Consider the following 54,282-nt stretch of genomic DNA (forward strand, 5'->3'; position numbering starts at 1 on the left):
ACTAAAGCACATCAAATGTGCTTTAGCTCAAGCTCACTGCTGCTATTTTCTTAGTGCTGACATAGCGATAGTGTGCTTTAGTTCAAAGTGCACCGCTGCTACCTCAGTGCTGACGTGTGCTGTGCCATCGATACACCTGCCTCCAATACAGCACCAGGTGCTTTTAATTAGCACAGCTTGCTAATTAAAAGTGCCTGGTGCTGTATCGGGAGCACACATAAAAATGCCCTGAGAGTCAGAATCTGGGAACAGAACTGGGAGCAGGAGTCATGCTAGGGAGTAGGGAGCTAGATCAGGAGTGAAAAACCTGGGACTAGGCAGAGAGATCTGTGTTGCAGAGTTCAGTTGGCTACTCAGCAACAGCAGCTGCACTCATGCACTTAACTGGGGCCAGTTGGGAGTACTTGGGCAGCCAATCTCACCCAGACAATCTGAGGCTGATCAGTCAACCCACTACCCTGACTCCCAACACACCTGTGCCTCTGTCTGCACCCTTTTGTCTATCTTTCCTATTTAGAGTATATAGCAGACTGTATCTTACCAAGTATGTCTACCCTGATTGTTGGGATTAATCTTAAGGATGGGCTTAAACCCATGAATGCTGAGCAGCTATGCTGAAAACCCCTAAACCTGAGTCCTGCTAGTGGTTCAGTTTGACCCCTGGAAGCTTTGCTGAACTGCTCTCCTCTTCCTGCAGGCTGCAAGCAAAGGAAGTTCATCAGCAATGATTCCTGTTCCTGACTCCAACCTTTTGGCACCCCCCCCCTTGCTGTTTCTCCTGTATACAGTTAGAGCTATGCACAGAGGGATAATTGGTAGTTGGCCCTGTACAAAATCCCCTATATTCTTGTACAGTGGCTAGCATAATAATGTTTTGCATGGAGAATTTGGATGCTATACAGCGCAAGCAATAATTATTTTTCAGTAGCACGCAAACTGCCCTGATAGTATGTCCTTTGATCATGTCTACTTGTTCTTTCAGTTGGGCATTCAGCACTCTCACTTGCTATACACTTTGAGTACATTTTCCTAGTATGTGGCTTTCCTGATTTGCATTCCATTTTTTCTCTGTAATTATTTATTTGTATGTATGTACAGTAATTAAGATAACAGAACTCCGTATGGGGGTAAGAGCTGTAGATCTGACCCCTGACTTTATGCTAACAATGAAGAATCTAAGGGCTAGAACTGTTTATTTCAAAAAACCCTCCTATTTGCAACTGGGCACATCAATTACATGTTCACTACTAAGTAGTAGTACTTGTATGTAGGGCTTGTGACAAGTTATTGTAGAAGGACAATATGTGTATCATTAATTCAAAAAGGGCTGTTTTGTTATCTTTCAGTATCTATCTCCCTCAGGTATAATATTCAATTCAATATTAAATATTTGTTTCCATAATTACTCAGCAGTGTTCTTGGGGCATTTTCTGTTTTTGGTTTTGGGGGTTTTTTTCTGTTTCCCTGCATATTTTTCTGTTTCACCTACCTCTTCTCACTCTGACCCTTTTGGGGCCTCCATTAGGTAAGAGCAGCGACAGGACCCTTTTAGCAATTTTCTTCCTGCTGCCATGTTCTCAGTCTGTTCAGATCCCACCATAATCACATAGACTCCTTGTTGTCTAATTTCAGCAGCCTGCAGCTAGTGAAGTTTATTGTGTTTCAAGTGAGCAAGTGACCTCATTCGGAAGCCCACCTGTCTTTAGAAATGGCATTCTTTGTCACTCGTGTCATGACTCGGCCCAAATGAGAGCACTGCAGTTCTGAGATGAAAGGCTGCCGCTTTTGATGAACATTGAATTGGGTTTGAAAAAATGTGTCTTTTGAGAGAGAGTCTACAAATAAAATCATAGGGAGAAAGGGGGGAGCAATCTAAACAGGCCAAGAGATTGAGGCTGGTGGCATGAATCCAGGCAAAAATCACCAGAAACACCTAAAGTGTCCGGTTGGCAATAGACAATTAAAGTAAAGACACTTTGGCATCTTGATTAAGAATCACTGGATTAGACAGATTTATCTAATTCACAGCTGCCTTCAGTGTGCAGAGAACCCAGCCAGGTAAGACTTTCCTTCCCTTCACCCCCACCCCGGTTGACAGTACCTGCTCAAAATATACATTGTTGTATATACCAAAGACATGAATAATATGCCATTTTTCAGGTTATAATTTTTTTTCTGATTCCTCCCCCTTCCCCTCCTCCCCACCAAATCAACACTGGATTCACAAGTGCAAGATTATTAAGATAGTATAAGATTATCATAGCATGGTTTATTCTTGTTTTGTTTTATTTGTTTTATGTGTATACTGAAGAAATGAGAGACATAGAAGATGTGTTAGTCTATTGAAATATTCTGTAAGTTATCATTAAAATGTCATTATACACTGAGCAGAAATTCAGTAATAAAACAACCTTTCATATTTAATTAAAAAGATCAATTAGGCTTAGACCAAAGGAGAATCAAGAACCATGGGCTTCCATGGAGCTTTTTCATGATCTTTCCCAGTTTTATTGCATGTTTTAAAGATGGTTGTTTTATCCATGGATGGCAGCTTTTATGTTTTGTCAGAGATTTTTGGACTCTGTTCTTACCATTCTTAGCATTCAAATAGATTGTATTGGGTAGATTAGATTGTACGGTAGTTTATACTTCACGTTTCTGACTCATACTTTGTTCTAACCTCATACTGTTATGACAGATGTCCTTTGTATTAAATCCCATTTTTTGCATTAGTTTCACCTCTGTCTAAGCTTCTCTTGCCAACATGCCCATTACGTGACAGAATTTAAACCTTGCTCATCAGAGTTATTATTTTTACACACCCAGGGACTAAATTCCACTATTCATCCACTGGCAGCGAGAGCACAAGCTACTTATTAACACGCCTCAAATCCAGTAGCATAACAAGGACGTCTATGGGACACCTACTCCAGGTACCAACTATGAGGAGAGTAACAAGGTGCTTGTTTCAGGGCAGTGGTTCCCAACCTTTTTTATACTGTGGACTGGCATGGGAGCGGCAGAGCCGGCTGCCTCCCTCCTGGGGCTGCCCTGCCACCCAACTTTAACCCCACATGTGACTGGCAGCTGCAGAAGCTGCTTGGCTGAGCAACAGGGGTCCAAGCTGGGGGCTCATGCTACAGCCTGGCAGCCAACCCTTTGCAACCTGGTACTGGGCCGTGGCTCATTGGTTGGCAACCTCTGTCCCAGGGGGTGGCCACGACACTCCCTGGTAGTTGCTCAGCCCTTAACTGAACATCCCCACTTGGTCACACTCTCTTTTGCTCACCCACCATGCCTTGATGTTATAGTCCTTTAAAGAAAGGGAGGCTGCCTCAAGGGCTTCCCAAGCCTGGTCTCACTCTCTGGGTCCTAGGGATAATTGTATTCTGGGACACTTGGTCCTAAGCCGACACCAGGCTGCAACAGGTCTTTATGTCCTATTCTTCCTTTATCACACAAGTATTGTACAGGTGTTGTGCCTGACTCCCCTACTTGGCAGTACTGCACACCTCGTGTCATTCTGTTGTCTTGGGCCAGCCTCACATACGTCTATTCCAGCTTAGCAGCATAACTGCAGGGGGTGAGTAGGGCACAAGCCTCAGGTATCAACTATGGCAGGGGCAGCTTTGTGCTGTCTAGCTATAGGAGCCAGGGGGGGTGCAGCCCCACACCTACCAGTGTATTGCGAGGGGGGAGGGGATGATGGGAGTTTCTCACAGCAAGCCACAGCCCTATTCCCAATAGTATATCTGGGGGGGGGGGGCAAACAAAAGATAAGGTGTAGTTCCCAAGGAGCCCATACCACAGGGCTACTGTTGATGATGCTACAGCAGTCAGCAACTGCTTTCAGTGTGTAGAGAACCCAGGCAGGTACAACTTTCTTTCCCTTCACCCCCACCCCAGTCGACAGTGATTGGCATAGTCCTATCCCCTCCACTCCTGCTGCCCCAGGCACCGACTGAGCTCACTACGCCTCTGCAGCTCACACTTGTGTAAACAGTTCATGTATTGATCACTGCTCTAGAGAGGCCTACATTAGTCAATGCCTTAGCAAGCCATTGTGCAAGTAGCATATGTTCTAATCAACGCTTGTACTAACCCATGTTCCAGCATAGACTACAAGTAACTTGACCTGTCCATACAGCCTTGGGGTGATGCACTGATTTCCCTGCAGCCAATAAGAGCTTGGCCATTGATTGTGGTAGGGTCAGGATTTTACCAATAGCCATTCTTTTAAAATGGGTTACAAGAAAACAAATGAGATGCAATTTACTTATAGTTTGTGCAAGCAGCTTGTGTGCTGGACAGCTTCTCCGAGTAGCTGAACCGTAATAACTATAACTTGGTTTTGCTTTTCCCTGGGTACTTTGTTCTGGGTTATGGTTTTAGGCCCCTTGGTGTAAATGAGCAACATCAGGAAGCTTGTTTCTGGCCACTGGCCCTGTATAGTTAGTCTGGAGAAGATTGTTGGACAGTACTAATAACCCACTTGCCGGTCCTGGAATCTTAATGCATATCCACCAGGCAGTTCCCATTAGGACTGCCGCTTTTACAACTTAATCTTAGGCAATTCTTTAAGTGCTACTAGTGCTATTGAGCAATATAGTTTTGCATCGTATCTAATTCCTATCAGATAGCAAGTCAGCCATTCACCTGAACCCTGGAGATAGCTATGACATATTTAATTCATAACTAATTCATATCATAGTTGATTTCATGGCTCATTGACAATTTGAGAGTGCAAACAATGACCTTTTTTTAAAAAGAAATGTCTAATTCTGAAAGGAGGAAATCATTGATCTGAACAGATTCAGTCTCTGTAAGACTTTATTTCAGCACTGTGACATTTCTGGGCTTTCGTGGATGGTGCAGTAGCTTAAACAATGAGCAATCAAAAATATCAAATGTTATTGTTCATCCAGCAGTTTCAACTGCAAATCAATGCTTTTTATAGGGCTGAAAGATGCAAGCTCCGAGTGTCTGTGTCCTGAACTGAGGATCCAAAACTGAAAAGTGCTGAGCACTATTTGTAAGGTGTAGACCACCCTCAATTTTTATGATACAGTGGAAACCAATGGCATTCAAGACCTGGGAGAGTATTCCGTTCCAAAAATCGTAAGGTAGAATAATGTAATGGCAGCCTCCAAATTCAAAAACTGCTCAAGTCACTGCTGCTGTGACAGACTAAATACTACTCACTTGTGCATGCACATCGCTTTAGTCATTACATGATGCCACAGTGTATTTTCTGTAGGTCCACTAACCCCAACTGTGTAAATTGGATCAAACCTGTTGGATGAGGAAGTGATTCAATGTTTATTTTGTGTCATCAGAGTCCCATGTGTAGCCCATTCCTCATTTAGTAATAATCACTATCTAAATGCTATACTGGTTCATATCAGATTGGGGAAAAATATTCTGTGATTATGTAACGTGAAGACTGTGTTGGAACTCACAGGCACAAGGACACAGAGTTAATCTTGCATGGGCAGCTTTAACCTTGGCATGTCCAGTCCTCTGAGAACATCTATGTGTAACATTAACATTCGTTTGAAGCAGTATTCTCTGTGAAATTTCTTAGGTTTTTTAAGAAAAGAACATCATAGTAAGTTAAATGGATTCAACCTTGTGGAAAAGTGCCAGGGGTGCTCATTAATTGGGCTGATTTCAGCACTGAAAGTGCCTTTCCCGGTTTCAAATGCAACTTTTGTACTACTTATCCCATAGGTGTTTAGGAGCTAGATTCCTTTTACTGATCCACTATCTTACAAATGCTGAAAAAAAGTTGGAATAAGACTGTATGGAGAGAAGCTTTCTATTATCAGTTCCTACACCCATTGCTCTTCTCTCTGTAACATCACTCTGCTAATGCTCTTACATCAATCCAGGTAAACTGACCATAGAATAAGGTAACTAAACTGCTTACTCCAAAAAAGAATCCAGTCTCACTTGGTCTAAATTAGGTTGGTTTAGAGACTAATGAAACTGCAATATAAATTTAAGAAAAAGTTGTGCTTCCCACTATGCAGAAGTCATAGTGTCATGTAGCTGGTGGTTACAGGTATCTGCTTTCATGCCTGGTATCCCAGTATTACAGTTCAGTGTTACACCCCAAAATGCATCTGGTTTGCCCCATTCCTTCTCCTGGATCAAGATTTTAAAATCTGACCTGATGCATCGTCTGATTTATTTCCTCGTGGTTTCTGAGGCAGGATTCACTACAAAGTAGAAGCATTATTGTATCAATTTCTTACAGTAAGAACACAGAATTTCTTTTACAGTCATTGACCCCACCTTTCCCCACCACGTATTTTGTCCCTTCAGGATCCTTTTGATTCCAAACACAAAACATACTTTTTAATAAAAACATCATATCTGAGGGGATCTGGGAGCCATGATAGTGGAATCAGAATCTTTCATGGAAAATCTCAAGGGGAAGTAGAAAGAATTTAGGAATATGGGGAAAGATGACTATATATTACATACCAGACTGATAAGTCAATTTTTTTTTAAATTATTCAATATATTTAAGTGCGAGACTGCTCTTAATAAAAAAGTCCCACTAACTTTTAAAACATTTCAATAAAATTCATGAAGATTATGAATGTAACACAGTGTTCCAGACATGCAATGCCTAGTAACTCTTTTGTCCCAAGTCAAATTAAAATTCATTTGGAAAGGGCCCATGTGGTCCCCATTTACAAGAAGGGGAGAAAGGAGGACCCAGGTAACTGTAGGCCAGTTAGTCTCAACTCGGTCCTTGGGAAGACCTTTGAGGAAAATTATCAAGAAACACATCTGTGGGGGCCCAGCATGGGAGGTAACGCTCAGGGGCAACCAATGCAGGTTCATTGCAGGCAGATTCTGCCTGACTAATCTGGTTTCCTTTTACAACCAGGTCACAAAGTCCTTAGATGCAGGTGCTGAGGTGGATGTCATCTACCTGGACTTCAAGAAGGCCTTTGACACTGTTTCTCACCACGTTCTCATAAAAAAAAACTAGGCGACTGTGGCATTGATGCCTACACAGTCAGATGGGTGGCAAGTTGGCTCGATGGTCGCACCCAGAGAGTGGTGGTGAATGGGTTGTTTTTGACCTGGAGGGATGTGGGCAGTGGAGTCCCCTAGGGCTCGGTCTTTGGGCCTGTGCTATTCAACATCTTTATCAGTGACTTGGGGGTGGGCATGGAAAATTCACACTGTCCAAATTTGCTGATGACACAAAGATGTGGGGTGAGGTGGGCACACTGGAGGGGAGGGACAGCATCCAGCTAGATCTAGACAGGTTACAGGAGTGGGCGGATGAGAATAGGATGGAATTCAATGCAGACAAGTGCAAGGTGCTGCATCTAGGGAGAAGGTACCAGCAATATACCTATAGGCTGGGGAACACCCTTCTCAACAACACAGTGGCTGAAAGGGATCTTGGAGCCATTGTTGACTCCAAGACGGACGTGAGCTGCCAATGCGAGGAAGCGGTCAGTAAGGCTAACCGCACCTTGTCGTGCATCTACAAGTGCAGCACAAGTGGGCCCAGGGAGGTGATCCTTCCCTCTATGCGGCGCTGGTCAGGCTGCAGTTGGAGTACTGCATCCAGTTCTGGGCGCCGCACTTCAAGAGGGATGTGGGTAGCATTGAGAGGGTCCAGAGGAGGACCACTCACATGGTCGGGGCAGTGAGCCAGGCCCTACGAAGAGAGGCTAAAGAGCTGAACCTATTCAGCCTCCCCAAGAGAAGACAGAGGGGATCTGGTGGCCATCTATAAACTCACCAGGGGGGACCAGCAGAAAATAGGTGACGCTCTGTTCCCCCGGGCACCACCTGGGATAACAAGGAATAACGGCCACAAATTGATTGAGAGTAGGTTCAGGCTTGATATCAGGAGACATTACTTTACAGTTAGGGCTGCCAGGCTCTGGAATGGGTTCCCAAGGGAGGTGGTGCTCTCCCCTACCTTGGGGATCTTCAAGAGGAGGTTGGATAGATATCTGGCTGGGGTATTATGATCCCAGCACTCGTTCTTGCCCAGGGCAGGGGGTCAGCCTTGATGATCTGTTCAAGTCCCTTCCGACCCTAGAAACTATTAAACTATTTTTAAAAGACACAGTAGATAATTTCATATGGTGTCACTATGGAGGCAGAATTCAGATTGGTTGGATAACTTAACTGTGCATTTGTATCCCTTATTGTGTTTGTAAATTCTCAGAAAATGTATTCAACAGTCAGGGACTCCATGATATTACTTTGGGAAAGATAAAAATTAGGATTTTTCATATAATACAGAGATTAAATTTTGCTTTAGTGCAAAACCCAAATTAGCATTAACCATGAAATTGTGACTGACATCTCCAAAACAGAGTTTGTTAAAAATTTTGGAGTCCTGCTTCTCAATTGCCTTATACCTCATTTCAGTCATATATATCAGGGAAAACTGAGTAGAGAGTTGGTTTAAAATTACACCATATCAGAATCACAGAACTTGTTTTTCATTTATACTACTGACACTAGCAATGCTCTAGCAAGCATTATAGATAACAAGCAGTCTTAAAATAGACTTAAATTGCCCTCGCCTCATTTCAAGGTATCTTTATGCTGTCCATGCAATGTAAAATGGCCTTAATGTAAATGAGAATCAGACCCATCTTTTTTTAACCTACTTTGCATTCACGTTGCACAGGTGTAGATATTACACAGTATACAAGGCAATGGAGAACATTATCACTCAACGTACTAGCAAAATAGATGCTTAGGAAAAATATGCTGAGAATAGATTTTGATAGTCTCCAGAAGACTACTGTACCCGGTCCCATTTTCCTAACTTTGTCAGTATAGGTATAAATAACCCATAAGAACTTTATAACTATTCATGTTTATTAGGTAACTACATGTTTTACAAAGTACACAAACATTCCTAACAAAGCAAGAAATAGTATTTTCAACAAACATTTAGCTTATCATGGAAGTTAATGCACAATGCCATGTGTCACATGCACTAGGTGGACTCATTTCAAAACAGCAACACCAGTGGGATTTCCTAATGTGATTTCTTTTCTAATTTTCATAGTTTAATAGTTAGTAGGGTTGGAAGGGACCTGAGCAGATCATCAAGTCCGAACCCCTGCCATGGCAGGAAAGAGTACTGGGGTCAAACGACCCCAGCAAGGTGATTGTCTAGCCTTGTCTTAAAGACCCCCAGGGTAGGAGCCAGCACCACTTCTCTTCGAAGTTGGTTCCAGACCCTAGCCGCCCTGACCATGAAGTAGCGCCTCCTGGTGTCTAGCCTGAATCTACCCTCTGCCAGCTTGTGACAGAGCAATTTTAAGGCATCCCAAATTGTTGCTAAAATGCTTAAGAAAATAACAAGGTCTTAGGTTATGAAATTTTTTGGTACAACACTATATAAATAAAACCTAACGTTATTAAATGACAATTAATTAACATCCATATTTATCAGTGGTTGAAGTAAAAACTAAAAAGCATAGCAATCTTATTGGTCAAGTATTAACACATTTTTCCCTAAAAAAAAAGATTAACACAGACTAGGAATGAATAAAAGGACACACACATTCAAAAGTTAGACTCTAAAATCATTAGTGAGTGATACTGTCAATGGTAATCACTATCCTGCATAAAAAAAACATAAGATAAAATTTACACAGGGAAAGCTTTGTATGGGGAAGGCTGTAATATGCAGAAAGGCCCTTGTGTTAAAGACTGTTAAGAGTCCTTTAGCCTGTTTGGAACCTGTAAATTAATTTTTAAAACACCAGAACATAGACAAGATAGGACTTAAGGTAACAAAGTTAAAAATGGAGGACAGGCGCTACTGCTTATGAAGACAGCTGAATAACAAAAATACAATGGCCAAAACCAGGTTTGTAGATACAGATCACCTGAACCAGTAACATTTTGGTTTATCAGCTATATATTGTATATTTTGTATGCATTGTAGTTGCTGGCATACCATATTGTAAAGCCATTTCTGAAATACTGGGCGTATCTACATGAGATGCTAAAAGCACAGTAGACTAATTCTACTGCACATTAGCGCATCATGGCAAAAGCTGTGCTAATGGGTTAATGCGCAGTAGAATTAGTCTACTGTGCATTAGCATCGTGTAAAAGACGTGCGCCAGCGCTACTGAGCAGTAGTGCCAATTACAGCGTGTTAAGTTAGTATGGTGCATTAATGCACATGTAGATGTGCTAACCGTCTCCTAGAAACAACACTTCCAGGAGAGACTGTGCAAAAAATATTGTAAGGTCATTCTTTTAAAAAAGAGCTCCAAGCTCCACAGAGTACCTGTCCTCTAGCTTGTTGTGCTGTTTGAACATTTCAGATATCTCCGGTAATACTGGGTAGGTCTCTGTCCTGATATGTAGCATTGTCAGGACAGTTTTCACAATTTGTAGACCAGAAAGAACCATATGACCTGCATAACTCAGGCAAAAGAAACTCATCTTTGGATTTCTCAAACTGAGAAAACCTAACACTTTTTTTTTTGAAGGGGTGAATATGTACATGAAAACTGTATTAAAGTCACCAAACTCATCTTCAAAATGTAAAAGAGGATGGTGCAAGACACCTGAATCCCTGCCACCTTTACTTTTCACATTTTTTTTTGTTTCTGCAAAGCTTTTTCTAGTCCAGTATAAACTGATTCCTTTAAATCCACTCTCTTCTGAAGCTGAGTCTCCTTGTAGTTTAGCCAGAGCCAGCTCCTATGGTGCAAGCCTAAATGAAAGCATAAAACAAACTAGATGAATAAGGGGCCATTAATCAATTGTAAAGTTCCTAACAGATTTGACAAAAATCTATCTAGACAAAACTCTGGGTCAAGTTTCCCAAATCTGTCTCTAAATAATATCTTTAAAAACTTTTTTCAATTGCTTTGGAATAAGCGGGGAGTAGTAGCAAGGCATACTCATTAATTAGGTGCAACCAAGGTGGCAATGTACGTCATGAGAATCTGTATCTGTGTCACCTGCCCGATCTGTTCAATGCATCCCCAATACACAAATACCAATGTACTGCATCCAAACAAGCCTTCCTTGCTCTTAATATGTAACGTCATTCCATAGACCAGAAAGAATACCACATGAATAAAGGAGCTGCATCAAAATGGACTTCTGTTTTTACTTTGTTTCAAAAAGAAGAAACCCAGCAAAAGTGGAGAAGCGCTGATGATCTCCATGTAGCGCTCCGTTCCCCATACGCAGCCACACTTCATCTCCCTTGGCAAGTTTTAGCACCGCGCTGTTCCCCGATGTGTCAGATTTTCCTTTTGATTCGTAGCTGAGGAGGAACATTTCACAACCAGGTCAGTTTTGCCTTTATCAACAATGATCAAGCAAGAATCAGAACAAAAAGAATATCACTCCAAGAATGCATGTTGCATGAACAGAGCATCCCCCAACAAGCTGCTGACTCATTTGCCTTGCTTGAACATCATAGCAGTAAATTACAATCTTACATGGCTTACTAGTCCCATTTTGCCCAAATTTAACTGCTTTATTTCATGGTCTTTTGAAGTTCTGGATGGTTATGTATGATTTTTTTCCTTTGGCACCACGACTTGCTAATTCATTCCCAGCTCTGGATTTCTCATTATATTCTGTATTTTTGTGTGCCTGCAAATCTTTGGGGAGAGGAGCTTTACTTTGTGTACAGCATGGCTCCAAGTCCATCATCAGCATTACACAAATAATAGAAGAGGATAATTTCTGCAGGTACCCAGCTACCTACAGATTTTTAACCATGTGACTTGGTTCAATATCTTTCTTTAAATATGGTCAAATATTTCCTATTCCAGTTTATGTTCACTATGCTACTCATGATACAAACTCTCTTTAGTTAAGATGTATTCTTTTGGTGACATTAAATAAAGCACTTAGGCTTCTTACTTACCTATAGTAATGTAGTTTAAAAAAGAACAGCTTCCTTTAACATAACCAGCTGTCTTGTAGCATGCAATAGGACTGTCAGTTAGTTGATATGGATGTTTTTGTAAATCACTCATTTTAAAATATACTGGAAATTAATATTGCTTTTTCAAAAATATATCAGTTAGTTACCATTAGATCCCAACCCCAAATTAAAACACATACCCCTTTTGACAATTTTGAGGAAATTATGACCAAGATTGAATACAAGGATCTAGTAATGATACAGATCTGTCAATATAGGGTGGTAAATATTTCTACTTGTTTTAAAGGAACCTTGGAAGGATGAAATCCATGAGGAAGTAAGACTGGCTATGTATGTAGATTTCTGCATTGTGATGAAGATCACATGAATTTCAGCTCACCTATATAAGCTGAAAACTGTGTTACCATTGTGCATTAGGTACACATACACTTCCTCCACATCTTCATGTTTCATCATAGTGAAGGTGAAGAAATATACTCCTGAAAAAAAGTTAACAAACATAACATGTTTCTGAGTTTGACGCTGGCATGTAGTAGACTATTTGCCACAAATTTGCATTTGTTGATTAGAAAATTAATTAAATTAGGCCCAAAGCTGGTCTCAGTGAAGTCAGTGGTTAGTTCTTATTCAGTCCTAGGGAGGCCAGGATTTGACTGGGTCTTATTCTACAGACAGCCCAGGAAATTAGTGATATGAAACTCTGAATAAATAAGTATTTGAAAATGACTGGGTCTTCCGTCCCTCTCCAGCCAACCCCTAAAGGAAAGGTGGAGGATGATCTTGACAATGTCATGGGCAAGTCCACAAAGGCTGCCTGAAGGTGAGGATGCTTTGCTGAGAAAAAGGAGCTGTAAGTAGGATGAGGTGAGGGGGAATTAAACCTGGTCTCCCACTCTCTGAGAAACAGCCCTAGCCACCAAGCTACTGAACTAAATGGTGCAGGAGCTGGTTGCCACCACCTCCATTTGTTCATGACTGATATGTACACTCAGGGGAACAGAGTCTAGAATCTGGGTAAGCGTCCAAAACTGCCGCTGACACTGCTAAAGTTAGCTGAGCAAGTGCTATTCACCCACCTAAATCTGAAGTTGAATCTGGACCTTGACCTTGTGCTAATATATCTTGCAGTTAGGGTGTGTAGATTTTTACAGAACAACCAGTAGTTCTGCTTCTCCTACTGAGGATGCAATTACACAGATGAGAAAGTGCCTTATAGCAATATAGCTTATTCTTTCTTCTGTACAGAAACAAGTGACAGCAGTACCAGTACTTTTTCCACCATTATAATTGCTTCCACACTACAGGGCTCATACTATTTTGACTATATCTGTACAGCTAAGGCAGTGTAACTTGGGTATGTAGCAAGGCCTTGGTGGGTGCATCTACGCAAGACGCTACATCACCATAGCAATGAGGTATGGCAACGTAGCTTATCTCTATGGTGATGTAGTGTCAATAGGCACAAACCGTGATGCCAACACTACATTACCATAGCTTGTCACTACAGCAACATAGCATCTAAAAATAACAGTGCGCCTCTGGGACTGCACAGTACCAAATGCACAGTCCCGGGCATGTGTAGACGCACCCAATATAAATAACATGAAAAGTCAAATGACCTATTTCTCCTTACAAGTTGTCCTTCTAGCTCAGGACTGAGCTACCCTGACAAAACTTTGTACTGAATTGCATACTGTCACCATCTAGGCTGCAGGTGTTCTGTAGATAAGTTGAAGACCTGGGTCTGTAAAGAGACCATGCTTTCATCTTTTATGAACTCAAAAATCCTATTTTAAAAACTCATCTCTAATTTAAATTAACACTGACTAATAATAGTCAGTCTTACTGTACTGAACAATGACTGTGTATCATTTCCTCAACTCTAACACAGAATTTTTCCAACCTGGGGTAAGTCAAGAATTTAATCAAATTTAGAGCTAAATCTTACCTCTGTTGAAGTCAATAGCAAAACCCCCTTTCACTTACGACAGAATATTTAAATTTGTTCCTTCAACATCTACTTCCTATCTGACTAATAAAACACTCCAGAGTCGATCTACACTACTTTGCCTTGTAAATACTCACCATTGACTGGAGCACCAAATCTACCAGTCATAACATCAAAGAAATTTCCAACATTGGTTTCAACACTACTGAAGATTATCCCACTGTTCTGATTACTGAAGTGAGTTGCCATGGAAGCCATGAATGCAACCTATAAAATATAGTTCATATTTAACCAGTGGTTAATGAGAATGAAAAGGACAAATATGAAGCCATAATGTAAAAGCTTTTCCATACATTTCCAGTATATTTATTTTTCTTATGGGGATGTTCTTTTAGGGCTTGATCCAAGGGCAATTAAACTCCCATAACAAAAATCCCATTGAATTAAGCTGGAACAGGCCTTTGCCCCTTAGTTTTATGAAACTGAATAGTCCAATTGAAGTTAAACGCTTAGGCAATGTGTGCAGGTCAGCATTTATTTTCAATTTTGTTGACATTGAAGTGGATGAGAGCAATGTGATAGAAAAGAAATGTGTGGTCTTTTAGTATAAAACTGATTAAATTAGTTTATTTTTTAACTGATACAGCTTTTACTTGAGCATAAGAAATAAGTAAGGCTCATTAAGCCGTATACACATCATTGTTTCTTGCCAGCAACCAGCAGGTATCAGTTTAGCAATTTTAAGGTTACTTGACTACAGTCTCTTAAATGAGATGCCCAAGATTCATCAAGCAACGTTCCTGTCCCCCATCATCTCCTCCAAATTCCTCTGTCATGACAATGTAGGTTGGAAGTAAAGGGGTGAAATTAAGAAAGGAGAAATTTAGCTTGATAGATTGTTATATAAAACTTCTTGCCTGAGAAATGCATTAAACTCTAGAAGAATAACCAAAGTGAAGTGGTGCAAACCCCCTCACATGGGATACTTCAAACTACACTAGACAAGGTAATAGAAAATGACCCATTAAAAACCAGTTCTGGGTCTGAGATCTCAAAACACATTACTACAGTGGACAGACACAGGTTCTAGAAAGCCACAGACTTGCTGTGTGATTGGACAAAACAGGCAGGATTGCTTCTGACTAAATGATCCCACCCAAGTATCTGTCTAATATGCTCTTGAAAACTTCCAAGGATGGAGATTCCAAAGTTTCTCCAGGTAACCTGTCCCAATGCTTGACCACCCTCGTGGGCAGAAAGTTCTTCCTAATCTCCAGCCTAAAGTTCCCCTTCTGAATTTTGAATCCACAGCTTCTAGTCCTGTCCCCTTTGGCCACAGAGAATTGCCTTTCAGGTATTTGAAGATGATTATCAAATCCCCCCCTCAAGCTTCTTTTCTCCAGGCTAAATAGCCCTGTTTCTTTCAGTCTTTCCTCATAAATCTTGCTTCCCAGGCCCCTAATCATTTTCGTTATTCTGCACTCTCAACAAAATGCTGAACTTGAGCAGGAAAAATGGCTTCTTTCAGGTTGAACTAAAACCATAGATCTACATTCAGACCCAGCAGCTGAAATATTAAACCACCTGCCTAGAAGTATGAACTTGGGTAGCAGTCTGGACTAGCTACCTCTTTCCATTCATGCATTTTTTAGAACAGAAAAGTGATTATCTTGAACTACAATTCCCTCAAGCAGCACTGCATTCAAATTAGTTAAGTTTATATGCTGATATTAGGTAATTACAGTTATGTTGATGCATTAGATTTTTTTTTCCAAATAATATCTGAAATGTTATTCAACTCCAGCCTATTCTTCAGAGATTCATTAGAATACAAAAGAAGGATGGATGTACATATACAGGCATGTGCATTTGCAGCCACTCAGATAGCAGTGGCACAAATTTGTGCTGGAGATTTGTGCCTCAGCACATGTGCCTGAACATGCACTTCGGTGTGGAGCGAGTTGTGCCACTTGGGGCAAAGTGACCCTGCCCAACTCCTCCCGGATCTGTAGCCAGGGTGAGCGAAAGGCTAAGGCCAGCACTGTGCTGGCTCTGGCAGTATAAAAAGCTACCCTGGCAAGCAGCTCAGGGATACTCACTCTCAGGAGCTTCGAGGCCCAGCCAATTGGCATATGGGGACACTAGCTCTTTGTGACAGCTGGACTGCTGCAGCAGCCCTGACTTAGAGTGACCCCTTTACACTCCACCCACTGCAGCAGTCTGGCAATGGGGGCTGATGCCTGGCTGTGACCTGCTGCCACCTGTGACAGCATCCTCCCCCTTGGACCTGCAGCCCCATGTCTGCAAACCTGCCAGACCTGGATGGGGACCACGCAGCTACCTGGGATCCGTCTGCACCTCTGGGCCAGCTGCCAGTGGGCCATGGCTGCATAATCAGCCTTCATGAGGCACTGCTGCCATATGTGCCCCCACCCTGCTATCTGGGCAGCTATCGCCTGGAAGATGTTCCCAGTATGGTGGCCTACTTTGAACTGGCAGAGCATAGCCCCACATGGCCAGGTGGTCAGCCACCTTATTCACCCTCCAGCTGACTCCCCAGTGCCAGCCCTGGGCAGGCTCCTCTGTCTGGGTAATGCCACTTGCCTCACTAGCAGGAATCCTGGTGTTCCCTGTTTAAAAATTGCAAGTTCTCTGATAAAAAACCCAACTTCATTCTTTAAAATACCCCAAAATCTGTGTTCTTCCACAATTAAAATGAAACACCACTGTACTGATATCTATCTATATACAGAGAGATCAGTTGGGCAATGTTTTATTGATATATTTACCATTTTAAAGCATTTTGAAAGCCTACCAGTGCCTCTATCATCATAATAAAATAAATTCTAAATATCTATATGCTTTGGTGTTTGCTTTTGGGTTTTTTTATCATAGAAAAATCAAAGTTCCCCTTGACCCCTTCGCTAACCAGGATGTGGGGATAGCTGCCCCTGCAGCCACAGCTCCTGCCAGCAGGTCTCATCCTATCTGGCACCTGGGTGCATAGGGTGTGAGATATGGGGGGGATGTGGGGTGTGGAGGGGGTTTGTGGGTGGGATTTGTGGAGGAGCTTGAGTGCCACACCCATCCTGCCTCCCGTGTCACGCAGCCCCCGGAACTGGCAGCTGGACCATGCCCGCTGCAGAAAAGCCCTGCAGGGCACAGCACCACCTGACCTGTGGTCTGTACATAGTGAACGGGCCCAGCCTGACCTGGCCTGCTAGTGTGTGTTTGGACAGGACCACGATGGCTCCTTCCACCACTTGCACTAGTGGGGCAGGCTGAGCTGGGTCAGGTCAGGCTAGGCCCGTTCACTATGTACACACTGTGGGTCAGACTGCATTGTGCCATTGTGGGGCTGTGCTGCAGTGAGCATAGCCTGGTTGGCTGCTGCTGCCAGTGCCAGGGGTGGTGTGCCACATGGGGTGGAGGGGACAGGTGTATGACAGACCCTTCTCAAAATGCTGCCAGAAGCCCCACACCCACTGACAACCACCCCCCCCCACACACACACCTCACATCTCCCCCACACACCCACAATCCCCCCAGAAACCACACAGTCCCCTCCACCCCCACACTTACCAGGGACGGTGCCCTGGTCTGGGTCACACTGCAGCCTTACCCCTCTCCTGTTTGCCCCAACACAGAGACAGCATGCTGCGGCTGCAGGAGCACCACAGAGACACTCTAGCCAGATGCCAAAGCATCTCTCTGGAGGATTCAACCACCAGTTGCCCCAGGGCATGCTGCACGACTGTGCCCTGTGCCCTTTTTCCCCATGGGTTTTTTTTTTTTTTAAATACCTGGATTTCCAGGTATAAAATGTAGAGTCTGCGCTGCAAATGTGCAGTGTGGGGAACATTTTTTTTGATTCCTAGCATGCCTCTTGTGGCATCTCAAACTGGTTGACTCCAGGGTGAATATGAGTTGCCAATGCAACGAAGCAATAGGCAGAGCCAACCGCACCCTGTCCTGCATCAACAGGGGCATCACTAACAGGTCCAGAGAGGTCTTGCTCCCCCTCTATGCGGCTCTGGTCATGCCACAGCTGGAGTACTGTGTCCAGTTCTGGGCGCCGCACTTCAAGAGGGACGTGGAGGACCTGGAGAGGGTCCAGAGGAGGCCACTTGTATGGTTGGGGGCCTCTGTGGCCAGCCCTATGGGGAGAGGCTGAGGGACCTGAATCTCTTCAGTCTCCGCAAGAGGAGACTGAGGGGGGATCTTGTGGCTGCCTACAACCTTGTCAGGGGCCACCAGCAGGGACTCAGGGAAAATCTGTTCACCAGGGCCCCCCTTGGAGTCACCAGGAACAATGGCCACAAGCTGAAGGAGGAGAGGTTTCAGTTAGATATTAGGAAGAACTACTTCACTGTAAGGGTGGCCAGGGCCTGGAACAGGCTTCCCAGAGAGGTGGTGCTCTCACCTTCCCTGGAAATCTTCAAGAGGAGATTGGATAGGCACCTGGCTGGGGTCTTATGACCCCTGCAACCCCCAGTGCTCCTTCCTGCCCATGGCAGGGTGTCAGACTCGATGATCTGTCTAGGTCCCTCCCGACTCATTGATTCTATGTACATGCTTGTTTGGATGCAGCTGAAGAGTCTTCCCCCACCTTCTGTTTTGTTACAACACATCTGATCAAAGGGGATGGAGTTCTCCTTTAAATTAATCCCGTTCTTAAGAGATGTTTTCATGCAAAAACATGTCCTCTTCTCTACCTTCACCTTTCTGAGGATAACTGTAGCTTAAAAACACGAGGTTATACTGCTTTAACAATTTTAAACGTAACCAAAAACAACATGGAATCCTTTTTGTGCAGCAGTTAAATTTCCACAAGAATATCTACATTAGGAAAGGTTCTGTCAGCTAAATTTAAAATCACAGAAATGCTTAGAAGGTACATAATTGCAACAAGTATGGTTTTCAAGCCATTCTTCCAGAAAATTCCTCCCAATTAATAATCTTCTGAAGACTCTTTCAACTACTTTGTCTTGTTACAAAAGTCAATTAAGTAGGAAAACATTTTCAAGCTGTATTTCATCCACTGCAAAAGCTCTCCCTTAATGCACACCATGTTTGACAATGTAAATATGTATGGCACCACAGAATTCAAAGTCATTGCCTCCAGACTGCACAGATGCCACAGTTTGTATTGGTGTATTTACCGTTAATTTTCATGTCCTTTATGTGTATGTAAAAGGTCAATGAAATATGACTTTATGAAACCATACTTTGAAAAAGTTATTATCCCAAATTACAGAGTTTGGACCTGTAAATGGAACATCTATTTTCCCTAATGTTAACAAGTGTGTGGACAGGGATTCTTTTTGTATACTTAATTCCTGTCTAATACCTAAGGCTATGGCTGGCCAATCTACAATACTATTTTACACAAGTTTAATAATCAGTGGAGACCAAATCATAAGAACACTTAACATCTTATGATATATTAGCCAATTGCCATCAAGAATGACTGGGGGATGGAGTGCCGGGTGGGCAAGGCCAGCGGCGCAGAGCCAGCACTGCTGCTGCTCTACCTCTGTCCCTGTGGACCTACCCCCACATCTGGCTCTGTGCTGCTGGCCTTGCCCACCAGATCTGGCCCCTCAGATGCAGAGCAGTATAGTGTGGAGATACCCAAGTGAGTTCTAGTGCTACCATAGCTGGACTGCTGTTAGTATTTCGACTACCTCATTCCGCTCATACACCTGCTAGCTCAGGTGTCTCTACACTATCCTGCAGTGTTCAGTGTAGACCCTCTGAGATGCCTATAGTGATAGAAGTCATAATTTTAAAAGGCTTCATAACAGAAGGCTGGGAGTTGGGAACTGGGAGATGGTCCCTTAGGCAGCAACTAGATTGTTGCATAGTAGCTCTTAGTCAGACAAACATGGAGGCTGCAAGGGTTACTTACAGCTCCAGAATAAAGCCTATTGGGATGTCTCCTGCGCAGTAGTGTAGTTAACTACACGGTAAGCATGTGCGTCTACATGTGCACATGCTTACTGCATAGTAAACCTCGTTAATTACGAGTAAATTTGCTACCTGCAAATGCAAGTAGTAAATTTACTTGCAATTACTTACTACACAGTAGTGCTCATGTAGATGCCCGACTGGGAGCAAATCTGCTCCTGATCACCTGGCTACCAGGGGGCGGGAGATTGTACCCTGCCCCAAAGAGCTGCCTGCTGATTATGTCCCCTTGCCTCAGCAGCAGAGAGCTCCAAGTCTGCCCCCTCCAAGATTGTAATCAGGGAGCGGGGGCTGGGAAATCCTTCTCTCCCAGCCCCCGCTTTGCCATTGCAATCAGGGAGCAGGGGGATGAGACATCCTTATTTAAGCATCTGGGATCTCAGGCTGAGAGATAAGGATCCCCCACTGCTGGCATTGCAGCTGCAGAGCTGGCACTGGGAGCTTCTTTCTGGCAGGGGCTGGAGAGCCTGTTCCTTGCCCAGGTCTGTGATTGCAGAGCTGGATGGGGAAGAGGCTGGGGATCCTGTTCCCTGCTCAGCTCCATCATCCATCCAGTCCAGACAGCTGTTTCCTGGCCTGATGCTCCCTGCCAGCCCCTGGGTTAGCACCCAAAGGGGGTCTAGAGCGCCCCATAGTAGTAGCAGTGTCCCATTATAGGCCCCAAGAAGCAGGAGCAATTTGCTACCATAAGCAGCAAATCTGCTCCAGCATTTACTCATGAGTAGTTTACTCATAAGCAAACTGCTCCCACATTAAATCTGTGTATAGATGCACCCATTGTGTAGTTTCATAGTTTCATAGTAGCTAGAGTCGGAAGGGACCTAGGTAGATCATCTAGTCCGACCCCCTGCCTTGGCAGGAAAGAGCACCAGGGTCAGATGACCCCGGCAAGGTCATCTAACTTCCTTTTAAAAATCCCCAGGCTAGGAGCCTGCACCACTTCCCCTGGAAGCCGGTTCCAGGCCCTAGCCATCCTGACTGTGAAGTAGCGCCTCCTAATAGCTAATCTAAACCTACCCTCCGCCAGCTTGTGACCGTTATTCCTGGTCACTCCTGGCAGCACACGGGGGAACAGGGACTCCCCCAATACCTGCTGATCCCCCCTGACCAGTTTGTAGCAGGCCACAAGGTCCCCCCTTAACCTTCTCTTGTGGAGGCTAAACAGGTTCAGGTCCCGTAGCCTCTCCTCATAAGGCCTGCCCTGCTGACCCCGATCATACGAGTGGCCCTCCTCTGAACTCTTTCCATATCGTCCACGTCCCTCTTGAAGTGTGGCGCCCAGAACTGGACGCAGTACTCCAGCTGCGGCCTGACCAGTGCCGCATAGAGGGGGAGGATCACCTCCCTGGACCTGCTCGAGATGCATCTGTGGATGCATGACAGGGTACGGGTGGCCTTCTTGACTGCATCCCCACACTGCTGGCCCATGTTCATCGTGGAGTCAATGACGACTCCAAGATCCTTTTCCGTCTCCGTGCTGGCAAGAGGGGAGTTCCCCAACCTGTAAGTGTGGTGCCGGTTCTTCCTCCCCATGTGCAACACCTTGCACTTATCAGTGTTAAACCCCATCCTATTCTCATCTGCCCACCATTGCAACCTGTCAAGGTCAGCTTGTAGCCTATTGCACCCTTCTAGTGCACCCACATCCCCCCACATCTTAGTGTCATCAGCAAACTTGAACAGGGTGCTTTCTACCCCCTCATCCAAGTCACTGATGAAGATGTTGAACAGTGCGGGCCCGAGGACCAAGCCCTGCGGAACCCCACTGCCCACGTCCTTCCAGGTCGAGAAGAACCCATCCACTACCACCCTCTGGGTGCGGCCCTCCAACCAGTTAGCGACCCATTTGACTGTGTGGGCATCGACACCACAGTCTCCCAGCTTTTTGATGAGGACAGGGTGAGAGACAGTGTCGAAAGCCTTCCGGAAGTCCAGGAAGACTACATCCACAGCAACCCCTGCGTCTAATGATTTGGTGACCTGATCGTAAAAGGCCACCAGGTTGGTCTGACAAGACCTGCCACTGATGAACCCATGTTGGTTGCCCCTGAGCATGCATTCCCCCGCAAGGCCCTCCTGGATGTGTGCCAGGATAATTTTTTCAAAGAGCTTACCCGGGATTGAGGTAAGACTAACTGGCCTGTAATTTCCCGGGTCCTCTTTTTTTCCCTTTTTGAAGATAGGGACCACATTGGCCCTCTTCCAGTCCTCCAGCACCTCGCCAGAGCACCACGAGTGCTCATAGAGCCGCGCCAGGGGTCCCGCAATGACCTCGGCCAGTTCCTGTAGAACCCTAGGGTGAAGATCGTCCGGACCAGCAGACTTGAACACGTCCAGCCTCTCCAGAAGTACCCTAACTAACTCCTCGCTAACCCCTGGCCCAGGCGTGTCTCTCCCGGGGCCCGAGGGGGGCCCAGCAGGGAGGTGGCTGAACTGGTCCCTACTTAGGAAGACAGAGGCAAAGAAATCGTTAAATATGTTAGCTTTGTCATCTGGCATGACGACTAAGTTGCCCATCGTGTCCTGCAGGGGCCCCACATTACCAGGGACCCTCTTTTTACCCACTATGTATTTGAAGAAGGACTTCTTATTGTCCTTAATCCGGGAAGCTAGTCCTATCTCCATCTCTGCCTTGGCCTTCCTGACTGCCCCCCTACATCCTCGGGCGACTGTAACATAGTCCTTCTTGGTGATGACCCCATCCCTCCATTGGGTGTATGCCTCCCTTTTAGCAAGGAGACATTCCCGGATGCTCCTAGTGAGCCATGGGGGTTTATGTGCCCTCCTGCTCCCTTTGACCCTTGTTGGGATTACTTCCCTTTGGGCATGGAGGATCATCTCCTTAAGGAGCAACCACTCACCTTGGACATCTGGCTCCCTTCCCCTCTGGGTCCTCAGCGCTTCCCCAACAATCTTTTTATTCATATATGCCTATGTTTATTGAACCTGGTGATTACTGCATGGTATCAGACATGGTGAATGAAAAAGAACTTGAAGGAATTTGACTTCCAAACTGAAAAACTTTACACTATTCTTTTTACTGTTAACTTATATGTGGGTTTGATCTACTGTATTATTTCAAACAGAAGATGCCCTTGAATTTAAGATGCATAAATTTTCTGATCTCACTTTAAGAAAAAAAATCAAATAAAAAGACACAAGGATACAATCTCTGTGAAGCCTGTGAGAGCTTTCTGCTTATTTTTTTCCCCTCTAGTTTAAGATGCAGGCCATTTTAAAAGGAGTCTTTCACTTTAAAAGCTAGATCTTATATTCAAAGGACCAGCATATATCTGTATTCTAGTAACTGTGGGCTGATTTTGAGAAATGAAACCCCAAGATTAAAGACTACTGGTTTGAGATCCATAGTGAAGATATTGTACCTGGAGTTCTGGTGGAATCCCTGGATAACCTTTTTCTCCTTTTGGTCCATGATGGCCACGATCTCCCCTTGGTCCCAGGTCCCCTTTGTCTCCTTTCTCCCCTTTGGCTCCATCATGGCCAGTTGCTCCATTATTTCCATTGTTTCCATGATTTCCTTAAAATAATCAATGTTTTCTGATTAGTCCCAATACAATTATGTAATACATAATCAGTTTTGATTTATGCAATACATAATCATAATACTTAAACAATTTTTGACAGGATACTGCCCTTTCCCACCCCCAAGCCAAACAAATCCTATTCTCAGTATAAAGGTGACTTGTTCCTTGAGCAACCAAGGAAGTTGATCTGTGTCAAGCATCCTCAGAAGGGTGATCCAAAAACCTTGCACGGTGTCTGTGCAGCATCTCAGAGCTAACCACTAGGGAACGCTGAGGATAGATGTGTACCTGAATAAACCCAATACATTTCTGAGGTAGGTAACTTAGAGGAGCAAGCAGTGCACTCCATATTAGGGGTGCAGTATACACTCCTGAGAAGATGTGCCTAGATCCATTCTTTGAAAGAAAAGGACAGGATAAATTGCTTCATTTAGAGCTTGGCCAGAAGAGGCAGTAGGACTGACTTCTTTTTTTTTAAATACCCAGGGTCCAGACCATTCATTCAGACCTGAGTTCAATTTCTGCCTTATCCTGACTGGGGCTCAAACCTACATATTTCTTACCTCCCAGGAGAGCACATAACAACCCAGCTACACACTGCTCTAGGTGCAGGCTCTCTTCACTCCTCCTGCTGAAGCTGATTCACTGTGTAGTAATACAACATTCATGGGACCAGAAAAAAAGAGAGTTAGTGGAAGCATGAAGCCTAATGATCAGTATACTGAGCTGGGAGAGGAATCCCAGGTAGCAGTCCCTTCTCCAACCACTGGCTATGCACTATGTATTGTGTAGTCATTGGCATCCCAGATGTGTGCTTCTGACACTGGACTATTGAGTCAGTCTTTTGCTTGCCCTTTCTCCAACTCAGTCCAGCCCACTGTACCTTGTCTCCCATCCTGCACAGTGAAACAGCTTAAGCAAGAAGGATGGAAGTTGCCCAGTCTTTTGATTAAGGAGGTGGGAGATATAGGTCTCTAGGTGAAGGTGGAAATAGAAACCAGATTTCCCACTTCCTGAGCAAGCACTGTAACCACTACACGGTGCTTTTAAAATTGGGCATGTCCTCCTTCTCCTCTAGGTATGTGTTAAGAAGAGAATTGCCAAAACTACACTTTGCAGGTATTCTTATGTTGCTAATATGTATTGGGCATGCTCTGAGCATGCCTGCTTTATCAGCCTCCTTAAGGAACTTAGATCCCAGTCAGAGTTAGACAGGAGCTAGGCATGTAGTTGCCCAGTATGGGGCAGTTCAGCACACATGCAGAAGCAGGCCACTTTTCTCAAATTAATCCAAAAAAGCAGCTTGCCACCTGTCTGCACAAATAGAAATGACTTGGGCAGAAAGTACTGTAACCTGTGAGGAGTCTCTCACAGGTCAGCCAACTCAGCCAGCTCTGCCTAACATTTCAGAATATAGTTTCTCAGGCTGACTAGGTACTTGTGAAGGAACTGGCACATTCTTTGAGACTCCTGGCACACATTTATTTAAAGGCACCGTGGGATTTGAGCCCCACACATTTCAGATCAGGCACAATTTTCAGATCAGGGATAAGACCCCAATTGTTCCCGTTATGCTTGCCCATGAAGGGGGAGCCCTGGATCATCATCCCAAGTTTTCCCAGCACTGGCAAGTCAAATGCCAGGGACTCAGAGTCCAGTGTGACCTGGGGTTGTGCCAGAACCAGGGTCAACAACATGCTGACTGTTGGGCCCCGACACTGAGAGATCAAGTCATGAATCGATTAGATGTGGGAGACATGGTTGATGTCATATACTTGGGTCTTAAAAAGGCCTTCAGTAAGTTCTTCCATGATGCTTTTATAAAAAAACTGGGGGATTCTGGGCTGGCAGAGTCCATGGTCAGATGGGTTGGGAACTGGCTAGGCAGGGGAAGGAAAAATACAGCCTGTGGCCAGCCAGGCCATTCTTTCTGGCCCATGGGACCCCTAAAAAATTTAGACAATTAAGATTTATTGTCATGGCTGCCTGTCAAAGATGACAGGAGCCAGTGGTAGTAGGACCCAGGGAGAGCCAACAGCAGGATTAAGCAGCTGAAGCAGTAAGGCCAGCCCAGCCCCACCCCACCCAACCCCAACCACAACCCCAGGTACACCAACTCAGGCCCCGCACTCCTGCCCAGCTGTTGCTGTGCTCTGCAGGCCCACTCACTGCCCCTTCCCCTCACCTTCCACAGACATTTTCCCACTCCCCCCTTTCTTGCCCATCTGCTGGCCAGCCGCTCCAGCCCCACATGGTTCCTGGCTGCAGCGCCAGGACCACAGAAGCAGCTGGGATGTGGTGCTAGAGCAATGGGGGGGAGGGGCAGGAGCAGCAGGGGGAGAGTGACAGGAGAAGGGCAGCAGTGACAAATGGGGGGAAGTGATTGTGAGTGGCAGCATGGGGCCCCCTGGGGCCAGGAGCAGGAGTAGCAGAGCCTGGACTTGGAGCAGTAATGGCAGGGGCTCTGCCTGCCATAGGGGGAGTGGGAGAGGGCAGGCTGTGAGGAAACCCTCCCCCTCCACACATGCCACAATCTTCCCCAACCACCCACACATCCACATGCTCCCCCACCCCATGTACACACTCCCAAGCCCCCTTGCCTATCCAAGCCCCCTTGCCTATCCATCTCCCCACAAACCCCACACGTGCACCCACACCCTTCCACAACATACAAGAGTAAGACTTAATTTTAAACTATTATACCACTGTACAGTATACAAACACATGTAAATCAAGACAAAAATAGTTTTTGAAATGAAATTAATGTATGTTGTAGTACGTGTTTGATTTTTAGAATATAATTTAGTATTTTTCTGGTTCCAAGGTGATAAAACCCCCTGCTGAAGGGGTATTTCCAGGGGACCAGGGGAAGGACTTCTGGTGGCAAAGGTCAAGGATTAGGGGGTGGTATCTGCCAACTGGAGTGGTGAGGCAGGGGGACCTGAGAAGTACCTGGGTGATTCACTCACTGGGAGCAGTCCTGCTGGGAAACTGTATGCACTGGCCAGGGCCAGGCCACATTGAGGGACAGAGCACAACATGGGCTGCCCTGGGTGGGAGCGGGTGGCAGTCAGCCCCATACAGAGTGCCACAAGGGCAGCTGTGGACCATATGGGGCAGGCAGTGGTGGGGGGGAGCAGACTGCACCTGCACTGCCCTGCCTGGGCTAAACACTGCTGCATGCACCCCCTGCTCCCTCTTCTTCCCTCCCTTCCCCTACACCTAGCCAGCTTCTTGGCCCTAGCATACAAGCAGCCCCCCACACATGCATATACCACCCCTCGCATACACATACCCCCACAAATTCCCCACACATCCAGCTCCCTACTCACACACCACACCCACCACACACAATATACAAAAGTAGGACTTTATTTTGAGCTACTAGCAAAGTACCCATCAAGAATGACAAGCAGGTGGCAAGGACAGAGTTCCACCACCCACTGCCCAGTGCTGCCACTGTTCCACATCCCGCCACACACAACCCCCCAACCCACCTCTGTGTCCAGCCCTAGGCACCCCCATCACACCTCAGACATACACTCATGTGCCACATACCCACCCAACCACACACCATGCATACCCACCCACCCACCCAGCCGCACACCACACACACACACACCCAGCCACCTGGGTGCCCTGCCCCCCAACATGTCTCGCCACCCACAGCCATCTTCCAGTGCAGGGAAGGGTGTGGGGGAGTGCTTGGCTGCTGTGCAGTGAGCGTGCATGGGGGATGCTCCCCACTCTGCAGTTGTGTGCTGCATTCAGTGGGCACTGCCCACACCCCACTGCCCACTGCCCTTGTGGCCATGCCTCACATCCCCTCCCCCCCATGCAGGGCGTGGTCCCCGCACCGGCTTCCCTCATGGCACCCTACGGCCATGCGCCTGGGCTGACGCTCCACATGTGGGGGCGGGGAGGGGGGTGTGACTGCAGGGTGCCGCACAGGGAGCAGGCAGGGCAGCGCACTCCACCCCATGGCCACAGACTGCAGCTGGCGGGTGCTGTCCACGCCCCCCGCCAACTCCCCTCACTGCACCCTGTGGTCCCGCACTCCATGCCCCCCCCATGCACCATGCCACCCTCCACATGGAGAGCGCCCGCTAGCTGTGGGCCACAGGGGGGTCATAGGGCAGGTGCATGGCCACAGGCAGCCCCAAGGGGAGAAGGCAGGGGGATGCCGGCAGCACCTGCCAGCTGCAGCATGTGGCCACAGGGCAGGGCATGCCCCTCACACCCGCTCTCTGCGGTCACATGCCATGTCCCTCCCATGTTTTGGTGCTCCTGGTGCAGAGAGGGCATGGCCCTCCAACTGAAATAATTGCCCACCCCTATGTTAGATCAAGAACACACAAACACTCTTTGAAGAAATTGGGTTAAATGTAAATGTAGTTTTTCTTAGACTGCCAATGTCATTTAGTATATCAGATGGAGAAAGGAAACAGAAATATCAATGAAAGAAAAGATGCCATGGGGTAATTATTCAAGTACATACACATAACTCATACATACTAAAATCAGAAATTTACAAACACCATCTGGTTGGGGAAAAATGTAATTGCAATGTGCAGCTTTTGCATATATACATGAGAAGAGGCCATTTAAGAAGTGTCCCATAATGCAGAAAGAAAAAAATGATTGGAACCAAAATTACAAAAAAGCATACATAAAAACAAAAGAAACAGCAGGACAGGATTATTCTACATAAACTAAAATGACAGAGTCCTTCTTATAATCCAATTTTTAAAAAGTTTGGGGAGGGAATCACATTAGGACAGTATTCCCATTAGTAGATGCAAAAAAAAAAAGTGTGGATAAACAGTTGTAGTAACAAACAGAAGCCTTCCCAGCTGTAGATAAATTCAGCCTTTTCCTCCCACAATGACTGTATCATGCCAAGTATAGAAGCCATCCTGGAAACAAGAACCAGAACTTTGAGGCACCTATACACAAACAGCCAGGCTGCTTCAACACGCTGTAATTACGGTGCATCAGAGAAGACTTGATTGATCAAGTCTGCTGGAGCATGGTAATTACTGCGCTCCAGCAGCCTCCAGCGCCTCATGCATCAGCATCCCCACATTGAAAAATGGTGCATGGTGCTCATTTGATGAGCTTTAGATAAAATGCCCCACCACCATTTTTAAGCACAGGGAGGTGATAAACAAGACACTCCGGGCACTTTAATTAGAGAGGCTCTGAGAGCCACTCTACTTAAAGCCACACCACCCCACTCCCAGAGCATGTGTATAAATGCCCTAGAGCTCCCTGCCTCTGCTGAGTATTCTGACCACTAGGCTATAAAATAAGACTTCCTTTTGCATTCATTCACTCTCTCTGTCCCCACAAATTTTGCACTCGATTCTGCCCAGTGGCCCAGCTTCAACAGAAGGGGTGCTGGCAGGGCACCTCCTAACAGATATAGCTCTGTGGTTAGGGGCCATCAGTTGATATAAGAATTAAACCTGTGTGTCTCACATCCTAGGCAACTCCTCTAACCAGGAGGTATCCACCATAGAAAAGAACAAGCCCAAAGAGAGGTGGCACATGCCTACCCTCAGGAGAGGATTCCAAGCTGTGGTTCTCAAATGCACTGAAGGTTCCTCCCTGCAGCACCCAAAGGCATCTAAGTCTCAGAAGGAGGTGGGGTTTCAGGTACACTCCTGTCCTCAGTACTTTCTCTTTGCAGCTCCAATTTGAGCATGGTGGCTGCTCTGGATCCCATTTTGCAGTATCTAAGTTTCTCAGTACACTTAACCTGGAGCCAAGGTACCTCACTTCTGGATTCACTGTAGATGGCAAATGTCTCTAGGCTAGAGACACACCGTTACACATAAACCGGTTTAAGTGATCAGAAACTGGTTTAAACCTGTAAACAGAACAGAAGATCAGTGCACATACACCAGTTTCAAAATGGCTGAAACTGGTTTAAGATAAACCCAGTTGAATGTTTCAGACTTAACTTATTTTGGTCAAACTGGTTTATGACACTTCTGACCCAGACCCCTCCTTGGTTCAAGTTAAATCACAGTCCCCCAGCATGTTTTCCTGCCCTGGGCTGAGCTCTGCTGTCTGCTCCAGAGAACAGGGCTGGCCCCACCCCCCTGGTCACTAGCTGGAGCAGTGAGGGCTGGTTGACAAGAGAGCAGGGGAGGGAGGGGGCAAGGTCGGCTGGGGATGCAGCAGAGTCTAGGCGGGGGGCTGCTCCCCCCAGCAAACCCCAATTGAGGTCTGGGGCCAGGGAGGTGGGTTAAACACCCCTTTTCCTGCTCAAATTTACTGCTGGCTCTAACTGTGGACTACAAATCCCAGAGACACCTGGAGCAGGGAGAGGAAGTGATGAGCAACCCTGCAGAATCCTGCTGCTGTAATTCTGGACTGCAAGTTTCAGAGACCTTGGGGGCTGGAGGAAGAGGAAGTGAACACACAGCCAGAGAGCCATGCTCTAGCACCCCCCAACTTCTGGCCTGAGCCACTGCAGGTGTGTGGCTACATTTCCTGAATCAAAGGTAAATGTCTGTTCACTTCTGTTTCAATTGAATCTGTGCATCTTAGACTAACCTGCAAAGACTAAACCGATACATCCTCAGGCTTTTTGACGGTCTTTACCTAGTCCTAAAGTTAGGTAGTGCAGCACCTACATTCTAGGCACCTAAATCCTTTATTAAATCTGACCCTCAGTGAGTTTGAGGTCATGGAAGAAGTCTGTTAAATCAGGAAAATGAACTGAGGTCTCCCAACACCTGACCTAGCACCTTAACTCCTAGACCATATTTTCCTTCCTTCCTATGGTTGAGGCTCTGTAATAATACTGGATAAGACTAAATAAACAGTCAGTACAGCTCTACATGCTCCTGCTGGGATTGCATAGGATGGTGGGAGCCAACTTTTTTGGCATGTGTGACACAAATTAAGCTCTGTACCCTCCCAGGGTGCCACTCCAATCCCTTCCCAGACAATCTGCTGCCCTGCTTTCTGCTTCCTGCCCTGTCCTCCTGGAGCTATTTGCCCTGTGCTGAGATCTCCCGCCCCAATCTGCCATGTGCTGCATGCGAAGGTTGTCTGTGCCACTACTGGCATGTGCACCACAAGTTAACCACCCTGGCATACTATGTAAGCCAGCTCTGAATCTGACCCCCCTGGGTCTTCCCTAAGTTATACATCTGTAACCCCTACTGGCGTCAGTGGTTCAAATTTCATGGAGTCATTACCAAGTCCATGAAACCACATTGCCTTAGCTGGTGTGGCACAGTCCACAAGTCTGCCCTGGATTTGGCTGAGTTGTAGTTTCTCATTAGATGAGAGCAATAACAGGTCTATCCTGCAAAATACAGGTCTGAAAAACTAAACCACCCTGAGTAGCAGCAGTGGAAAGAAGGGATAATGCGAATATTATATGCCTTTTTCTAGTACAGCAAATATTCATGGTTACTTTCCATAACTAAAAAAATTATGTTTTTGTAGTAAAATTCTCTCCCATATATTCCCCCTAAGTACAGTATTTACACAGAGTAGAGGGTTGGTGATGGCTGATTCACTTAATAAATCTTATTCCTTAAAACACACTAATGCCAAAAATGTCTAAGTAACATGTTATTTCTACATTTTTTTGCCATCCAAAGCTGCTTATTTAAACAACTGTATACAGCACAGTGTGTCACAGATCTAACAGTTACTGGAAACTGTTAACACTGGAATATCAACAGCCAACTGCAAGAAAGATTTTCGGGTTTGCTGTGAAGAATACCCATTACCGTCAGCAACTTGCAGGGAGAGAATGAAAGCAAACGGTCAAGAGGATGAGGCAAGCTAACCGAACCATAACTCACTTATATTACACAGCTGTTTTATGACTCGACTCAATTTCAAATTCTTGAAGGCAACTGCCATATCAGTTCCACTGCCTAATTATCTTTACCCCTTTAAGAGCTGCCTCTCTTTCCACAGCAAGCACCAGACCAAATTCTAACCTCAATTATTATGTCACGTTTTCCATACACTAGAGACTTTTTTTTCCAATCTTAAAGGGTTATTTTATTTTATTTGAAGGGAAGCAACAAAAATGAACAAAAAAAATGAATTTCCATAACTGAGCCCAGAGAAAAAATGGCTGCTACACTTTACACACAAGCAGAGGAACCTAAAACCTGAATCCAAATCTCAACCCCAATTGCTAAAAAGTTTGGACACAGATCCCCATTCTGATGCTAGGATTGGTCTCTGATCTTCATTGAACCCAGTCTGCAGTTAGACTGAACACCGAGGCATCTGGAATTTCATTTTTACCTGGCATCCCAGCAGGTCCAGGAGGTCCTGGTGGCCCTTGATAGAGTTTCATTCCAAAATCTCCACGACAGCAGGCACTGCAGTCTGTATTCTGGGGTCCGCTCGGAGGGGGCTGAGTGCACAAAAATACACAGTATTTAAATACAGCATTCTGGGATTTCACTGGCTAAACATACACACATGCATCCTGGTAGCAAGGGCTGCATTACAGCCCTAAGTTGGTATATTCTGATAAACTCTCGGGACACTTCTCTTTTTTTACATATCCCAAGCTCAGTGTCCATTTAAAACTAAGGTCCTTCAATTGTTTCTGAGTTACAATATCAAAGAAAAATCTTCCTTTTGAAAAAAAAAATTAAAATAAAAAAACTGAGTGGCTAAAAATCATAGATCACTGAGCACAGTATCCTGCAAGTCACTGCATACGGGGACAGGGGCTCGCCTGCACATACTCTCAGCAGGATTCTGGTCAGGCAAGCCAGTCTGGATGCAAAAAAGCAGTGGGATCAGAGCTGTGGCTTGGAGCATCTTCAAGAAAAAGAACTCAGTCTGCTAGATCTGAATGAGCATGGACCTGGATTTTCAAAAGGGTAAGTGTAAAAAAAAAAATCACTAAATTCTAATAATGCCAAAAACTGACCTGGACATAGATAAGGTGTTGTGAACATGTGACTTAGACCTGTGCAAGACTTTTCAGGCACATCTGAAATGTAAGCACTTATGGAAATATAACATTGCAGGCATTTGGTTATATTGTGTGCATGTGTGGGCACAAGAGGGATTACAGAGCTCTCCCAACAAGGCACTGTTCCTATTATTAAAATAATGTATCAAGGATAAAGTAATAACTAGCCACATTTATTACAGTAACAAAGTCTGATAACAGTTAATGTTCATCCCAGAGTATTATGTATACACAAGTGGCTTTACATTCAAGTGGACTTCACAATCAAGGACTGATATATTTCAAACTACAAGTGATTTTCAGAATTATTCACAAGGAAATAGTGAAGCTACAAGGCCTGTGAAAGGCTAGTTGGAGTGAACCACCCCTTCTTCTCTCTGTCTTTTTAACACCCAGCTAGACAAAGCTTTGGCTGGGATGATCTAATTGGGATTGGTCCTGCTTTGAGCAGGGGGTTGGACTAGGTGACCTCCTGAGATCCCTTCCAGTCCTAATTTTCTGTGATTCTATGATAACTCCAATTTCATATCTTCACTCCCACTTAGGGTGGCCACCTTTTCCTGATGCAACAGCAGGATACATGCCCCCCGACATCTCCCAGACAAGCTACCCATGGCTCTGTCCTTCTCTCCAGCCTGGCCCTACGGCTGTGCATTTCTGCCCCGGCCCTGGGACCCAGGCCCTATGCACCACCCCAGCTGAGCAGCACCCCAGCCCCAGCCCCCAATCCTGCCTCACTCCCTCCCTCACTGTGGGGGCCTCAGTCTGCCCCACCCCCCCGCCCACCACCTCCCTCCCGTGTTGCCTATACCCCTTCCCCCACAGATTCACCTGCAGGCAGCTGGGGGAGCTGCTCTCCACCACTGCATGGGGCTGTATTCCCGGCCATGTGCATGTGAGCATGCACACACGTACACATGGCACCCCCCGTGTCCTGCTTCTCCCAGCCCCAAGCAGCCCTTGCAGGCTGGAACTCTTCCAGCTTGCACGGGGAAACACATGGTTTCCTGTTGTCTCATGGCAAACAGAAAACCTGAATCCCTGCACATGATACTGGGATGACAGTTGACAGTTGACAGTGTCCAGGGGAATCTGGGCCAAATGCTGTCCTGGAGTCATTGAGCCTGGGACTGGGACTTGATGTTCACATTTCAGGACTGTCCCGCCCAGTAAGGAATGGATGGTCACCCTGTTCCAGTTAGGCATCTTGTCTTTGCCCCTATTGCCAACTTTGCCTTTATGGGAAAGCTGAAGTATTTTTTTATTTTGGAAGACACACCTTGATTATCCTTAATCTCTACCCCATCCTCCCTGCTTTCCCAACTTTTTTTTTAAATTTGCATGACTGAAGAACATTTTGCTATTTATTTTTCTGTCCTTTGAAAGGTCTAAGACAACCTGAATTCTGGCAATTCTTACTTTATCCTTACACTTCTTGACTTCATGTTGGCTTTTTATCCTTACAAATCCTTTGATTTCAGAGTGAAAAATCTGGTCACATTCAGTGTCCCAAGTACAATGAATATTCAAGAGAGGTCTCAAGCAACACAGAGCTCCATGCAGATGAATAATACATTTTAATGCATTTTAAAGTACAAATCTGAGGATTTCAGACTTAAATATGTAAAATGGATAATGCAAAGCTATTTTCCCTAAACTGGGAAAGTTTCATTTCCAACTCACTTGTCAAAGTCCCTACAAACTTGTTGCTTGAAGAGTTTGTGCAATTTTTTTCCTAAACACAAATACAATTCTGTAGGCTGTGAAAAGCCTCTCACACTTTTCCTGGGATGGGTGGGAAATTAGGGTGAGAGGGAGCACTGAGGATATTTGCTCTATAACTTGCTCTAAACTGTATATGTTTGCATTACCTTAATTTGACAGTTACTAAATCTGCTGGTGCAGAAAGACACAACACATGGGCTGGGAGTGTTGCCTTGCTGATGCCCTCTCTCCCAGATCAGCTTGGGAGAGGACTGGAGCGATGGGGCAAAGCCACGTACCTGCTCCCCAGACCAGGGTCCCTGACCTGAGGAGAAGGCAGGGGGCTTGCTCTGCTGCTCCCTCCGCAGACAGGACAGCAGGAACTACAGCAAGGAGAGCTCTCCCAGCACATTTTCTGGCTCCACAGATTTTAAAAGCACCACCTGCACTGCCCAGCTAGGCAACAGGGGCAGAGTTATTTTTCTAGTGGTAAGAGTTTCAGAGAAAATGGAAAAGAGAAAAGGCCCAGCAGAGAATTCTTTCAGCACCATCACCGACTTGCATATCTCAAGAGTAAATTGGATGCTTATCTTGCTGGGATCCTATGACCCCAGCTGACTTCCTGCCCTTTGGGCAGGGGGCTGGACCCGATGATCTCCCGAGGTCCCTTCCAGCCCTGATGTCTATGAAATCTATGAAATCTTAGAGATGGGCTGCATTTTAGGGTCAGGGCATTCCCTTGCATTGCCAGCTGCAAGTATTCTCAGCTGGCATTTGTTTTTAAATTTTGTTTCCAGGGTCAAATCAGTTCTGAATTAAGTTTCAAATTTTGACTGAGCAGAGCTCAGTCATTCAAGTCTGTGTGGCACTACCACCGGTACATATCCTACTTCCTGGGCTCATCAGTCTGAGGCTTCAGCTACTCCCAAATCAATGGCAGGCATCCTAAGTCCAGGCTGAAGGTCTTGGTGTTCAGATACCACATAGTCTCGCTTTCCCCTAGCCAAAAGTTTGAAGGAGCAAGCTAGGGGAAAAGCCCAAAAGCAATGCCCCATCACCATAGATTGTGTAGCTGAGATCCTCGCATTTGGAAGCATTTGTAAACTCTCGCAGGGGTTGATCTGTCCATGGTGCAAGGGACAGGCTTTCACCCTCTAACTACACCATGCCATTCAAGGCTGAGACTTTTTTTTATATATATAGAAATTTGTCATGTCCCAAGTCAAATCAGCGAAAACAATTCCAAAGCCATGAGTCATTCAAAAACCATGTGTAGCACACTGCTGCCGGCAAGCATCCTCCATCGCTGCCTGGGGCTTCAGTTACTTCCACATCCTTTGGTGGGCATCCTACATGCAGATCCAAGCCCGCAGGATGCAATTAATACCAAGCAGCTCACAGTCAGCTCTTGTGGAAAGAAGGTGTTCACCATAAATTAGATCAGCTCCTGGCAGCTCTGCTTACCAGGGATGGTGATGACAAATCCCTTGGAACATCTTATAGCTACATTTGTTCCCCCAAAATAAACAGACTCCTCAAATATAATCCATCTGTTCTACTAGCCCGCTCATGCTGGACTCTCCCTATTGCATCCTGGCTACTGTTGCATCTCGTGTTAAGTGACTCATGAGTTGTTTCTCTCTGCAAGGGAGATTCTCTCTCAGACACTGGAATAATATGCAAATACCATAAATTCAACTGTATTCTTATTGGTTAGAGTCACACTTTTTCACCCAAAAAGCAATTCAGTACTGTATGTGTAAAAATAACATGAATAATTATACACATGTCCCCATTTATTTCAATGGTACTCTGCATCTGGGACTAGAAGTCCTATTACTTACAGGCAATTTGTATTAAATCATATAACCAAAACTAAATTAAAATGTAGTGCCTACCTTCCCCCCACCATTCAAATTGTATAGTCCTTCACTAGCATGCCATGTGAGAGAGAGCAGAATAAATAGAATAAAAAACTCTAAGGGGGCTTTCAATGCACGCTACTAAAATATGTTTGAGGACCTACCCTGAAATCTCCTAGATTAGCAGGTCTGCAGTCACTGAGGAGAAATGGGAGCAATAATACTACTTTTTTTTGTGCCTCCATTGCTTGAAGTACCCTCTAGGCTAGGGACAGATATTACACATAAACCATTTTAAGTAATCAGAAACTCGTTTAAAACTGTAACAGAACAGACTTTCAGTGCACATAAGCCAGTTTGAAAATGGCTGAAACCTGTCTGAGATAAATCTGGTTGAATGTAGTATCAGACTTAACTGGCTTGAGTCAAGCCAGTTTATGCAATGTCTGTCCCACACCCCTTGCTGGTTTAAGATAAACCAGACACCCCCAGCATGCTCTTTGGGCTGGGCAAGGCTCTCTGCTCCACAGCTGTTTAAGAAGAGTTTGAACTAATGGAGAGAGACTATTGTTTTGCGGATGGGGTGATAAACACTGTTATCAGCCCCCTGCTGGTTTACTTGCCTGTCAGTTTGCTGCAGACAGTATAAAGAAGCAAGGAGGGAGATTTAAAAGCTCCATATCACCAACAGATGCATGCATTGCACACCCTCCCTTGCCTCAGAGTGTTAGCTGGGGGCTGGGGTCCAGCAACACTTCCCCCCTCACACTTGAGCAGCCAGCAAGAAAAAGCCTGGGATGGTGCAGGCAGACCTCCCTAATCAGAGCATCCTGCTGGGACCTAGCTACGGCCCTCCTTAGCTTAGCACTATAAAAGGGAAGAGAGGGCTGCTCTAGCATCTCCCCCTTTCGGCTTCTGGCCTGAGCTACTGCAGACATGTGCCTGCATTTCCTCAGTCCAGAGAGAATGTCTGTCCAGTTATAAACTGGTTCAGCCTAGCCAAGTTAAACTAACCTGCAAAGATTGAATCAATTCAGGCTCAGGCTTTTTGAATGCCTGTCCCTAGCCCTAAAGTCTGAGATGGCAGCAGTAGCAGCATGCTGAGGAACAGCAGAATGAGAAACAGTGATTCACCAGGTGGGGAGGGGAGGCAGGAGAATCTGAAGGCATTCAAAGGCAGAAAATTTTTCCTCTGCTCCCTATGTGCTCAGCATTTAAATCCTTTTTGTTGTTGTTGTTTTTTACTAAAATGCCTTAGTAAAAGCACTTATCAAGAGACTGTTCTACTGCCATCCCAGTGTTAATATGCACTTAGAAAACACTATGAAAATTGTTACAGAGGATTTTGAAGCATTAGTAACCTACACATTTTTCCTTTTTCACTCACTAGATGGCCATATGTTTTTACACCAAGTACTTGCAGCTATTCTCTGAGTTGAGCCTGATAATATTTGCATTTCTCTAGCAGGTGGGTAATTTTCAACCAAATAATATGGAATGCTAAGATAAACAGATGCTCACAATGCCCAGCACACAACTCACTTGCCATCCTGTAGGAAGTGTTTCTAGGGTACAATCTATGACAACATTTGATTGCCCCATTGCTGATGGTGTGAAATTAGAATTACAGGGTCAGAAGTGACCTCAAGAGCCATCTGTTCCAACCCCCAAAACCAGGGCTACAGAAGTGGGCTTCAGACCCCTAAGAATTCATGTCTAGCACCTTCACCACTCAGGTATGTGGAAAATCATTTTAATTGCTAGCAGCATAAGGTTTAAGACAAATACTTGCATGGTAGTTCATGGGAACATACACAAATGGGTTCATTATTATATATGCCTACTAGTTATACTGTTTCTTTATAGCACATACAATTTAATTAATATTAAATAATGTTAAATATATTTCCTGATTGTGTCAAAAAGCTTGTATACAGTGCAGTGTAGTTATAGTATTTAAACCTATATTTTGCCATACTTGAATGTACTCCTTAAGTTCCTCAGCATTACCTAAGCTCATCTCTGCTTCTCATGAAACAGCTGTGAATCAGCCATTCAACCCACATCAGCCTCTTTCTGCTTTTAGAATACAAGCTGCCATGGTTAAGTTGAAAAAGGATACAATTCTGTCAGCTAAAATGTAATGATCAAATAATTTGCATTTAGTAGCGACTGAGAATAATACTGCATTTTGCTACTGAGTGTAAAATAAACTCCATAAAAACTTCAGCCTGCAATAGAACTTCCTATTTATTACTCAAGTTTCATGCTATCCTCTACAACTTTCACTCCTATAAAAAAACAACAAATAAAAACCTGTGAATTGTCCTATTTTATGGATGACCAAATGATGGCAAATTTCCTTTGTGGGAAACTAATGCCTAGAATAGTTAAACACTATATAACATCTATTATAAAAACTTCCCAGTATAAAAAGTAGACTCTGCAGACATTTATACGGCATTCATTTAGCTCTTTTTACAAAAAATAAAATTAAAGGGGCAGCAATTTGATATATCATTAAACATATTTAGATCTCAAACCCAATAAAACTGCCATGAGTTAAAAGAAAAAACAAACACTGCAAAGAATAATGATTTAAAATATTCAGTATTGCATTAAAATTACCTTCCTAAGCTTAAAAGGATATATTTTCTTACACATAAATTTAAAGTAAACTGTATTTTCCCTGCCAACAGAACAGTGCCCTTATACATAACATCTGTTTACAGAGCCCATAATTTTCCTCTTTCTTCAAAGGATATAATAAGTTGATCATAAAGCCTTATTTTGCTAGAAAATAAATGGCACATGCATTGAGAAACTGTGTATCACAATACCTGGTTGAACAGGATCAAGGTTTCAGTAGAGCAATGGGATGCTGGCTGTGTTGTTATCACTTCCCCACACCATGGTTCGTTCTACCACCTAATTAAGAGATTCTGTATAGCAACCCACCAGCATACAGACCAATAAGCATCTTTAATAATCCTATTTTCTTAAATATATATCTTAAAAAATTTTCATTAACTTTTAAAGTTATCTTTAGAAGATTAATTCAGAGTACCTGGACTCTGTCTGAGGTAGTCTGCTCTACATCATCTACCTCTGGTCTCTGGGCTTTTTGGTCTGTAGAAGTGCTATTATCATCAATCGTCCACTCTACAAGTTGACTCCGCTGTCTCAATATTTCCCTGCTTCTGGAACCTTTATGGCCAGTCTGGTGATGACTTTGCAATACTTTGGCCACTGGTTTATAAGATCCTCTGCTCACCTCCACGTATTCATCTTGACACAGGCAAAATGGAAGAAAAAATAAAGCCAGCAGATGCCAGCTGATGAAATCCTTGACTGCCATGTTATTCAAAATAATTTCACAGGAGTCCAGAAAATGCCTTTCAGGAGAAGCCCCTTTACTCCACCAGTAGTTATGTGGTCCTTTCAGCTATTTCCACTATTACTCCTGGCACTTAGATCAGGACCAAGTTTTATACGGTTGTGTGCAATAAATAAAATGAAAAATGCCAAAGTGACAGGATCCTTCATCCAAAATCAGTCATGCCTCCTTAAACAAGCCAGGCATTATTCACCACTTCACCACCACAAGGAAAATTGATTTGCATGCTGGAAACAGCCACCACATTTAACGGACTCCTGTGGTTCCTATTTGGGGGCATTAAAGAATGTAACACCTTTTCTTTGGCATGTTTTTGTTTAAGTGTGAAAAAATGTGATGGAAATGGAGAACATGTGGCTAATGGTTTACATTCCTTGATTAGACATGGAAAGGCTGTGAATTCACACTCTGAAATGTCTTCTGGATGCAGTCACCTTCCTCATTTGCCAGGAAATTCATACACCAACTGCATCAGCTCAATCTGAAAAATCTTCCAAGAGCAATTAGGAAACTAAAGCACAAAAGGAGCTTTTGCACATGATTTTAACTCAGCAGCTATTTCTGACTGCTTTTCATCCACTAAGAAAAGGAAAAAAAAGTTAAATTTCTGTCAGGTGGCCAATGGTGGAAGGAGACTGGGAAAGCAGTTTTGAAAAACTAAGATTCACAGCACCCCAGTTCTTAGCATTTAGGTTGACCTTTCTTGTCAGACGATATTTTTTCCCCTCAAGTTTCCAATGTTTTGCTAAATGCAACTGCCAAACCAAATTTTACCTCTTGGATGCCAAGTAAACGTAAAATTACTGTGGAGCTTATTTCATGCTGAGAGAAGAGAACCAAAATATGACATACATATACCGATACGATATTCATTTCAATTTTCGAAACTGCCCACTGGTAGGACTCCACAATTGCAAGACAGTCCTGCAAACATTGTATGCATTATTTTATAAATATATAGGTAGTCAATCTCCCAGGGCTCCAGTACAGTTATTAAAGCTACAAGGAGCATTTCCCAGTATAAGAAAAGTATATGCTATATCAGGAAAGTGCTACTCAGGTGGCTGCAACTATACAAGCAAGCTCTGCATTGTACAGTACTACTATAGTATTATGGTGTAACTACAGTTTTATTGATACTACTGCATTTACACTAAGGGCCAGACTCTATTCTACCTGTTAGGCATCTAACTGAACTCGGGCACCTATGGGCAATTGTATTCCATCCTGCTGAAGTCCTGAAAAACCATTAATGCATCTACTACTTTTGTAACGACTGCATCTTGCCTTTAAGATTGAGTCACAAAAAAGCTGCCTGGCAGCCCAGTTGGGCTCCATGGGGCTGTGCCCAAGCATGGGGGATTCTCCTGGGCTCCATGTCAGGGCTGTGTGTATATTGTGGGGTGCTTTGTGATGGGGTGCAGGGCCAGGCCCTGGGACACGGGTGCCCAGATGTCAGGGCTCATGCACAGGAAAACAGATGCCTCCCATTCCCCACCCCCTGCCTGAAGCTGACAGATGCCTGTGGTTGTAAAATGACGTAACAGGGGGTTGGGGGCATGCTCACCTGTGCCCAGCAGCCACTCGGGGTTGCCCAGGTGCTTGGCCGCACCCAGCGGTCTCCAGCAACCCAGGATCTGACAGGACATTCTAGGAGGCATGCAGGAGCAGCCCTACCCGCTGGCCTCAGCCAGTGCAGGCAGCCTGCATGCCCCTCGCCCTCCCAACCAAAGGGCAAATGTGCGCTCCATTCGCTACTGGTCTAACCTGTAACACATACAGAAAACCACATAACTTAGATAGCTTCCACCTAGGGCTTTTCAAATGTTTCTGCTTAGCCAAAGTTTCTGTGGCTCCCATGAAGACAGGCTTAAGGCTCAGACAGTAGTGACTGAGGAAGCACAGCTGTAGCTCCAGAGCCAATTGTTGCAATGAGTTCAAGCAGGAATAATGTTCAAACCCCTGTAGACAATATGAAAGAAGAGAAGTTTAAATGGGCTGGAAGGGATTCATTTGACATGGAGACATGCAATTAAGCATGTTAAAAATATTACTCCCTGTTTATCATTCCATTCCAGCTCAGGATGCCTTCTTTTTTCCTCTTTTCCCCAAGATTTTTAGAACTTGGGAAAAGCAGAAAGCAGTTCAGGACTGGGAGCAGTAGAAGAGGACCAAATATATTGCCTAAGAGTATGTACAAGCGTTGCATTTAAATCATCCTAACCAAGCTTAAGAAGATCTAAATTCCGCAATGTGCAAGTGTTCACTGGCTTCAGGTCACCCCAAAATGGCATGCCCTATCTAAAGTCAGTTCTCATCAGACAAGAACCAACTTTAGATGGACATGGGGTTAACTTAAACACTTGCATGGGTCCCTAGCACAGCCCTTTAACTAGGAAAAGCCAGCCACTCTTCACAGCCTCAGGGTTATGCTGTTTCTATCCCCCAAACCCTGACCAGGTTGTCCCCTGGTCCAGGCTACAGTCAAGAGTCAGGAGCAGCTGGGTTAAGAGGTAAAGTTCTGCAAGGCACCAAGACAGAGGCAGTCACTGCAACAGAGCCACAAGCCAGGGAGTCAGAAACAAGAAGCTGGAATCTAGATCAGAGTCATGAACTCTGGGGTCCAGAGCAGGCACCTGCCACTGCAGGGGACCAGGATGTGGGCAATTGCCAAGCTAAGGCAGGAACCAGCAAGTCCAGAGCAGAGGGATCCAGGGTTGAACGTGGGCAAAAGGGCCAGCTGGCAGGAACACAGAACTGCAAAACTAGGAACCAGCAGACAGCAACCAGGTAAATAAAAACAAGGGGCCAAGAGCCCAAAGCTAACAGAGAGGCACCTGTCCTGTTAAGTAGTCTACCGTGAACTGAAAGGGCTGCTGCTAAGAAGCAGGCAGCCATGCTCATGCATACAACTGGGAAGTAATTAGGTTGCTGACTGCCAGGCCCATTCAGGACCAGCAGGGAGCAATTTAGCCTGCCCGCTGCCCTGACTCCTGCCCCGACCCATGGAGATGATTGGACAGTGTTCATCATGAGCTAAAGAAGGCAAGCCCCCAGCAGTCATATTGTAGGGAGCTCTACTGGAGTCCCAGTGTGATGGGGTTGATGTCACTATAACCCCCAGAGGCTACCACTGGGCTCCCCGAGTCCTGCAGCACATGAGCTGCAATATATCAGAGGAAGAATACAAAGAGTAAGGGATACAGGTTACTGCATGTTTGTGCATACAGCACACACTTTCCCCCACCCCCAGCCAGATGCTGGTGCGTTATATGCAATCAATATGGTAAGAACAGTTTCTGCCAATTACTGGCAAAAGTCCAAGTAAAATATATACAAGACTCACAGGCTAAGTGCAGATAGTCAAAAAGCCCAAGGCTGAATTGATTCAATCTATACAGGTTTCTCTAAACTGTGTAGATTGAACAGATAAACAAAAGAACAGACATTTGCTTTTGATTCTAGAAATGCAGCCACATGCCCAGGCCAGAAGTTGGAGGGGTAAGGGGTGCTAAATCACACCTCCCTTCTTAGCTGAAGCAGACAGCTTGGATCAAGGCCAGCCTGCCCACTCTGTGAAGGGGGAGCTTGTGGAGGTGGTGAAAAGCATCTTGGGAAACTAGGAAACTGAATTACCTTGAATCTGGAGGGGATCTGGGACAGAAGTTCAATAAACTGATTTAACCTAAATCAGTTAAGTCTGATGCTACATCTATCCAGATATAATTTAAACCAATTTCAGCCATTTTGCAAGTGGTTTATGTGCACTGAACTTCTGTTCTGCTACAGGTTTGAACTGGTTTCTGATCACTTAAACTGGTTTATGTGTAACTTCTGTCCCTACAGGGAACACTGAGCAGGCTCTGGTCCCTGGCTGGTGCTACTCTGTTACTTACCACAAGGAAAGATTGTTTTTTCTTCATTCTGCCTTTCATAAACAGGGTGCACATTATATTCTTACATGTTTTGTATGTGAGAAAACACAGTATTTTACAATATCACTCAAGAGTTGGAATATAAGGCTCCCTGCAACATCCAATCCCGTGACCATATCCGCATGAGCATGGATGTTTGGTTCCCCAAGGACAACTAGCAGCAGGACACTTTGTGCCACCACTAGTTGTCCCTGGGAAATACCCATGTCATGCACCCTCTGGCATGTCACAGGGTACTCTGGGTGAGGTAGGGGAGGCTGGGGCCAGCACTGGGCTGGCCCAAGCAGCCTTACCTGGGGTCCTAGGGGCCTACTGGGGCTGCAGCAGAGGGGATCCTGCCACTCAGACACTGGCTAGCAGCTGGAGCATGACTCTGGCCAGCCAGGATCCAATTTTAAGTGATGCATGCTGCCCCTGCATGCACCCCTCCATATTTGGTTTTTTTGCATGGATTTTTTTGACCCCTGCATATCTCCTGAATTTACATGTGCAGTGGTCAGGAAAAACCCACTGTGCTGCTCCCTTGCAGCATGGAGAACAGCTGAATGTGTGGTATGTGGTGCTGTAGACATGTCTGTCTGCAGCACCACATACCACACAGCTGTATTCATCTGAATGCAGCCCTAGAGTCTTTACAGCAGCCATATAGACAGTGTCTCCTTCTCTTCCTATCTCTCTGCTAGCCTCTCTTAGCCATCATCAGAATGCTTCCTTGTAAAACAGTGACCATAACTGTAGAGGTCCTGGTTCCTTTCCTTGAGGTGAAGCAATATTGGGGCTGCAGGTAGGAAACCTTGTGGACAGGGAAAATTAGGCTACTGTTTCTCAGAGCTATTGTATCTGATAACCTAATAGCAGCAGACAGAATGACATCTGTTCATTTGTTTTAATAAGGGCTGGGAACTTTATTGTATCTAAATGCAGTCTTGGATTTTGAAGCATGCTTATGAGGCAAGATGGTCTCAGAGCCATTGAACATCTGGGGCCTTGCTCATCTCCTGTGCCTATCTGAAATGTCCCACAAACAGCTTTGTCACAGAGAAGCAATAGCCTGTATCCTTAAGAATATCCATTTTGTTAAGGTGCAAATACAAATATTCTGGTTATTTCATGGGGTAGGGATGGAGGGAAAAGACTTCATAGTAGGGCAAGAGATTCCAGCTATTCTTTTTAAGTACAGTTACAGATTTTGGAAGCTGTTATAACCTAAAAGGTTTCTTTTTTCCTGGGGAATCTTCTTGGTGGTTAAGCTTGAAAACTTGGACAACATAGGAATGACTCATAGAAAACCATTAATCCAACTTGGCACTTGATAGTTTGATTCAGCAAGTGCTGAGGAGCACTGATGTTTTCAGCTGCTGTTAGTACTTTCATGGCTTGCCAAAATGTGTTCCAGGAGCTTCCTGTGGCATTAAGGAGAAAAATGTTTCCAATATGAGTAATGCCCATTCACAGCACCCATGTCTCAAAGAGAGCAGAAATAAAACCAAAACAATTTAAGCTTTGCAGCCCCCCATCTGCCATTTGAAGCAAAAGCTGCAACAAGCATGTTTCTTGGCAACAATTTGAAAGAAGCAGTGTTCCCTTCCACTCCCTCTAATAAAGTCCACCTGGTTCCTAACCATCATTATTCCAGTGGTTTAATACAACAGACATTTTTGTACCATTAAATTAATCTGGGTTTAGTCTTTTTGCATGGTTATTTGCAATCTGCTGAGTAAAATCTAAAATACATAATTCCATGTTCCTCCTCATTTTTCTCAGTACCTTGGGTCAGGGGTATTCCAGCCTCCATAGCCACTTCCAACGAACAAAAAGTTTTGGAGGAGATAAGAAAAAATGGAGAAACCGTTTCTTTACTCTTGACCCTTGGACTGTCAAATCCAGATGTGGGATGTAAACACAGGGGCAGGCAAAATACAGCCCATGAGCCGGATCCAGCCTGCCGGGCCATTCTATCCAGCCCGTGGGCTCCTCCAAAAATGATTATTACCAACCCCAAGCTCCCCCTCTGAAAGCAGGTGGGAGGTGGGCTTTCAGAGATTGTGCACCATTGGACCAGGCAGGCTCTGTGCTCCAACTCAAGCTGGGAGCCCCATGTGGAGACACTGAGCATGATGGTATATGACTGGACAGCTGGTGAGTGGGGAGGAGAGGTCCTGCCTGCAGGAGCAGGGAGGTTGGGGGTGAGGGTGGGTGGCACCCCCCACGGTGTGTACCTTTGAGTGGGACCGGTTCCATGCCAGCATGTGGAGCTTCTGGGATGGCAGGTGGAAGCCATGCGCCACCAGGCTGGGCCAGCTTTGAGCCTACACATGGCGCTTTCAGCACTCTAACAGGGAACCACACATGGTAGCATGGAGCCTGCATGGCCCAATGGCACACAACTCCCTGTGGCTTCTGGTCCACACGCCGTCAGGCTGGGCGAGCTCCATTCCTCCATTTGCAGCTCCCTGCTTGAGTGCTGGAAGCCCCATATGGAGGCACAGAGCCAGCCTGACTGATGGCATGTGGATCCCACCTGTAGTGCTGGGAGCCACATGTGCTGGCTTGGAGCCAGCCCAGTCTCAGTTGAAGGCATGAGCCAGTGGGCCAGGCCAGCTCCATGCCACCACTTGCAGTTCATGGGACTCAGACAGAGCCACACACCAGTGGGGGGCTCTGCCTGCCATGGGCCAGGAGTGTCTTGAGGGCACACCATCAGATGAAGCTGTGCACCATGGCAGAGGGTGGTGGTGAGCAGGCCTACACCAACCCACAAACCCCACCCCCACACACTCCCATCCCCACAAACCCCAGACCCACCCATACACACTCCCACAACCCAACCCTCCCACAACTCCCCACAGATCCCTCACAAACACAACACCTGTCCCCAGACACCCCCACATGCCTTTACAACCCCCCCCCAAAACCCTAGGCATATCCACACCTCTTCACAAACGCCACACACACACAGATGCACCCCCCCACACACAGTATACAACAGCAAGGCTTTATTTTGAGCTATTATGCAATCACCTCTGTATACACTATGCAAACACATAAATCTGGTGTAGGCATGCTTCCTGCTCTATTTCCCCTCAGGGCTCGTCTGCCACATCTTTTGAGATAGGAGAAAAGGGTTAGATGTTAATCCCTGAGAGGAGTGAGGCAGAACAGACCACCCAGAAATTAATCACCCAGGTTCTAATCTTTATTGAGCATTGGTTATGGTTTCTGATAACCGTGCTAATTGCCTTGTTAGTGCAGAAGCAGCAGTTCCGCCATTTCATTAATTGGCATCTTCCTCTAACTCTCCCCTGATCGCAGCATTTCTCCTGCCGTCCTGATCTCTGGGTTTACTTGTCTCTGGGGCTTCCCTAGGATGGGGCTCCCCAGCCTCCCATGTGTCTTGCTAGTCTCCCAAGCCAACCATGCTCCTCTGGGTAAGTGCCCCCCATCTCACCGGGTCTCTGTGAATTCTTTGTTCCTCTGGCTCAAGTTCCCTTCCATGGCTCTGCTGCTCCCCACAGCTGTTTTACTTCTCTCCGGTGCCCTGAGGGCAAGTACTGGTTCTCTAGTTCCACCTTTTAGGTGCAGCGGCAGCTCTAATTACCCTCATCTTCCCCCAGTGAACTAAACCCTCCACTGCTTTAGCTCTTTAGGCTGCCCGTGTCCTGAGTTTACCCACTAATGGGACTTCTGTTTGAGCCCATTATATCTGGACAAAAATAGTTTTTGAAATGAATGTTATAGTAGCCTTTGATTTTTAGTATATGTGTAGCCACCAAGCCTCAACCAGTCACTCTTGTGCTGCTCTTGCTCAGGTGACTGACGTTACATGCCTCATGGGCTCACGCCTCTGTCTGAGCTGGTGACTTCCACCGAAATCCTTGACCCCGTGCTCTCCTGCCACGACTTGCTGGACCTCAGTGTCCGGGGCCATTCATCGGGCATGCTCGTAGACCTGAGGTTCCTCCTGGCGGTTACTCACAAGGCTCCACCATCCCTACACCCCGGCCTCACACATCCTGGAGCGGTGTCAGGTTGGTCAATGTCTCACTCCTGGGACCCTTGACCAGATCCTACTCAGGCCTGGACGCTATCCAATTTACACGTGGGCCTGGTACCCTCAGATACTCCTGGAGCTCAGGGAAGAAATAAGAGAGAAAGAAGCTCCAACACAAAAACAGGTGCACTGTCCCTTTAACTACCCTTCTCCCTTCCCCGTGCTTCAATGGGACTCTGGCTGCCTCATCCCTTTAGGCAATCAGGTTCCCTGTCTACTCTAAGGCACCTCCTAGTCCAGTGACGATGCTTGCTCCAGCTGCAACCCCTCCTGGGTTCCCCACAGTCCTTCTCTCCCGGGGCGGACTTCTTCAGGTGTTTTCCCCATTGTCCTTACGAGGCGTTCTTGACGTCCCTCCGTTACCCCATCTGCACCATCGCCAAGATGATCCTCCTCTTCCTTCCTGCTTCTGTCTCAGCCGTTCTTGCTCCTCTGGTCTCGTACATCAGATAGCCTCTGCTGCGGGGTTATCTGTGGCTGCGTGCCTCACTTCCCACCAGCCCCGCAGCGTGCGCTGCCATTTTTAAACTGTGCTGGCTGGCATTCAGCACTGACATCACCGGCCGGCCAAAGCTGGATAAACAGACGGCTGACAAGCCACGCAGGTTCTGCCTTCCACCTCTTGCGTGCTGCATCCCAAGCCGCCGGTAAGTATCCCTCCATACTTCACGTCCCAGGACAATATGATTTGTTGTTTTCTGGTTCCAAAATGGCAAATCCTCCTCCCAAAAGGAGTACTTCCAGGGACAAGGGGGGTGGGGAATGGGGGAGACTTCCAGTGGCAAAAGTCAGTGGTTAGGGGTGGGACTTCTGGTCCCAAGCTGGTGACCAGAGGATGGGGCTACCCTTGCGGCCCTTGACAGCTCACCAAAAGTCAATAAGTGGCCCTCCAGCTGAAATAATTGTCCACCCCTGATATAACATAACACCAACACAAAACAATGACTTTTGAGTTGCCCTTGGTTGGAGGGCAACAGGGCAGGCCCTATGAGGAGAGGTTGAGGGACCTGAACCTGTTCAGCCTCAGCAAGCAGAGACTGAGGAGGGATTTGGTGGCTGCCTACAAACTCGTTAGGGGAGATCAGCAGCAAAAAGAAAGGGTTCTATTCCCCCCAGCAGCACCTGGGGTGATGAGGAACAATGGCCAGAAGCTGCTGGAGAATAGGTTCAGGTTAGAGATTAGGAGGCACTATTTCACTTTTAGGGTAGCTAGGATCTGGAACCAACTTCCTAGGGAAGTGGTCCTCGCTCCTACCTTGGGTAAATTCAAAAAGAGTTTGGATGAACACCTATCTGGGGTCATGTGATCCCAGCATGTGCTCCAGCCAGTGGTGGGGCGTTAGACTAGATGATCTATTCAGGTCCCTTCTGACCCCTAACTACTATGAAACTATGAGCTCACTCTGTACTGGAATAGCTACCCTGAAAAGCTCAAAGCAGTGAAAAACAAAGCAGATCCCAGGTAAACAGAGTTAATTCTTTTTCCAACAGCATGCAGCTTTTTACCGTGATGGCACAGCATATCTCCCCCTGTGGACAGAAGACATTGTCTGCAACAAACATTTCAGCAACACATCCGAATTTAGCAGAGTTCTGAATTAATACAAGCAACACACTTTTTAAAGCCATTAGAGTGCAAGAAACACACGCAGGTAGCATCAATGACAGTAATATCTGGTATCCAGATATCTGACCTCCACCCCAACTCCTATTCTTGTTTCTCATCCTGACTTCTCATCCATAGGTGGCAGGGTGTAGAGTGCCATCCCCAAGGTTGTGGGATCTGTTCAAATCTCACACAACATCCAGCAGTTCTACCTCCTAAACTATCTACTGTGTGATAGCTCATAGAAGAGGCTGGGGAGGAGCAGTGCAGGGAGCTTGTGTCTGTATGATGCCCTGCAAAGAGGCCTGGCCTTAACCAGCTACAGGCACAAAGTACTGGCTATGGACAACATCCTGTGTAGGGGCTTGACTGTTCCCTATGCAATCACCCTTCCCTATGACCCTTCCCATTGACTGTAACAAAGCCCACAGCCTTATGCATGCAAATAAAGCCCTCAATGCTCATTTGTGCTCATTATTGTTGTGTACAAATGCTCACCATGTTCTTGGTCCCAGTTCTGACATGCCACCCATCCTTTCTGACCTTCCTCCCACTCTCCCATTCCCTCAGTACCTCACAGATTTTGGTACCTTTACTAATGCCAGGTTTCCCATGTGCTGAGGCAGGGCACTGGGACAATTAAACTATCAAACCTCAGTACCTGAAAAGGGACATGCGGTGCTCTGAGTAGTACATTTTTCCCCTACAATTGCAGAAATGAACTCCCTCTACTTTACTTCTGTGGTAGAAGGCCGCAGTTTGTAACTTCTCATTTTGGCATGTCGTCCCTGCTCATTTTTTAGATCAACTGTCCAGAGGTAAATGTTTACTGAGGCAGCTACAGATCACATCATGGTCAGTCACCATGTCTAAAGAAACAAAAAAGAGCTCTTAATATTCAACAGGAAGCAATTTGCTTGTCAACAGTACCACTCTGAGGGATGGTTTTATACCCTTTTGCCAACCTCTCTCACAGAAAGGGCTCTGTGCCTTGCCTTGAGGCTGGGCAACCTGTCAAGGGCATAAATATCTTGAGGGTCTCTGAATAGAAAATAGACCTGCCATTTCAGGCCAGGAGGGGGTGGAGGGTCACCCAAGAAGGCACAATAGCTTTGCAGAAGCTGGCTGACTATCTAGCATAACTGCATGAACAGAGAAGACTGACCAGTAACTGTGAGGTAGTTGAGCAAGACTTGCCCTATCAACCAGTCGAAACCACTCAGTAGAATTCCAGGTGCAGGAAGAACAAGCATCACCTCCCTTGAGTGGGGAAAGATCACAGAAGAGCTGCTTAAATGGTTACCATCTGAATGGTGCCTGAGAACTGGCTCTCTCACCACGGCTGCTCAGCCATAGGGCAAAAACAATTGTTTGGACCTTGTCATTGCAGGCTTCCTCTCTGCAGGAACTGAGAGCAGTCAAAATAAAACCACGTTAGCTCCTTCAGTCCTTGTCCTCCTCAGGGCAGCTTCTACAGAAAGGGACTATCAAGAAGACCGGACTTTTGCTGACTTTTTGCATTCACCATGTTGTTCAGAGAAAGAAGCTATTTAATTTGAAAGCTACATAGCAATCTTGAGTTAAACATTTTCCTATCCTGTAATCCATAAACACGTACTTTTGTGGATCTTGATAGTGTTGTAGAAAATATCATTTGTGAAGTTACATAATGTAAAAGGAGATTAATGAATGCCCTGTTACTTCCAAAAACAAATCTCACAGAGGAGATGGGACACTGTCCACAGAAGATGACGTCACCTGGTGTTGCCCAGTGTCGGGAGGACTCCACCTGCAAGGACCAAATTAGAATTCACTTACTGGAAATGAAGAGGGCGCCATAAAGGAAAAGACGCTCAGTAAACAACCCCTGGAAGGGGATTGCAGAGCAGCAACCAAGAAAGTTGATTGAAGTAGCTTTTGCAGAGGCATGGGGATCTTCAGAGCAGTGCCCAAGAGTGGAGCAGATTCACACTACTCTCAGGTACTCACCATAGTCAGACTTTAAGAGAGTAAAACCCTTGTTCATTTGCCAGTGGAGCATTTGAGGACTGGGAATTTTTTTTATTTTTGTTGTATCGTTTTCTTTTTTAATCGTGGAGAGAGAGACAACGGATCAGCTGTGAAAATACTGGGATGCCACTTAGCAGACATAGGGACTGTTAATGGACTTGACTGACTCATGGTTTAAGGCTGTTTGCATATGCTGTTTATGTTTGGTTGTTGGTTGCAAAATAAGCAGGGCGGGGGGGTTTGGCAGGGCACTGTTTGTGCCTACCACTTTAACACCTGGAGCCAAGCAGCCAGCAGGTGCTTAATTGCAGCGGACATTTTAGAGCTCTGGCTGCCCATACAAATAGGGCATTTTGCAGCTGGCTGGAGGCGCAGCAACATCACCTGGTTGCAAAGCTTCATGGAACACTCTGGAGGCAAGGGCAGGAGCTGTAGGGGATGGTCAGGAGGCTCCTGATCCTGGGCATGACTTAAAACTGCACCCTGCCAGGAATGGGTGGCCTGCTCAGTGGTGTGAGAGCCCCCAGGAAATGCCAGGCCAATTAGAACCTGGTGAAAGGTGGTTTGGGGCGCCTTAATCCCTAGCCCCCACAACCAGGTGGGTCACCTGCTAATAGAGCCAGAAGGCACACCCCAGAGAGAGAGTGGGGCTAGAAACTCAGACTGACTGAGAAAGTGCCCTTGATTGGTCAGTGCTGGGGCCAGGACCAGGATGATCAAAAGGGCCAGGGGCCCACTGCGAGGGGTGCTCAGAACTAGGAGGGCCTGGGGTTTCTGACTGGCCTTGGAAGTGAGGCCAGGCCTGTATGGCCAAAGGTCCTGGGGGGACCATACCCAAGAGGGGAAAATAGTTTCAGGGAGCTAATTAGCCTGAATGAAGGTGGGGTAGGCTCCCTGAATGGAGGGATCTTGGAGGGGTCCTGATTAGAGAAGTCTGGGGCCCAGTGTGGGGCCGGTGAGCGTAACAGCTGGATGCCATCTCTGAGGCATGGGCTGCGGTGCAGGGAAGGTACAGAGCCACAGATAGCGCCCCCTGGCATCAGGGCAAGGAAATGGGCAGCCTCCCACTTAATTAACAACAATTAATCATTTAACATAAAGGCCTGGTGGGAGAGAAGGCAGGTGGCTGGCCCAGAAACAGATAGGCAGGGCCATTGGTAGATGGGCCCTGGGAAGGCCCCTGCTTACGGGGGGGGAAACAATCATCCAGCTAATATAGACTAAGTTTAATGTCTGAAGATCATTCTTTGCTTATTAATTCATTTCTCCTATCAAAGGTGTGGCAGATGAGTGAGCAGCAAAGTATTATTATTATTATTTTTATTAGCTGGGCCCCTGCAGCTCATAACAGTGGCTGGGAAGGTCATGTGACTCCATTCTGATTCTAATTGACTAACAACTATCTATCTCCCAGTTGCCAACTTCCGTTAAATTAGGGAGTTACTTAAATTATAACTTTTATCAGTACAGTCATCTAAGTGTGATCCTATTGAGTTTGAGTCCCTGAAAATCCATTATTAGATCTATTTTTGTAATATGCAGTCATTTTAGCCTTAGAACTAAATTAAAAATCAAAGCAAGCAGGAAGATGCCTCACCTACTTTTTGCATTACAGGTTTTTCAGGGACTCAGGCAGGGTGGAATAGGCTCCCAATTAGGCACCCAGTAGCTGGAATAAGATCTGGCCCTGGGAAGAGAGTTGAAATAGAAAATATGGTGATCTGATCTCCCTGTGAAGAAAGAATATGAATGGGTTTATGCCAGTTCATATTTTTGTTATTCTAACTTGTTCGATCAACTCCAGAAATTACAAAGGTAGGTTGTCTAAAGGGAAGTGACAGAACAAAATTGGGTATTGTAAGTAAGAGATGTGGGGCTGAAAAAATTAAGTAGTTTATGAATGCAGCAGGTGACCCAGTTTTGGGGGTGGTTACTATATCCCTAGAATATTTACTGTATGCTTATGTTGGACCAGTTCTCTAGCAGGACTATTAGGAAGCTAGCTAGTAAACAACACATAAGCTCTGCACATGCAAATGTCAAGTGAAGACTGAGGTGGCAGAGGTCATTAGAAAATGCCAAATAAATAGGAAGATTCTGTTTCCAGGCTCCATTCAAAGTTCAGGCACTTGGTTTGCCAGGCTGGGAGCCAGAAGATGAACATGACACAGAAAGGTTAAAAATATATCTTCTGACAAGGGGAGGGAGGCATTTAATCAGGGAGCTGCTTGCAAAGAGACACAGAGACTTACTCCACTGGGGAGTCTGAAGAAACAAGATCTGTCTAACTCAGTATTAGACAGAGTAGTATGGTAAGATATTGCAATGGGGAACCCTAGCCCTGATCCTAATTTCTATTTTTTAGTGGTTAGAAGCCACTGACTGACATATGTTGATTGATACACTGGTGGTATTGTGGACAAGGCTGCAGGGGAGGAGGAGACCTCACTGGCTCCTTGGGTGCAGTCATAAGACACCAAGGAGGCCTGGTGCACTAGTTGCATACTTTTGGGTTGGGCTAGTGGGGGTTTGGGGCCACTGCCTAGCCTTAAACTTGCAACTCTCTGGCTGGGGGAACCAGTGGACAGGGCTCTAGGCCAGAGAGCCTGGGCTCTATATTGGAGGCAAAAGGAGGGCCATGAGCCCCAAGATTAAGGAGCTAGAGTCTTGGCATCTAACCCTACCTGGTAGGTTTAGACTGGTAGGCCTAGCTAGAGAGACAGGGAGCAAGGCCTGTGGTGGCTGAGAACCTCAACATAGAAATACAATAGGCAGTCTCCTGCTTGTAAGAACATCTGTATAATATTTCCATCAAGACATGGCAGGAAAGTAAAAGTGGGCTATGGGCAGCATTAAGGAACTTCAAGGGCGCCCCTCAGGCCAAGGTAGCAAAACAAACCAAAAAAATGCTGTTGGGGAGGGCAACCTGTTACAGATATACATGTACATAGATCTTTTACTGTTTTATGAATTCATTTTACTCCTGTTAACATTAAAAAGCATTTCATTGTGAGAAGCTGTCTGATCACCCATATTAGCCACTGATCACAGGTCCCAAAGTGCCAAGTACAGTAGGTTGATACACAAGGGGCTGCAGGCCATGGTCCAATCCAGGAGTAGTAAATACAGATTCACAGATGGAAAAACCAGAAGTGACTGCAGTGATGATTTAGTTTGATCTCTTATCCAACAGGAGACCTTAAACTAGCCCTGACATGTGACGGGTGCATTGAGACTAGAAAGGAGGGAGGAAGGAGCACAAAGAAGTGCAGCTGGCTTTGTAACCACAATATTGTATATCCAGAGATCTTAGAACTCAATCCCATCTTGAATAAGGCCAAAAAGCCC

General features: G+C 45.5%; 1 protein-coding gene across 4 annotated transcripts; it reads right to left on the reverse strand.

Annotated features, from left to right (window-relative positions):
* Window positions 1-2,273: 2,273 nt before the first annotated feature.
* Window positions 2,274-39,522, reverse strand: C1QTNF3 (C1q and TNF related 3). 4 transcript variants are annotated; one of them, XM_090037915.1, is made up of 7 exons: window positions 39,210-39,519; window positions 31,685-31,796; window positions 23,234-23,388; window positions 14,018-14,147; window positions 12,312-12,411; window positions 11,144-11,299; window positions 2,274-6,221 (listed from the first exon to the last, which is right to left on the reverse strand). In XM_090037915.1, exons 1-7 carry the CDS (start codon window positions 39,291-39,293, stop codon window positions 6,161-6,163), a joined length of 798 nt encoding a protein of 265 aa, XP_089894041.1. In that variant the 5' UTR covers window positions 39,294-39,519; the 3' UTR covers window positions 2,274-6,160. The 4 variants fall into 4 exon arrangements, with proteins under 4 accessions (XP_089894041.1, XP_089894042.1, XP_089894040.1 ...); XM_090037916.1 differs by lacking the exon at window positions 2,274-6,221 and adding an exon at window positions 6,228-10,738 and having other exon boundaries at window positions 39,210-39,517; XM_090037914.1 differs by lacking the exon at window positions 2,274-6,221 and having other exon boundaries at window positions 11,116-11,299; window positions 39,003-39,522.
* Between the last annotated feature and the right edge of the window lie 14,760 nt (window positions 39,523-54,282).

This window comes from Crocodylus siamensis, chromosome 3 (assembly GCF_052110815.1).
Source record: "Crocodylus siamensis isolate JL-2025a chromosome 3, ASM5211081v1, whole genome shotgun sequence".
Lineage (NCBI taxonomy): Eukaryota > Metazoa > Chordata > Crocodylia > Crocodylidae > Crocodylus > Crocodylus siamensis.

Excerpts from the sequence above, each read along its gene's own strand:
- C1QTNF3 (XM_090037914.1), bottom strand. The coding sequence starts at position 39,293 with ATGGCAGTCAAGGATTTCATCAGCTGGCATCTGCTGGCTTTATTTTTT. Across the intron at positions 23,389-31,684 it reads TGGACCTGCTGGGATGCCAG|GAAATCATGGAAACAATGGA; the intron begins GTAAAAATGAAA and ends GATTATTTTAAG. Across the intron at positions 11,300-12,311 it reads ACAGTTTTCAGCTTATATAG|CTACGAATCAAAAGGAAAAT; the intron begins GTGAGCTGAAAT and ends GTTCCTCCTCAG.